Raw genomic sequence first — 72,089 nt, 5'->3', positions numbered from 1 at the left:
TGAATAAAGTAATATATGGTTTAATGATTTCCATAATCTTTGGCAGAGGGTTTTAGAATTCATTCTTCCCTGATTTTTTAACCTCCCTCCCCCCAGCAAAGTCCCCATTTCCCACTTAAACCAGACAATCACTTGTTAATCACACCAGGCTTCCCGATCTTTGCTTTTCCCAATCCCTCTGAATTGTAGGACTCCCTAAGGCCAGTCTTCTGTGAAAGTCCTATGTTCTTGTCCCACATTGACTTGTGCTGATCAAAAGGCAAGGGAGGAGGTACTCCAATCAGGACCAGATGCTCTGCTGCAGTATGAAAAGACATTGGTTTTTTCCATCAAGCCCTGAAGGCTTAAGGCCGTTAGCGAGGAGTCAGAAACCTTTGCATGGTAGCCATGCTCCTCAAACCAAGCGGAACCTGCTTCCGCAAAGTGGGAGTTGCCTCAGTTCCAGAGTCCTTTTTCCAGTCCTCTCCTTTGACGGAGCACACATAAGAAGAGACTTTTTGGGCAACAGGATGTTGTGTTTTTCTGCCTTTCTCCAACTTAAGGCATATCAGAGGCAGAAAGTGGTAGAGGGAGCTCAGGAGGCCAGATCAGCAATTCAGTCCCTGGTGAAAATTGCCCCAGATCTCACAGCTAAAGTGGAATCTTGAGAGCTCTCTGGCATATTAAATATTCATCAAAAGCCAGACACTACTTTTTCAACATTTGACTGATATAAGTGTAGCTTTGTCCCGTCTCTACTCTTGTGTTGATCAGATATACATCACTCTAAACTACAGTTTTAATGAAGTCAGTTTAAACGATACGGAAAGAATCCTTTGTAGTTTATCCCTGCCTTTCGTTTCCTCTTAATTTAACCATAAACTAAATGGATTCATAAAATGTTTATAGAGGGCAATAAAGTGATGTTTTTAATGCAAAGGTTGCTTATGTAATTAAGCATACATTCTATGACATTCTGTGTAATTTGAAATAGTTTGCATGAAATTAACAAATACTTATATCTATTTTATTTCTTCTTCTGTTAATGGCAAATAATAAAACAAAAAGAAAACAAGTAAGTTCCTGCCTATGTAAGTACCTACATTTTGGAAATTGAAACTGCAGATGTTGCTAAAGACTTTTTCTTGGAAATGTGTCATTAAATTTAATTAGATTCTTTATTTGTCTTCCTTTTCTTTCACTCTTTTGCTCTACTTTTCTGCCCATCTCTCCTTTTTCTCTTCCTCTTTCTCCTCCCTAAATGTTAGGAAAACACTATGTATTTTTAAGTGACCTACATAATATAAATGAAAAACTAATCACTATAAGAAAAAAATAAAGTGGCTGTTTTTCTAATCATCTAAGTTTGACAGTATAAATTTTCTTGAAAATACTGTTACTTCAAAGCTCACTGTGATCATTACATAATATGACAATAATCATGGCTACCACATTCACTTTTCATAAACTTTCTTTTTCTAAATAAGAAGGAAAACTGTCCTTGAAGAATTAAAGTCACATTCTATTTTATCTAGAACTTTTGTAAGGAGAATTGGAAGTGATCTAATCTTTATCGTTATAGCATTTCATCACCTAACTGTCAGGATGTGATTTCTTACTCTGAAATGATCCACTCTCTATTATATTTCATGTTAACATTTCAAATCAAGTAAAATGGTGATGTTCGTGTTGTCCAAGATAATTTAGAGAAGAAGCTACTGAATTGTATTCCTCTAAGTTCATTTAGAGTTTAGCAGCAAGTATTGATAATCAGAGCCTACAGATGCCTAATTTTACATGGAGTGATGATGGTTTAAGTAAACTAATTTGTGGACATTTTTCCTCATCTAAGAATTAGATGAGAAAGGACACTAAGAAAGAAGTTCCCTTAGCAAACCTAACACAATGATTTTGGATAGTTTCACAGAAAGTTTTTAAAGTATCCATCAGCATTTTTTATAAAAGTGTCAGGCTGAAAAGATACCACCAAACCGTCAGCTCAAAAAGGTACTAGGTAAAATATGATGAATTGCCACATCTATTTTTCCTATGTTTGCAAGACATGAGTGAGAAGTGGGAATAACCCCATAATTCTCCACTGCGTGGTTTCTGTGTTGGAGGAAACAGTCCAGAGGTGGGAAGGGTAAACGTTTCTCACCTCAGTGCGTCTGAAGACATGTGACTTCAGAGTATATTCGTTAGCCAGGGGCTGCCCTGGTGGCTCAGATGGTAAAGAATCTGCCTGCAATGCAGGAGTCTGCGTTTGATCCCTGGGTCGGGAAGATCTCCTGGAGAAACCAATGACTACCCAGTCCAGTACTCCTGTCTGAAGAAGTTCAATAGTCAGAGGAGCCTGGCAGGCTACAGTCCATGGGGTCACAGAGAGCTGGACACACAGGGCAGCTAGCACTTTGCTTTCAGTCATTCGGTGATTCCCTCTTACTCTCTGTAAGTATTTAGCTCATTTAGATTTTGGTGTTTCTCTGGAAGGTAGGAGTTCCCTTGTCCACTAACTGTAATTATAAGAACAGTTTCCAATTTTCTGTTGGATATCCCCTCAGGGACACCATACCAGCACTTTAAGCTCCACTTAGCCAAAACTAAACTTAATTATTCCCCGCGCAAACCTGTTCCACTTCCTACATCCCCGTCACTTATAATATTTCAACTTTTCTTAAATTCAGGAAGACAGAGAAACTTGGAAAAATCTCCCACATCTCTACCTCTGACATTCAAAGATCAGCCCACTCTGCTGCATCACTCATATACATAATCCTACTTTTCTATCGACTCCACCACTGAAGTTGTCTTCTGTCATGACCCCTAATCGCATCCTGACTTCTCTGATGCCTCCTGTTTCTCCAAGCTGTGCTTCCCTCTTGAGAGCTGACTCGCAAAAGTACAGCCTAGATTAGGATGACCTTTTCCTCAAAACCCTATGATTTCTAAACTCTCTGAGTAAAATTTTCAAATTCCAGCAAGTGCCAATTCAGAAATACCATACAATGATACTATCCTGCACTTTCCTTCATATCTCCTTCTTTGCCTCCAGAAACAGCAGTCATGCCCCAACTCCACCATGCCCCCTACCACCCACTTCCACTTTTGCTGTCTTCGAGGTCCACAGTACTTTGGCCATAATCCTCTCCCTTTGACACCTGTCTCTCAGAGTGCTGGGCTCAGCTCATATGATCCCACATCATTAAGTCTTTCACAACCACACTGTTATTCGAGCCTTCTTTTTCTGTCTACAGTACTCTTTCTCTGCTTCTGGATGTAGCGTCTCCAGCGTGCTGCCACATATGATGTTAGCCTCTTGCATATTTTGTTTCTCCAGCTAGGATGCACACTCTGTCACTCATTCCATTCACCAAATGCATCCAGGCTTCCAGTCCCCATCACTGTTCTAGACAATAATGATACAAAGAGCTACTTCTCTCTCTCCAGAAGCTCAGTCTAGTAAGTGATAAAACAGGTCAGTAATGTGATATGGTGAAATAAGTATAGTAAGGAAGTCCAAAGGGCAGGGGATACGGAGACCCTGTGATAAGCACCAACTTAGATTCAGAAGACTCAGGTTCAAGGTCTGGCTGTGCTGTGTAAGTTGTGATAAATGGATCTCCTTGTTTGAGTTTTTTTCATTTGCAAAATTAAGATCCCTACCACTTAGTGTTCTTGAAGGCTCAAACTAAAATTAAGTAGTGCATTTCCATTGGTTCCACCAGATTCACTCTCTGTCCTCTTCCTCTACTCCTTGCCTCTAGAAGTTGACCTCTAAGCAAGGGGTTCCCCTCCACATCACCACTGTGTTTCCAGGTTCTGCTAATTGCTCCCTTCTCTGGCTGCTCAGGTCCTCGGGGTAGTCAGGCCCCAGAGTAACTCTCCCTTGTGGGTTCCCTGCACCTTTGCAAATAATTTCTTTATTAAAGGCTCTTAAAATTACCCAAGTCGAATGTGCCATCTGTTCCCTGCCAGGACTCTGACTGATAAAACTGCTTTTCAGACTTGAAGTTGCTGTCTAAATGCAAGTTATTTCTCATTTATCTCTGCACAGAGCTTTACACAAAGCAGATTGCTGCTATTAATAACAAATGGTAAAATGAATGCTTGCAAGGATGAATGAGTGGATGATCCTACCCTCTTCCACTTCACTTATGTTCTTCTCCGGAAAATATCTCCTTGTCACCTTGATTGGATTTTGTGATGCCCTGATCTGATTTCTGTTCTCCTTGGAACTTACTGTCTCTTAGGTGAAACGTTTCTGCAGATAGTCTAACTCAGGCTTTGTATGTTCCTAGCGGTTTAACTTGGAAGTGTTAACTTTGTCTGAAATTTCTAAAATATCTGCCTTCAATAGGCTGCACACCTACCTGTTATCAAAATGGATTTCTTATTTGTTCATTTGTTTGTATTTTTTGTTCATCAACGTAAAAGTTGGCAAATAAATCAAAAGCAAACAAATTGATTGTTCTCCTTTCACTTGAGAACCAAGAGAAAATTTAATGAATCAGTAACCCAGATTGGGGTAATTTTTTTCAAAAGCACAATAAATAAATGTGCGGTAAATGATTTCCTCCACTGACCCCTTTTCTAGGTAAAATCCTAGCCAATGAATGGACAATTGGGTATCATCACCAACTGATCTAAACAAAGATAAATCTCAGAATTCAGTATCTTGATATTTATGAAGAGGTGAGATCATGACTAATTAGACTTTATTATGAAATTAATTTATTTACAGCAATTATAGACTATCTTTTTTCCTTAATCCTCACCTATCTCAATAAAATAAGAGACAAACATTTCCTCTTATTTTAGCATTAGGTGGATGACTTAAAAATGTGAAACTGACCTATGGAAGCTATCTTTATAAAACATAATTTTGAGTAAACATATTTAATGGTATGCTTTGATAATGAGCAGTTATTATTCATTAGCAAATAATTGCATAACTGGAATTCTTAATTAAAATTTGTGGTGAGAAATGACTCTGTTTATCCTGTAATTATGACCCAGAGATTCAGAACATATTGGGATAGATTATGAGCACAATTCCCCAAATTTTAATATAATAAAGGAACTCACAAAGCCTTTAAATAGGGACTCTTGGAGGAAAACTACACATACAAACACACACACCATGCACAGCATGTGTATGCATGGATTCAGATGCAATAATATTTGAAGAGTCAGCTGTTGAATGTAACTACTAATATAACATGGAGATATTCTTACTTAATGATGTGTGATACTATTAAAAATCTCACTATTAAAAACAGCACTACTGGACCTCTCTAGATTTTCCAGAAAGGCTCTTAGCCAATAGTTTCTTATTTTAGCTTTGTAATTGAAATACAAATTCAGACAATTGAAAACTCTGTGAGACTCCTTTTTAAAGCTTTCCTTAATAATACATTTGAAGCAATTGTTCAGCATCCATCACAATTCACACTTTTAGAAGACGGCCATGCAGGAGTCCATCCTGGCCCATAGTCACCTGAATCAGATAATGTTTAAATCTAACTTGGCTACTAGGGTCTCCCTGGTAAGAAATTCTGTTAAAAAAATGAAATAGGCCTTGTTTTCACTTGCTGACTGTCAACATGTGATAGGTTCTAGATTAGAAGACCAGAGAGATCTGTGAACAAGAACATGAGTGCAGAATACCCCGTGGAACCAAGCAAAGGCTAGATAAGCTGAAGGTTTCTCCTAACCTCATTCTAGACCATAAATGAAGCGCCTGTAGCTGGGGCTGGTGGAGCAAGCACTACCTCCTGTCACCTGCTAAGTTGCTTCAGTCGTGTCTGACTCTGTGTGACCCCAGAGACGGTAGCCCACCAGGCTCCCCCATCCCTGGGATTTTCCAGGCAAGAACACTGGAGTGGGTTGCCATTTCCTTCTCCAGTGCATGAAAGTGAAAAGTGAAAGTGAAGTCACTCAGTCGTGTCTTACTCTTAGCGACCCCATGGACTGCAGCCTACCAGGCGCCTCCGTCCATGGGATTTTCCAGGCAAGAGTACTGGAGTGGGGTGCCATTGCCTTCTCCTCCTGTCACCTAGTTTGTGCCATTGCTGACTCAATGCAGTTACCCAGATATATCTCCTGTGTGCTGCTGGGCCTTGCCACTGCATCATGGTCTAATAGGGCACTGGGGATTTGAGACAACTCCTCTAATTACAGTGGAGCACTGACAGTGTTTGCTATTGATTTTTCCCCCACAATGTCAACTTCTTCTGATCCTCTGTACACATACTATGCTCACTCCCCTGCATATCAGCAGTGTAATTTTTAAATGACTTTAATAGATTCAATATTAACAAAATGCCCGTCATAGTAAGCATCCTATCTGAGAAAGCGAAAAGAAACAAAGAAAGGAAAAAATGTACTGTGTGCCTTTATTTTGAAAGACAGGAATTACCCAGAATCCTATTCCTTTTTTTGAACCAATAGGTGGCACTAGTGGCTGCTGGCAATACCTTGGCTCTGTGGCTCCAACATGGAAAAGTTCTCGTGATGATGATGATTTTGTCAAAGCTTTGATGATATAGCCCTAACCACTAACTGAAACATTTGTAACCTAACCAGTAAGGTTGATTTTAATATAAATTCACATGCTGCTAAACAGGTCTGTTTTCTCTTTATTTACAAGCAATCCAGGGGAATTTCATGGGTAATAGAATACATATAATGTATAGAGGTTTAACCTATGTTTTAAACCCCATCAAAGGGTCCCTGACACTAGTTTATAGGTAACAAACAAAAACTAGTAAAGGATTAGAAACTGAAGCACACATTTTAACCTTACTCTGAGTATCTAGTTGAGGATTTTTTAAATGTTTTTATTTCCTTTATAAATCAAGACATGTTTTTTTTTAAACTTATGCTCTATTTTTCAGAGCATAGTGTCCTTGAAAGAAAATTAGGCTTGAGAGCCAAACAGACCTTATTAGACTCTAGGCTCCATCATCTACTGGGGCTAAAAATCCTGACAAGATGGTTAACTTAAACAAGGATGGGTTTCTTTGTTCCTAAACCATGCCTGTCTCCAAGAGCTGTGTCAGAATTAAGTGATACTACTGTGGCTAGTCACAGTTTCTTCTCCCTTTGTTGACTGGAATTTTAACATTGACTTAAGCAATGATAATAATAATAATAGGAAAGGAGGTCTATTTTTAAAAACAAAGTAAAAAGTTATATATTTTTGAAACATGAAATTTTCTAATTCTCTGCCACTTTTGATTATTTTTGTTGTCTTTGTCCTTGGTTAAGACATTCTAACATTTATTAGGTATTATTTGGTCCCAATTCTTCAAGGTCAGAGGCTTGGTTACTGTAGATTTGTGGAGAGAAGGCTGTCAGGAACTTACACAGAGTCTCATAAGCTGACCTCCCCGTATCCTAAGCTTTCCTCCTCAACGTATGTATAAATAAAATTAAGCAACTCAAACTGAGTTAACACCTCTTTATTTGACCTTTCCTTCACAAAGTTTATTTTGCTTCTGTTTGTTCAAAAGATTTTCGATAAAGTGTTGATAGTATCCTGCGTCTTGCCTGTTTTCAAAAGTGCTAGTATTATTAAAGGTTGTTTGCTGTTCATCCTTGATGGAAAAAGAAAAGCCTGATTCTTCTTATTTGTCTTGAGAACTCAGTGTCCTTCCACACAGTGGCACCTGAGGAGTCATTAGCAAAACTAGCTAAGTAACTGATTTATTATTTCCATAAATGCATGGTGCATTCCCCTTCCTTTGGAGTGCACAGCAAAATTAGTCATGCTAAGACGGAGTAATCACAATGACTAAAAAAGCATATTTTTATCATTCCAAACATAAGCAGAACTGTGGTGGTATGCTATCATAGTACATAATAATAGAAATGAATTATGTCAGTAAAATCTTGAGGTTTAAGATTTATCATGATAAATATTTTTCATTAAAATGAAATATCTTGGCAGAGTCACTTTCATATGCAGACTGTTGACACAGGAGACCAGCTGTGCCTATGCAGATGCTGAGATTTGGGTCTATATTATTAATGATTTATCATGTCATGGAGAGCTTAGATTAGTTTTGAAAGCAATCCCTTGGCACAAAAGCACTTTCTATAATGTGCGAACGCAAGGAATACTATATGTGCATTCCAAATTAAAGTAATCACAGAAGCTATAGCTACCTTTGAAATTTCAGTACCTCTAGCTTTTTATTTTGAAACATGAAATTCTACATTCTAAACTATGATTCATGAAAATTCATGCAAAATGTTATTTCATATCAACTGGATAGTAAGTGGTATATCTGAATTTATATATATATAATATACACACACACACATAGATGAGGAAATTAAAGCAATGGAATGGAACAAAAATTTATTGCAAACCTATTGTATACCACGTGCTTTTACCCTAAGTCTCACATTTAGTGTGAGGTTGGATTAAGTTTCTAATCCAATTCTGCAGGATTCCAAGGTTGCTCTGCCTACAGGGCATGTATAATAACATTGGCTAATATTTATTCAGTGCTTGCAGTGTTCCAGGTAAGATACTAAACACTTTACATGCATTATCACACTCAGTTTTCATAAAATCCATTTGAAGTATTGTTATGACTCCTGTTTCACAGGTAAGAAGACTGATGAACAGTGTAGTTAAATAAATTATCCCAGGAGCAGCGGGAGTCTGGATTTGAATCCAGGTTGTGGCATCCGGTCCCATCACTTCATGGGAAATAGATGGGGAAAGAGTAGAAACAGTGTCAGACTTTATTTTGGGGGGCTCCAAAATCACTGCAGATGGTGACTGCAGCCGTGAAATTGAAAGACGCTTTCTCCTTGGAAGGAAAGTTATGACCAACCTAGAGAGCATATTCAAAAGCAGAAACATTACTTTGCCAACAAAGGTCCGTCTAGTCAAGGCTATGGCTTTTCCAGTAGTCATGTATGGATGTGAGAGTTGGACTGGGAAGAAAGCTGAGCACCGAAAAGAATTGATGCTTTTGAACTGTGGTGTTGGAGAAGACTCTTGAGAGTCCCTTGGACTGCAAGGAGATCCAACCAGTCCATTCTAAAGGAGATCAGCCGTGGGTGTTCTTTGGAAGGAATGATGCTAAAACTGAAACTCTAGTACTTTGGCCACCTCGTGCGAAGAGTTGATTCATTGGAAAAGGCTCTGATGCTGGGAGAGATTGGGGGAGGAGGAGAAGGGGACGACAGAGGATGAGATGGCTGGATGGCATCATCGACTCGATGGAAGTGAGTGTGAGTGAACTCCGGGAGTTGGTGATGGACAGGGAGGCCTGGCGTGCTGCGATTCATGGGATTGCAAAGAGTCGGACACGACTGATCGACTGAACTGAACTGAACTGTCTAATGTTTTCAAAGAATTCAGTATTTACCACTGCTGTTAACTGTGACCTCAGTATTAACCACTATTATAACTAAGTAAGAGGTTAGGTTTCTCTTACACAATTACTACCAGCGTGGCCTTAGGCAAGTCACTTAAACCCTTTAAGCCTCAGTTTCTTCTTCTACAAAATGTAGATAATAATAATACTTAACTCATAGAATTGTTGTGCACATTAATATTTTTAAAATGCTTAAAAGAGACTGATACACAGTAAGCACTAATGTTTTATTTAATAGCTGTAATAGTTAAGGAGTGGTATTCTCTGATGATTGATAAACTTTTACAGTTACACACTGATTTTCTATAATTTTCAGATGAATTTTATTGTTAAAGCTGTATTAGAAATGAAACATAGAAACAAAATTTTGAACTTTTCCTAAAGCAAACAGACAAAAAAATAGATTGTAAAAGAAGTTATTACTTATCACATCACTGCTGGGAGATGTATACAGATAACACAAAAGCAAAATCCTTAACTATCTAAAACACAGACCATTTTAAGTATTTTTTCTAGGTGTTAAAAGAGCCAAATATCTTCCTTCTTTCTTTCTTGATTCATTCATTCTTCACTCATTCAACAAACACCCTTGCATAGATACTGTGCTTGCCCTGGGGATACCAATGAATCAATCCCTACTGTGAAGACTGTATTCTCTGGTTCAGCACATAAAAGAGTAGTTGGGAAAGTTGTGGCTTCCCTTGCCAGATCTATTTAACAAGTACTTGTTGAGTGTCCACTAAATGCCAGGCACTGTGCTAGGCACTGGGGTTATCCGGGTAAATAAGACAAGATCTTCGCAGTTAAGAAGCACCCAGTAAGGAAGACATCCTGAGCAATTATTTTCCCTTCCATTTGGTAAATTAGAGAAGTGAACTTGCTAGGAGAATACAGAAGAGAGATGCTTATATCCATCTTGCGGGCTAGTGGGATAAGGGAAATTCGGACACCTAAGTGAAATTATTAAATGATTAAAAGTCAAGAAAAGCAGAAACTAAAGTACCTGAAGTGATGGAGAAAGAGTACCCCAAGAAGCAGACAAAAGTGAAGACATGGAGACAAGAGACAGTGTGACAGCGGGGAACTTTACACAGCAGGGCTATGCTAGAGCCTAAGGGATTCCCAGGTGGCACAGTGATAAAGAATCCACCTGCCAATGCAGGAGATAGAGACTAGGGTTTAAGCCCTGATTTGGGAAGATCCCCTGGAGTAAGAAGTCACAACCCATTCCAGTATTGTTGCCTGGAAAATTTCATGGACAGAGGAGCCTGGTGGGCTACAATTCATGTGGTGGCAAAGAGTCAGACAGGACTGAGCACGCAACAGCAGCTAGAGCCTAAAGCATACTGTAGTGAGCAGAGAAAGTCCAGTCTGACTGGAGAAGTAAACAGGGCTAAAAGGTTAAGTGTGTAAAATCAACTGAAAGGACAAATGCTAATAAACTGCACAGAGTGAGCAGTTCCCTTAGATTTCTCTCCACTAAAACCCAAATGAAAAAAGAGTGTCATTTTCTTGACATTCAAGACCCTGGGAACCAGAGAAATGACTAATCTTTAAGAATAATATTTTTATCTGACCAAAAGTAATATTTTGATTCTTTTCTTTTTTTTAGATTTCCACTATAATGTGTTATTTCTAAAATACATCTGAAACAAACACATAAAATGTTAAAATGTGTTGAAGTTGAGTGGTGGGCATATGAATGTTATAGCCTTTAATCTTCTAGTTGTTGAAAAGTTCTTTTTCTTACAAATTACACCTTGAATATAGAGCCTGAATAACTCACCTAAGTTTGCACTTTTACTTGGTAAAAGTAACACTCAGTAAAAGTGTTCTTTACCATTCTTTCGGTGTCACTAAACTGTCCGCTTTTGTCTCTCTCTTTCCGTACTGGACCAAACATGGGGATTGGCTTTGAGGTGTACACTGCTACTTAGACTGAAAACATGTCTAATCCTTGGCTCGAAATGACCTATCAGCATATTCTTCTGCAACCTAAAAGGTGTTTTCATTCTTGAATTTAAAACTCAGTCTAAGGTAAATGGCACTCTCTGGGGTGGTACTCTTTAAAGCTGGCCATCGCAGAATTTCAACAAAGAATTCACAAATCTGGAGAACTCAACTTTTTTTTTTTTTTTCCTTGGCTGCTACTGCAGACAGAGGACAACTCGTAAGCTTTCTGCCTCTAGGTGGGTGGCGATATGATTCGTCAAGCCACTGGTCACTCCTTTGCATATTCATTCAATGCACAGAACCCTCTGCCTGCAGCGGGGCTTGCTCTCTTGATGGAGAAATGACAGAATGACTGGGTACGAGTGAAAGAGGCAGAGTTTTCTGGGTCAGAAGTTGGCTGGGGAAGGGCCCTGACTGCCAAGTAACTTGCAATGATGTCAGAGCCCAGCACAACCCAAAAACACCAGCCAGCCAGCCAACAAAAGCCTTAACAACAACAGAAAAATCACAAAGCTGTGTTGCCAAAGCTGTTCTTTCCGCCCCCTACCCTTTACTTGGAATGGGAAGAACAGCAGGAAGAGAGCTTATATTTTAAAAGACTCCGGGTGCATCCTCTTTCTTCCTTTTGGTAACAAAGTGTTAACTAGTAAGGAAACAGTTCTCCGGATGAATCCTGCAGCAGTTCCTTGGGGTGTCTTTTTTGAGTTCCTTTTCAAGGCTGTCCTGGAAGTTTCATAAATAACTCAGAACCGGGTATTTTTTTTTTCTAACTGTAAACAGGTAACTGTGCTTGGGAGAAGCAGGAACCATTGAAGAAAGGAAAATACTTTGCCCCCTTCTCTCTTTCACGGTAATTAACCATGCTCAAATGAAAATTAAAAGTTTGGCGGAAAAGCTTTCGTCTTTTTCTTTAAATGAGGGCATCATGGTTCATTCCAGCCATTTAGAACCCTCAGTGAGTCATAATTCAACTGGAAATTTTAATAAAACTAAGCCCGTTCTTGGATATGAAGTTTGAATTAAAATCCTCTCGTTTTTAAATGTGTGACTTTTTTCCTTTCCTTTGTGACAGTCAATTTTAAATGATGTCACTTCAAGGACATTTTCATTTCTCCCACAACATATTACACGAAACACTTGCCTGGAAAACCGGCTCATTAGCCTACAAAATTATACTGTACTGAATGGCTTTCATTCAAAGTAGAAATGGGATTTTTAGTAGGCAATTTCTGTATTTTGTAAAGATAAAACAATGTTTGATTGCTTCTCCCCAGCTGTTTTGCTTAGTGGTTATAAAGAGAAGTTGTGGGGGGAGGGGCGACAAAGGTAATATGGGGGCGGGCTTGTAAGGATGTGCATAAAAAAATAAATCTTAGATCAGAAAGTAAGGCATAACTTTACGGAACAACTGTGCCTGCAGCTCCTCTGGGCTGCAATGATTTGTCCTCTAGATGTCTGGAGGAAAGCTCTGAAAAATCTTTCAGAGAGAGAAAAAAGAGGGAAAGAGGGGGGAAACCGAAAAGGCTGCTTCGCAGGCTGCAGCAGCCGCCGCGAGCCGGATGACTGAGGCGCTGGGAGTTGCTGGAAGGAGCAGCTCTTGAGAGGTGGCGAGAGGGAGGGCGCGCAACCGAGCGCCGGGGAGGAGGGACGCGGAGGCCACCGAGGGGTCAGCCTGGCCGCGGCGCCGGGCTGGGGGCCTCCAGGCGGCGCTGGCCGCGGCGCTCGGACAAGCGAGCGCGCCGGGCCGCCCGCGCCTCCTGCTGTCCGCGCCCGGGGGTGGGCCCCGCGCCGCGAGCTGCCGAGTGCGGGGAGGGAACGAGACTCCGGCTCGCCTGATGGATTGACTTGGAGATGGATCGAATTACACCATTTGCCGTGCCTCGATTTGTTTTGCTCCCGCTTGGTCCGGCTGCTGCTGTCGCTGCTGCTGCTGCAAGGACTGGTGGCGGCGAGTTTCAGGATTATACCGAAGAAACCAAAACCTAGAGACACAGGGATATATATATATATATTTCAATTTTTTATTTTCATTTCTCCTTGGGCGTAACAAGCTTTTATTATTTTTTTAAACCAAGCCTCCCCCCATGAGGTAAGACAGCCCTATAAAAATTTGCTAATGCCCTAGGCGCCTGGTGGGGATCGGACCCAGATCCTTAGAGCCTGAATCGCTTCTAATGTGTGTGTGTGTACGTGTGCGGATGTGTGTGCGTTGGCACTGGAGAGTTGATTTCTTTTCCAAGCAGCTCTCCGCCTGCCATGCAAGGGACGCGCAAAAGGCTGGAGAGGTTTGGTGGACGCGTCAAAACTGGCATTGCTGGAGGCTTGGGGGGAGGGGCCCTTCAACATTGTGCCCCCCCCCCAAAAAAAAAACGGAGGAGAAGGAAGGAGCTAGCAAAAGTTTCTTGCCAGGCAGCACCAGCTCCGCGCTCCCCCACACCTTAGGGGGAACCCGAGCTGCTTAGGTGCCGGGCACCACGTCTCCAGCTCTCGCCACCGCCGAGCCGAGGCTAAAGGAGCCGGCTGCGGGCTCCGCCGGCCGCTTCCGCCCGCCCGGCAGCCCCGGAGCAGACTCCGGCATCGCCGGGCCAGGCAAGCAGTGGACGGGCTAGCACTCGTCCGCGCCAGGAAAAGGGGCGCAGCGCAGCCGCCGACACCCGGGCAGCTCTTGGCCGACGCCAGCTACCTGTCGGTGCGCCTCGGGGTCGGACGGCCCACCGGTAGTGCCGAGGGGCGGGGGCTCGGGGGACTCGGCCCCTCCCCAGCCCCCAGGCTTCTGCCCCGAGGGCGGCCACTTCCCACCCTCCCTCTCCCCCTGCTGGCCGAGCACACTGAGGCGGGCTCCGGGGCCCGGTGCTGCCCACCGCCCACCCCCGCCTCCCACCCGGCGCCCGGGTTTCTCTTCCCAGCCACTCTCCCCCGCAACTTTCCGTGCTTTGTTCTCCCGCTGGAAATGATTTACGGAAGCGTCTTGGACAGGGTCTCCGCCAGGCGGCAAGAGCCCAGCGCTGAGATGTGTTACGTTCTCATCTACCCATCAATTATGGATGGAAACAAATAAGGAAGAGTCAATTTTGCATGAGCCCCTTCTCCGGCGGCTAGAGGCATCCGCAGCCGGGAGGGAGCCGCCGCGCGCGTCGGCAGCCGCTGGCAAGGGGGATGGTGAGGAGAAGGTAGGGAAACTTTTATTTCCCGTCTTGACAGCGGTGGTGTTTGTTCCTAGTCTGCAGAAACTGATACTGCAGCTGCCTTGGGTAATTTGGAAGGGCTTAAAGCTTCCTCTATCATGTATAACTCTTGGATTGAAATAAAGGTCATAAGGACTTGAAGGTGTGGATGAGAACTGGGTTTGGAAATTTTTTGCCGTATAGACTCTTGGGACCATTGCTGTCAGGTGATTCTTTAAATCCCGAACTTGAGAAGAGCTAAATGCCAAGGAGCTAGAGAGGAGTGAGGTAGCAGTGTTAGAGAAACAGAGTAATACTCTCCGTTCCGAGGTGACCAGTCACTAACCAACCGAAGTTCCAGCGTCCCAACCTCTCACCGCGTTCAGCTGGGAGATTCACACAGAAGGATTATTATAGACATACAGACTTTGTAAACAGTCATTGGCCGTTATGTCCATTGCTGTGGGCGACTGCTTTCCCTTAAAAATAACCGTAGTGTTTCCAGTTACTTGGGAGAAGAAATGACTGGGACAGTTTTCCCAAGAACTTCTGGATCCTAAGAATTTAAATCTGCAGTAAAATGTTGCTTTTTAAGGATTATCCTTCCCTCTACTTGATATTTGGGCCAGTAAAGTGGATTCTTTTATTCAAGGCTGAAGTCCGAGGGAAAGGTTTAACATTTTTCTAATCTGCTTTGGTCTCCCCTCCCTGCCCAGAATTGGACAGATACTTGTTTGGAGAAATTTTTCAAGGTTTCTTTCTTGTAGAATTGAGAAATCTTATCCCAGACAGCTCAAGGTGAGGATTTTACTGTTCTTTTGGTGGTTTAACAATAGGTGTTGATGCTGGCTTACTCATGTGGTTGAAAAATCCCCTCCCTCTCTTTGGTATCTAACTCAAGAAATTAAGTTGTGTGTAGTCATGTTTAATGTAGTAAGTGACAGGCATATTCTGTCAGGATGGTGAGTACTATACAGACATTTACCCTGGCTCAGATAAATAGAAATTGCTAAGTAAGTTCTGAGATGTAAGCCTATGTTACCATGAACTTGAACATCTTTAAGTAAATAAACTGTAGCCCAGCCATAACTTGAGTTTTGTATTTTATAGTTGGTGTCTGCTTTGATTTAGGTCCCTGGATTGCTCCCTTAGAAAGACAGTTAAGTCAAAAAATCCCTGAGATTTCCAAATGTGTTGTTTAGCAGACTGTTTTTTTCCAGTGGTATATTTGGTGAGATTTTAACAGCCAGCACCTAGTTCGGACTGGATTCTAGTTGTTACCTGTCTTTGTTTCTATGAGGGATGCTACATAGGTGAACTTTTTTTTTTTGAGAAACATTTCTGTGATTCAGGACAATGTGCCAGGATTATTGTGGCTTCTCCTTCACCAAACAGCTTGTTAAGTTGACTTTGATTTAGATTTGTGGGCATTCTGCCCTTGTCCTCTTTTATTTATTTATTAGTTACTTATTTATTTTGAAGTCCTCTAATAGCACCATCTGGCCTTGTCTCCCCTCATTTGATGGATTTGAAAGATGGTTGTGACGTTAACTGTAGAGTGGGGGTTACTTACTTAGAAACCCAGTGGACGTCAGTTCACTCGCTGCTTGCTAAACAGGAAGGATCTGTCCAGTACCTGTTCTGGGGTAAGTAGGCCCCTGAATCCTGTGTGGTGATTTCTGTTTCTTTAAAGCACACAAGCAAAGTAAGCAGGAATCAGAGCTTGGATTCGCGAAGATACCCATAATTGTTAAGGACTTATTGAAACTGGAGAAGTTCTTCACTTCTTGCTGCTCCATCATAATAAACCTTGGTAATTAGCTTAGTCATTGTTCTTGCATTTGAGTTTCACTAAGTTACAAAGAGTGAAAAATGCATTTGAAATAGGGTCATTTTTCACCCTTCTGATGCATTTTATGCAGAGTTAAGAGCCTGGCTAAATGCCTAACCATTATTGGTGTAGGAGTAGGAGGTGAACGCTTTCCTTAGCATATTGCAAGATAAAATATTACCTTTTATTTCAATTAATAGACTTTAAGCTTGCCCATTCTAGATTCATTCCTAGAGGAAGCAAGAGGCACTTGGGGTATGCAAGGCAGTCAGCATTTATAGAGTCCCTGTCGTTTACAAGGAGCTATGCTAGCCAGTGTTCCAACATCACATGAGGCAGACGTGTTTCTCTACGTTAAACTTAGTAAGAATCTAAAGAAACAGAGAATGGCAAAACTGGATCATTTGGCAAGAAATGTAAATCTGCATCTTTTTCTGAAGCATGTTATTTCATCCTAAAGGTTTTAAGGCAAGATTGTCCATACCAGATATTTACAAGGGGCCAATCTTCCTGCCTTCAACAGTAATAATGCAATGTACTAGTAGTGTAATTCACATGTTGGAACTGTCAATGGAGCTGGAGATCTCGCTGTCAGTAGCTCCTGTGAATGGAGACTTAGCATTAAAATCTACCAAAGCCAGTGTCTTAGGTTGCAGCTTATTTTGTGAACAGCTGCCAACTTCCAGTTGGGGGAAAAAAGTGTGTTTTGATTTATTCCCATGACACGTGGTGAGAATGGAAATCATATAACTATATTAAGCATATCGTAACCTTTTCAGTTACGGTGGCTATTGTCAGGCTGACTTTTTCTCCTCAGACCTGACAGCATGGCAGTGCAGCTGATAAGTGATTCTGCTTCCATTCATCCCAACAGGAAAACAAGGAAATGTTCTTACTTTGAAAAGCAACTGTTTATGTAACCAAGAGCAATCAAATCAGTGCTCCACATAGGTACCACATGAGGTATACCTATTTCTCAAACTTTTCTTTTCTATTAAGCTTTTGTTAACTCACCCAGATTAGCATTTTAACAACCCTGAAGTGAACTTCTGCCATTCTCTCTACTTGGACACAGTATGTAGATCATCCATCATTCTGTCCTTGGCTACAACAGGCTGCTGGCTCCATCACCATTTGGAGCTACACAGAATCCATCCGACTGTGAACAACACAGCTGGCTATAGCAATTTTTTCTTCCACACCACTGGCAGCATTGTCTGGCTGTGGTAACTAAAGTTAACACCCAGAACAGGAAGTTTCCATTGTTTGCCAACCTGTGCTGTGCCCCTCACCCACTTTAGGGGCGGTTGAGGCGGGGGGACCTGCAGAAAGACCCTGCTGGCTTGCCCGTGGCCTGTTCCACTTAAGAGGAGGCTTGCCTCAACCTTACAGGACTCACAGGAAAGCCTCTTCAGACTTGATACAATTAAATCACCAGAATTACAGAATTAGAAAGAGTCATTCAGTCATCACTCATCCTTGACCTTTAAAACTCAGTCTACCGAAAAGGGGAAGAAAAGAATGAAATGCCTTTAGCTGGTGATCCCGAATGACTGAAACAGAAAAAGACCCTGTCTGGTTGTTTGAAGAAGTGAACACATCATTGTTTTATCTTTTATCACAAAGAACATGTAATGGACCTAATTATCTGAGACCCAAGCCTAATGGAACACAGTGCATTCTATAACTTTTGTTTTCTCTTCCTTTTATTCAGTTAAGATACCTGTTACAGTAGCCATTGCTTATTAAAGCGAGAATGGCATGAATTAGGTGGACATGTTTGTAAGGTTATGTTGCCAAGCTTTTAAAAGAAAAAGATTTTATAAGTACTGCTTTTGGAGTTTGATATAGGAAGGGGAAAAGACCCTGATGCTGGGAAGGATTGCAGGCAGGAGGAGAAGGGGACGACAAAGGATGAGATGGTTGGATGACATCATCGACTCAATGGACATGAGTTTGAGTAAACTCAGGGAGTTGGCAATGGACAGGGAGGCCTGGCGTGCTGCAGTTCATGGGGTCGCAAAGAGTCAGACACAACTGAGCGACTGAATTGATAGGAGGGGGAGAGGGTCTCATAATTTGGTGGGAGCTAGTCTTCTCACCTCTTTTTCTAATGTTTACTAATGAAATCAGCTACAAGATACCTGGGATGATGTGACGATGATGGTGGAGAAGAAAGAGGAGAAAGCAGCGACCTTGACAACGATCACTTATCATTAGTCTGCTTACTAATTTCTAGGTACTACGCTAAGATCTTTATCTTAATTATGTCCTGTAACACTCAGACAGCTGGGATGGTTAAGGCGGGTTCTGTTATTATCACTGCTTTATCAAAAAAGCAGAAAAAGAAACTCAAGCACCTGAGAAGTCAGGTCATTGTCCTGAGATGATAGAGCAGAGAAGTAGTGGAGTAAGCATTTGAACTCAGGTCTGCCTGACATCTCAGCCCACCGTGCCATCACTGCACTGAGTTGTTTTCAGGAATCTGGACCCCCAGGCAATTTTCCAACTCCTTGATTCTTCTGACATTCTTTTTCAATAAAAGAGTTCTATTTTGAGGGAAATCTTTGCATTGATTGAAATGATACGTGCAGAATATGTATGCTCTTAACTTTTGGCCTTTCTCTGAACGAAACTGTATTGACACACTCTTCTTCATTTTAATTCCCGTTAGGCAAATAATTATGATATACCCTTCTTTCCAAGTGTCCTAGGGTAGCATCTTCTCCCACCATTTTTTCCCTGTTAGGTTTTCCTGTCCAAAATTGCATGGCACAGGACAAATGGCAATATTCATCACTCTACCAAAAAGTGCTTCTGCATCAGAGTGCGATTGACATTCATTTCCCTGATCTTGGCAGGTGAAGATCCATTATGTATCTTTGTCCCATTTCCCAGGAGTATTTATGGGCCCCATCAGCAAAGACAGTGAGAGCTGCAGCTGTTCAAGCTTTAGTGGCATGACGATGAAAAGTGTATTACTGAAATTTGACTGCATATTATACTATAATATACACTTTTCTTCCTTATAGCTGAGGGAGAATCCTTTTACCTCTGTGAGTAATCAGATATGTTGTTTGAGAAATCATCACCCATGCGTCAGTACTTTTGGTTGATCTTTTTGATTCAGGATTCCTATAGGAGGGAAAAAAAACAAATACACATTACCACTACCTATAGTGCTGAAATTTAAGGTTTTCAACATTTATTTATGGAAAGGCAATACGGGTTTTTAAAAGTCCAATATGTTGGTACATGTATAAAAAATCCTTGGGAAGATCTGCAATTACTTAGCCTATTATTGGAGTCTGTATTCAAAAATAAAGTCAGGAGTTTCTACTCAGGCGAGGAACTGGCACATATGAACCAGAGCAGATGAAGCTCTTTGAGAAAATAACACTTCCATTCCCAGGAGCCAGCTGTCAGTAGACCAGGGACGCAGACTCCTCCAGCACCTACATTGGTCAGGGCCTCCTTTGTCATTAGAAGGGTCTCTGGAAACACTTTTTGGTCTGCAGAGTTGTCTACATATATCACCAAGTCCCCAAACCTCCCCTGGGTAATTGGTAGATCAAGTAAATGTATTTTTAAAAGCTATTGAAGAAGAAGGAGGAGAGATAGAAAAAGGAGGGATAAAGAATGTTGCAGTTGCTTCTGTTTTTGTCATTGCTGGGGTAACCATTTGTTCATACAGCTAATTTTTACCAAGTGTCTACTCCGTACAAGGAGGTGCCAGGGTGGGGAAACAGTTCAAAGAGGAACTGACATGGATCCAGAGCTCAAGGCTCTTACTGAGTGGTGTATTGAAGACGAGGTAAACACACAGCCAAAATAAAATGGCCAGTGTCTTAAGTGCCAGAACACACACGAATCTATGGAAATTGAGAGCAGTGAGAAGTTATTTCTGGCTAGGGTGGTCAGGGAAGGCTTTGTGGAGTGCTGATATTTGAGCTGGTCCTTGAACTAGGTAGGATTTGGACAGGTGGACACTGAGGCGCAGTAGGCGAGGTGCTGAGAGGGAGGGCATTCCAGGCATAGAGAACAGCTTAGGCAAAGGCCCAGGGGTGGGGGCGGGGGGTCTAGCTCACTTGTCCTCTTCTGAGTCCTGACCTAGACTTGCGTTTCAGGTGTGAAGAAGCAGTTTGCCATGCAAATCCACAAATATTTACTGAGTGTCTCTGGTCTACTGTACTGAGCTGATCAGCAGATGGCCCTGCAGCTTAAGCCATCAGAATGGATGGGATCAATCTTGGGATGATTCAGGAGTTTGCTTCGTGATCAGAGCTAAAACCCCCACATCAATTGCCAACTGGTTCAGTGTTACACAGGGCATGGCAAAGGATCACGTGGTTTGCCTCATATTACCCTGCAAGCCGGTTGCCCCCACAGAGGGGTTTATAAGACTCAGACTAGAAGGTTGCTGCATCATGGGCTTCAGCTTTTTGCTTTAACTTGAAAAGACTAGGTGTAGACTCTTAACAAAGAACAGGTTGCACATGTAGATAGGGGTTTGGGGAGGATGTGGAGACAGGAAGTGGAAGAGAGAGAGCAGCAACTTGTTGAAATTGTGAGAAAAGCATGAGTTGGACTCCAGGTGCTCCTTCGACTGCAGGCCCCAGGAGCTTAGACTGTTTTATTCAGCCCTGTAACTTAGCAGAGTGTGTGACACATAGTATACATGTTGCAAATATTGTAGTAAACATGTTAATTGCGTCTTAACTTCTTATTCAATCGTAGTTATAATCTATCATGCCTGCTGAACTGTGCAAGCAATGGGGTTGGAACTCTGGCAACCTTCTCCTGATAGAACAAGTGAAACAGCAGCAGCAAACAATGTGCAGTTACTGATGTAATACTCCCCTTGGAAGACCCATCCTTGAGGGACCCTGGGGGTCTAGCATCCCTTCCTGAGTCTGAGCTTTGAGGATAACTCACCCCCCATTAGTGGCTCCCCCCATCCTGCCTTCCCAACTCTCTTACCTTCTCCCTGCTTCCCCCCATGCCCATCCCTCCTCTATGTGGGGCTGTTTGGGTATGAGGATTCCCACGCCGTTATTAACCCCTTGAGTTACCATAAATTGTAATCAATCCACAGTTACATTAAACAGTGGAGGTGATAAGCTTTCTGGGCTTCCCTGGTGGCTCAGTGGTAAAGAATTCACCTAACAATGCCGGAGACATGGGTTCTGTCGTCCCCTGGGTTGGGAAGATCACTTGGAGAAGGGAATGGCCACCCATTCCAGTATTTTGTCTGGGAAATTGCATGGATAGAGGATGGCAGGCTATAGTCCACAGGGCTGCAAAGAGTTGGACACGGCTGAGCGTCTAAACAACATAAGCTTTCTGAGAGGAAATACCAGAAGTTCTCAGAAGTATAAGCACAAGAACACATACTAAAGGAAAAGTAAAATGAAAACAATTACATTAAGGGATGATTAAGCCAATTGCTTGGCCAAGAAATGCTCCAGTGGTTCAATTTTCCTTGGTATATTTAAGTCTTTTATAAGTTAACGGTTACATGACAGTCTGAGAGCAGATTCTTAGTCTGAAGAATCACTGCCAATGAAAGATCAATCAGAAATGATAAGAGGTCAGTGAGGGAAAAGGGTTAAGCATATACGAATTCAGTATTAGGAACTTTTCAGGAATATTCCAGTGACCTAAAGCAGAGAACCTGTTGGATTTAATAATTAGTCTGGCTCCTACCCAATTACTTTCTGAAGTGAAGGGCGTGCCGCCTCCCCTTGCATAGAACACAGTTGCCTTCCAGACAAAACCTAAAATAAACCGTCCTGGCTCAACTTGCCTAATAATAACAGCTAACCCTCACCGTATGCTTACTGGGTGCTATGGCACTGTGCCTGGTACTTTACGTATATTATCTGATTTAATCCTCATGCTACCCCTGAGAGTGGAGGATGGATGAGTAGCTAACTCAGCGTTTATTAAGTGCTTACTGTGCGCTTGATACTCTTTTAAGTGAATATATTAAATCTTCTGGTCAGAATTCTTTGAGGTGGGTGCTACTGTTATTATTCCTGTTGCACAGGAGAAAACAGGGATGGGAGATTAAGTAATTTTACCAGGGTCAGACAACTAATGAGTACTAGAACCAGGGGACTTGGGCCCGTGAGAAGCAACTTAGTACGGTGGTTAAGGACATGAACTCTGGCACCAGCTTACTGGGGTGTGAGTCCTGGCTATGTGATCAATAAACTGTGTGATTTTGTGCAAATTACTTAACCTCTCTGAGCCTTAGTTTCCTGACATGAAAGGTGGACGATGGTGAGTGGTAGCCACCTGGTGGGGTGTTTGTGAGACGTAAATGAATTAATATTTGAACGGCACTACTTGGCCTGTAGTGCGTACTATATTTATCTCAGTGTCTGTTAAGTAAAAGTAAATGCAGTCTGGCTCCAAGGCCCATGCTTTCAGCCCTTATACTATGCAGTCTTTTCACATGTGGTTCTGTCATATCTCTTTGACTGATATATAGACCTTGAAGCCAGTTTTACAACCAGCTCTCCTCCACCCCCACACACTACGCTTGCCACACATTCAGCCAGACTGGAGAGGGGAATGTGGCAGGGGAGCTCCAAGGCCCTTGAGATGTACCCAGACCTTGATGCCTAGTTGCCTAGCCCTGACCCAGATAGCAGCCATTTCAGATCCATGATGTCAGAAATCTGGCTCCACGGATGGTTGGGCTGAAGGACAAAATGTAGGTGATTGGCATGTGTTCTATGCTGTTTGCCCTCTAGGCCAATTAAAGCCTGAATAACATCATGGAAAATCAGGCCCATTGCTGTCATCACCCACATCTTTGATCTCTACCAGTGGTCCTCAAACTTTAAAATTGATCAGAATCACCTAGGGCTACATGCAGATTCCCAGGGCCCCAGCACCAGTGGGTCTGTGTTGTTGGGTCTGGCATGAGGTCCCAGTGTTAGCATTTTCAGCAAACTCCTCAAGTGACTCACATTCTATGGTATCTTGACCACAAATTGGGAAATGATGCTCTGATGTAGCCAGGGTTTCTCAAACTTCAGAGCACCTGCAGTTTGCCCAGCATCTTGTAACATTCAGATTCCCATCCAAGCAAGGTGCTAGACATCAAGACTAGTGTTGGCAGGGCACTGGGTAGTAGGTCGCAAACCTCTTGCCCACAACACAGGGAGAATACATATGAGCCAAAGGCAACCCGGCCAGCTCATGAAAGAGTGAAAAGAGTAATAAAATCTCAAAGCTGAAGAGACTTTTTTTTTCTTAGTTTGCAAAGGATCCTCCCAGTGAGCACAAATTAAGAGAGAAAAGGGCACTCACTCACTTCTGCTGACTGGTGTATATCATTTCATAAATGGAGTCCTGGTCCAGTATTCGTAGCAACAGTCTTTGATTTAATGATAAACTGAGATAAGGGTAATCAAACTTCATGCTTCAGGGCATCAGGTGATTGCCTGCTGCGGTCAGGATGAAATCTTTTCCCTTGTGCTTTGCACAATTGACTAGATGCATTTGAGACAGGCCGCAGGCTGCGCTTGCAAGAGCTGGGGCAGGAGGTGTGGGCAAAAAACGCCGCTGGATGAGACCACGTGGGAAATGGCCTTGTGTGGGATGAACAACCCCATCATCATTCGGCCTTATCATTTTTGTTTCATTTTAAGATTCTCCATACCCTCTGTGTATATTTCTATAAACCACATGATGAAATCTGCAGCTTGCTGTGTCTGGAATGACTCAGACTCCCAACTTTGGCCAATAGTGGGCTCTCTGAGTGACCTAAGGAAAGCACTGTCCCCCTCGGAGGCTCTGGCTCCTCATCTGTGGACTCGCAGTTAAAATGAGCATCACACAAGACAGTGTTGATAAAAGGGCTTCATAAAAACCAAAGTGCCACTCAAATGCAAGGGATCATTATGATACAATGAATTATACTTTATGGAATCATCATTTATCACAATCATAATATAGCCATCTCATCTCTATGTAATGATATCATACATAATGACAGTGAACATTTATTGAGTTCTTCGTTTCTGCCGAGCACTAAAGAGTTTTATTTACATTCTCTTATTTAATCCTCATGTCAGCCCTTTGGGGCACATATTTTTTTTACTCCCATTTTTTAGATAAGGGCACGGATGCTCCAGGAGCATCAGTTAGTTTCCTGTTGCTGTTGTAACAAATTACTACAAACTTAGATGTCTAAACAACAGGGATTTGACCTGACAATTCTGGAGGTTTGAAATCCCAAATGGGCTTCACTGAGCCAAAGTTGAGGTGTCAGCAAGGCTGTGTTCTTTCCAGAGGCTCAAGGGAAAAATCCATTTCCTTCCCTTTTCCAGCTTTTTAGTAGGCTACCTGGTTTTCTTTGCTGTGGCCCCTTTCTCCAAACTCAAAGTTAGCCATCCTATAACTCTGACTTCTGCTTCCATAGTCGTGACTCCTTGGATTCTTCTGCCTTCCTCTTCCACCTTTTAAGGACGCTTGTGATTACATTGGGTCCACCCATGTAATCCAGGATAAATCCACCTATTTTAAGATCCCTTACTTAATCACATATGCAAAGTTCCTCTTTCCATATATTACAGTATATTCACAGATTCTCAGGATTGGGCATGGACATCTTTGGAGATGAATGGGAACGTTATTCTGTCCACTACAATTATGTACCTGCTAGGAGCACACAGTGGCAGAGTCAGAATTCATGCCCAAACCTGTCTGACTCCAAACCCCATGATGTCAAACCGCTCACAATAAAATCTTGATTCATTCAGTGAAATAAATAAAATCATAGAATGTAAGTAGTGAGGAGGGCCATGTTACTTTTATAATATCAGTTGGGGGCTTTTAAATCATTATAATAGTAACAATAAAAATATTAACCTTACTGGTCTTCATGTCCTACTTTGTCCTAGGCATTCTATATGCAGTCATTCACTTTTTTCTTAGGAGGGTGAATATTATTTACCTGAATAACTGAATTGAAGGGTTCCTAAATCCAGCTGTCTTTCATGGGGTGACTAAACAAAGAAGGAATGGGGGACCATTTTGGAGGACTATGCTGCTGCTGCTAAGTCACTTCAGTCGTGTCCAACTCTGTGTGATACCATAGACGGCAGCCCACCAGGCTCCCCCGTCCCTGGGATTCTCCAGGCAAGAACACTGGAGTGGGTTGCCATTTCCTTCTCCAATGCGTGAAAGTGAAAAGTGAAAGTGAAGTCGCTCAGTTGTGTCCGACTCTTCGAGACCCCATGGACGGCAGCCTACCAGGCTCCTCCACCCATGGGATTTTCCAGGCAAGAGTACTGGAGTGGGGTGCCATTGCCTTCTCCATTGGAGGACTATACAAAGTGTTTTAATGAAGTTACTGGTTCAGCAAAGGATGGTTGATCAAAGGTGATGGAGATAACCAGGCTCTCCTTTGCCGGCTCTGACAGTGTCTCTTGGCCAGTCGGATATGGTTCCTCAGGTGACAGTCACCCCGCCCACTCACAGCCAAGACCATCTCCAATTTATGAGGCTTTCGTGTCCTCAGAGGTCAATCAGGAAATCAGATGCTGTGTTTGATAGGAAGTGTGGGAAGTTATCAGAGATCTCTCCCTCACTCTTTCCTTGTCCTCTCTTCTTCTCTGCCACACACTTAATAGCTAATTTGTGAGGCTTAATGTAATTTTAAAGCTCAAAACATGGTCCCATCACTGAAAAGGCCATCTGAGCAGTTTAAAAAGGAGAGGACAGAGATGGAAATCTGGAAACCTGGCCTGGCATCACTATTAGCCAACCAGCTATCTCTGGACAAAGCCCTGGCCTTCTGTGCCCCTAGTGCTCTCATTAGAACAAAGTGAGGGTGGGATGGGCATCAAAGAGAATCTAAATGATTTCCAAGTTTCTTTCTAGTAGTAGCATTCCTTAATGTTATATTTATCTTTGTATTTTAATTGCCACATAGTATCACATCTACTGGTGATTTCAAAAAATATGAACCCACCTCATGAATGTGCATATAACCGTCTGTACAAAGACACACACACACACAAATAGCCCCACTTCTCAAATTTATTATTGCCATTTACATTTTATAACACTTTGCCCTTTTCTTTCAAGATCACTTAAAACTTCATTGCTGCTAATATAGTTTTTATACTCAATTTTCAGAAATATATAGATAATATTTTCAGTTAGCAGTAATTGCACCTCATTCAGCTCTCAGGGGTTGATACGCTACCATGGCACAATTTCCCTGTAATTTTCAGTTACATCCCTGAAGAGCCATTCCCCATGGAACACATAGGACAGGCAGGGAAAATGAGTTTCAAAGTAGAGAGGCCAAGCCTGATTGGTAGAAGGCTCTTGCATCTAGTGTTGTAGAAATGTGTGGGGCTACATCTAAGGTCAGGGAGAAAAAGGATACCTTGACTGATTTGCAGAGTCTTCTATGCGAAATATAGAAAGTGCATGGTAGTCTCAATACAGCAAATTTGCCATCTTTGATTTAAATTTTTTTGAGACATTTAGTCCCTTGGACTGCAAGGAGATCCAACCAGTCCATTCTGAAGGAGATCAACCCTGCGATTTCTTTGGAAGGAATGATGCTAAAGCTGAAATTCCAGTACTTCGGCCACCTCATGCAAAGAGCTGACTCCTTGGAAAAGACTCTGATGCTGGGAGGGATTGGGGGCAGGAGGAGAAGGGGATGACAGAGGATGAAATGGCTGGGTGGCATCACTGACTTGATGGACATGAGTCTGAGTGAACTTCGGGAGTCGGTGATGGACAGGGAGGCCTGGCGTGCTGCGCTTCATGGGGTCGCAAAGAGTCGGACACGACTGAGTGACTGAACTGAACTGAGACATTTATCTCCCTTAAAACACTCATACGTGCATGCTAAGTCACTTCAGTTGTGTCCAACTCTTTGCGATCCCATGGACTAGAAATCCATCAGGCTTCTCTGTCCATGGGATTCTCCAGGCAAGAACGCTGGAGTGGGTTACCATGCCCTCCTGCAGGTGATCTCTACCCAGGGATCGAACCCAAGTCTCTTACATCTCCTGCACTGGCAGGCACGTTCTTTATCACTAGCACCACCTGGAAACCATCCTCATTAATGATCTCTGTATAGGTTGACGAGTATTTAGTGTAGATGCCATCTGGCGCTGTGTCTCAGAACAGAGCTTGAATTATCTGACCTGTGAGAAGGCAAATAAGTAACTCAGTGGATAAGTAAACTTGGTAATGATTACTTTTGCCAGTTCTTTCCATTTTCTTTGTTGTTGTTGTACAGTGACTAAGTTGTGACCGACTCTTTGCAACCCCATGGGCTGCAGCACGCCAGGCTTCCCTGTCCTTCACCATCTCCCGGAGTTTGCTCAAATTCATGTCCATTGAGTTGGTGATGCCATCTACCATCTCATCCTCTGTCGTCCCCTTCTCCTCCTGCCCTAAATCTTTCCCAGCATCAGGGTATTTTCCAAAGAGTCGGCAGTCTTGGGCAGAGAATGGGACCACTACGAACAGCTTACATGGAGGAGACTGGTTTATTATTGAAAACATGTACAAAATCAGCATTTTGTTTTGTAACTATAGTTTGTACTATTTTCAACTGAACAACAACAGAATTTGTATTTATACATTGTTATATATGCATGTTGTATACACCCCGTGTAACATTACATAAACATGTTCATGAGGGCTTACAAGCTAGAAAACTTAGGCATTTGGCCAGAAATATTTTTCTGCCATTATGAAAAAATTTTGCATCCCTGGAACAGCACTTTCATTTAATTAGGCAGTTTAAAAATGTAAAAACTATGACATTGGTGGGCAATGCTACAAAAAAGTGGACAGGATATATCAAATGAATTTGCCCTCATATTTTTTTTTCTTTTTTTTCTTCCCTATGGCTTGTTTTAAATGAGACTTAAGATACCCCTGCCAGATTTACACTTTGAAACATCATAATAAATACAAGCCATAATTATGAAGCCACTTCTATCTGGAGAGGTAGAGACAGAAACATTAACTCTCTTCTCTTCAGTTCTGAGACAAATGTGAATCTGTCATCATGAATGTTACCCACATTTTTGCCTTTCTGTCCCTTAATGAAATATATTGCAGACTACCTGAGTGGAAATCTCAGCCTGGCAAAGTCTTCCTTCACTCTGAGTATAGAGTTCAGCCTCTTTTCCTGTTACAGTAATGCAGTGAATCAGATCCTAAAGCCCCATAAAAGATAGGTGAGGAGGCTTCTCCTTTACCTGTCTGTATCCAAATTTGCAATAAGCTATAAAATTAACCACCTAGATTTTCAATATCAGAAATTGCTACTTTCAGGGTTTTATGACTGCATTTTTGCTCACCAAAGTGAAACTTCACTCAGCCCTTATCAGATAAAAGTCTCATTCCTTAAAGGCAGGCCATAGCCCTTGCTCTGCTGTTTTGTGTATAGCCAACCTTCCAAAGAACTATTAGTCTTCAGGAGTCCAAACGGTCCTAAAGGCAAATTCTGTCTGATGTGCCACTCGACCTCTTGGAACCTTGTTTTCCTCACTGGAAAATCAGGATAATATATCTCCTTCATTCACGGTTTGATGTTTTGAGGTCTTTCTAAAGGAGAAATATATGCAAAGCACTGAGCATTGTATCTGACATAATAAAACTCAACAAATTGTTGTGTTGTTATTATTACTACTGTTTTCAAATCAGGGATGCTTGGCAATATATGAAATACTCACATCTGAAGTATTTTGTAGTTCTGCACATGGATAGGCTGTGTAAAATATATCTGGATAGCTACTTCTAAACACAAAGAGAAAAAGAACATAAGAGCAGTTCTGCTAAGAAGCTGGCATTTCTTGAGCACATAAAAGTATTGTAACACTACCACATGTAAAGCTCGCTGCTCACATTTTGGACATGGTACTGGCAACTTACTTATGCTGGAGCTAGGAAATTTTGTGTGTTGTGAAGTATTTTCAAATTATGAATTGTGTCACTTAAATAATGGACCAAGTTCTCAGGGTGACTTACTGTATTAACTCAACCTGTCCCTGGGTCTGAGGTGTAATTTTCTAGCTGCATTCTTTCATCATTCACCTACACATTCATTCACTTATCCACGTGATAGATCATTTTTGAGCTTATTCAGTGTTCAAAGAGATGTTCTTCCCCTTGGCCTTCAAAGAGTCACAGTTTAGTAAGTGCTGACATAACTGCAGCCAGGATCAGTTTCGTGGATGTGTTACTTGTGCAGTCACACTTGGCCCCATGCCTAGAATGTGCTGCTCTAGCCATCTTGAAGTTCTTAATAACTTTTGAATAAGGAGCCCCCGTTTTCATTTTGCACTGGTCCCTGCTTATCATGTAGCCTTGCCTGATTGCTCCTTTTTACCAATGTCATTTATTCTGTAGCATCTGAGTAGATAGACATGAGTTGGAAAGAGGCATGTTTTCTGGCTCTGCACACTCAGGCAAGGCACATAATTTCCCTGGGTTCTCTCAGTTGTAAGTTGAGGCAGAATAGACGTGGTGTTCAGGGCCACTGCTAGTAATCTGCACACTACAAGAGAATATAAGACTTGAGTGTCAAATGATGTCAGGCCTGAGTTTGGGTTATAACTGGGGGGACTAGACTGTCAAAATTATGGTATGGGGATTATATGAGATCAAAAAGAAAGTAGAAGTCAGGACTCTTCTTGAGAAGTTGAGCTGTATAGCTAAAACTTTTGACCTCTAGACTAGGCCTACATGCTGTATGGTGATTTTATAACATAGAATCAAATTGATTCAGAACTGGAATTATTCTGCTCATTTCATTTGGATCTGTCCTTTCCTCTCTATAGATTTTATGCTGATATCCCAGAGGAGATGTAACTCACTCCAGGACTTTTGCCACGCTTAGAAAAAAAATCTATATCTGAGACTTTAAAACTCTAATATACAAATATTGGCATCCTTGAGAGTTCTCTAATATACTGCCCCAGTTTTGTATATTACAAGGTGATAAACTATTTAGCCAGCCCACTGGCATGGGCCACTGACCAGTCAAAACAGACCCCACAGTGTGGTGCCAAGTGAATGCTGCTTCTGGGTCTATTCTGTGTAGTCTTTTCTTTAACATTTTTATTGGAGCATAGTTGCTTTACAATGTTGTATTAGTTTCTACTGTACAGGAAAGTGAACCAGCTATATGCATACTATGTCCCCTCTTTTTTTATTTCCTTCCCATTTAGGTCACGCAGAGCACTGAGTAGAGTTCCCTGAGCTATGCAGCAGGTCCTCATTAGTCATCTATTTTATACATAGTATCAATAGTGTATGTATGTCCATCCCAGCCTCCCAATTCATCCCACCCTCCCCTTTCCCCCTTGGTATCCACACATTTGTTCTCTAAGCCTGTGTCTCTATTTCTGCTTTGTACCTAAGATCGTCTCTACCAGTTTTTCTCAGATTCCACGTATATGCATTAATGTACGATGTTTGTTTTTCTCTTTCTGACTCACTTCACTCTGATGACAGTCTCTAAGTCCATCCATGTGTGTGTGCTAAGTCACTTTGGTGGTGTCTGACTCTTTGTGACCACATGAACTATAGCTCACCAGGCTCCTCTCTTGATGGGATTCTCCAGGCAAGAATACTGAAGTGGGTTGCTGTGGCTCCTCCAGGGGGTCTTCCCAACCCAGGGATCACACACGTGTCTCTAATGCGCCTCCTGCGTTGGCAGGCAGGTTCTTTACCGCTAGTGCCACCTGGGAAGCCCAGGGCCATCCGTGTCTCTACAAATGACCCAATTTCTGAGTAGTCTTAAACTTAGTTTTAACTTTCAAAAAAGGTGCCCCTCTACTCATGGTGGCCCAAATATCTAGTTCTGTGGCGACCCAGTCTCTCCAAGGTTCAAGAAAGAGGCATCACCAATGAATCTGCATTTACTCTGTGTGAGAACCATGATTTTTCTGGTTCAGTCATTATGACACTTCAGAACACTTGCAAATTCTGTATTAAAACTTATAGCTGTTGAATGGGAAGCATGGATTTCAGGTATACTCAGGTTTTTTATCAAGTTGAGGTACCAACTTGATAAGTAAATACATATTAAATAAAGACTATCAAAGAAAAACAACTTTAATTGAGATGTAGCAATTATCATTTTTAGATAGATCTTCATTTCTGCCTGGAGCCACCTTCCACTTGAGCAGATTTTAGATCACAAGAGAATTTAGATCACAAGATCACAAGTATCTCTCATCACCCACCTAAACATTTACATCATTTAAGTGGAGCTTTTCCACTTTACAAACATGTTGTTGGCCTGTTTAAATACAGAGATGGGAGGCTGTTCTGTAATGTGAAAGCCCACAAATATCTCCAGTGTAAGCCACAGTACCACGAGCCAATTAAAATCAAAGTCTTGATGCTACAGACTTCATCGCTTAAATATTAAGCAATTTTTACTTTGACACTGAACGAGAGGTGTTAATGTAGATTCTTTTAAACAACTCGATTTAAGGTGTGTATATGAGAGAAAGAATAGTAATCTTTTCGACTTTTGAGAGCTGGAAGTATCATCTCTTTTGGCCTCCTAAAAGTTACTCAGTTTAGGGGTTGTTTATTCATTTATTTTAATTTAATTTAACCTCATTTAATTTTAGTTTATCTTGGTAGAGAACATCTTGACTTCTGCCTGTTTTATTGTGTATGTGCAATAAGATGCTTAACTTAGGAGCCTTGGAACCAAATGGGAGTTTATACTTTAGCTCCCAAGACTTTTCTTGAGCCCCTAATGACTGGCTGACTGATGTGTTTACATTTATATTAGTGTTGAGTGGGCTGATTCAAAAAGGGCTACAGACAGAGCTGATGTCTGACTTGTTGTTGCTCTAATACCTAGAAGCAGAATTATGGGATTATCTTTCTGTACTATGGAATTTATTTTATGACTAAGAAAAATGGCTCAATGCGACCAAATTCTGAAATGGATTCAGTGTTCCTGCAGCCATTTATCTTTTAAAGTAAATTATAAACTGCTCTGCTTGGACATTAGCTTAGGAAAATGTATATTTATTGTTTGGCTACACACACAAATAAAAGTATGTTTAATGCTTAGAATGGCACTTATGTGGCTCATGGTGAAGTAGGCTGATGACCCCAGCAAGAAGGCTGGCAGAGAAGTCATCCTTACTTCTTGCCACTCCGCTCACCAGGCTCTAAGAGGACGTTTGAAATTTGAGTGAGCCAGGTCTTTCTTCTGCATTTTCCTGTGCGTGTTTTTAGGATAGAGAAAGGAGACCTTAAAGCCAATGTTTAAACAACCAGGGTGAAAATGGGTTTGGCTTTAAATATCCAAGGACACAATTGCAACCAGTTATTCTTTTGCTTTTACTGGCATGCATTTAATCACTGAGAAGTCTAAACCAGGTTTTCTTTCTCCTATGTGACTAGAATTCTTAATTTTTAATGCAAAAGACAAACACCATCTTACTAGCACCAGGAGAACAGCAGTGATTTTGAATTGGGATGTATCTTTGTGAAAATCAGATTAAAGTTCACTTTAAAAGTAGAAACTGTTGTTGCTGGTTTTATTTTAGCACTTTATATTTTGGAAACCTAGGAAAGAAAAAACTGAAGGTTAAAAGTGGGGGAGGGGGGACGCAGTGGCGCAGGGTGGGAAGCAAAGCCAAAATTATGATATGCTAACTTAACTGAAATCTCTGAATTACCTCCATTTTCTTTTATTAGATGCCCAGAGTGTAAAAATGATATATAAAATTATAGAGGACTTATTTTCTAAGACATTATCATCTAAAATAATGTTTTAAGAGACAGATTCCATAGGATCCAAGTATTTGTTCTTGGCTTTGGTCAACAGGTCAATAATTGCCTTCATCAGGAAAATGTTTAGCTTATTTGGGTTGGAGAGTGATTTTATATTTTTAATGGATCATCGCTCAATCTCTCCTTTTATAGTGTTAAAAGTATTATTCTTAAAAGGGAAAAATCCTAAAATAGCTCATTTTGCCTTTATTCCCTTTTAACATTTGTCAATATGTATCTCTGTTTTTATAGAGTTGTAATTAATGAACATATAATTTTACACTCTGATTTCCCCATTTGGTATCACATCATAAACTAAGGATTACTGGTCTTCATTATTATCATCTTAGTGGTCGCATGATATTCCATGAGCCTGGTATAATGTACTTTTATTTTTACTACTTCTCCATGTTAAATAAGCATCTTCCTTGTTCTTCTTTAGATCTTTTGCTTAGGATAAAGTATAAGAAGTAAAAATCACTGAATCAGGGTTCGTATTGTTAGCATCATGGATGGGAGCATGTGTGTACACGCTGACAAACTGTTTTCTAAATGTTGTAATTTTTTTTACCCTGCCATGTGTAATATATCAATTAATTCCAATTAACATTATTATCCTTCAGAAAAAAGACATGTATTTGCCTTTTGTAAAAGGTACCTTGTTGATTTAATTTGCATTCCTGATTATTAACAAGAAGCCTGATGTTTTTTTAGAAACTGAGACAAGACCTTTTAGGAACAAGTTTAGTCCTGCTGACACCTAGACAGTCTGAAGGCTGGGAATTGTGTTAGCATCTACATTCTGACCAGCAGCTTCCTGTGTCTCTACCATATACTCAGCTCTGACAGCTAATTTCAGTCTTCAGCTGGACCAAGAGGAGAAAGCAAAACAAAGCAGTATTTCAGGCCCCAGCGAGTACCTTAAAGGATCTAGGAAAGAATTCTCCCCAAAACATGCAGTATATCAATTATCTAGCTTCATTAGAGACCATTGCAAAACTGAGTGTTTAAAATAATTGCAATCATTCATCTGACTCAAAAATCTACAATTTGAGCATAACTCAGCACTGCTCCACTTTAAATCAAGTAGGGTGACTCAATTATGAGCTGGAGGATCCATTTCACAATTGGCCCACTCATGTGGGAAGCCCACGTGGTTGCCTATAAGCTGGGAGATCAGCTAGGGCTGAGCCTTAGTCTCAGAGACTAACCCACAGTCTAGTCTCTCTCTACATGGGCCTCTTCATGAAGGCCTGATTTTAAACAGAATGGGCTCTCTCATACTATGGGTGTGTGTGTGTGTGTGTGTGTGTGTGTGTGCGTTCAGCCATGTCCAACTCTGCGGCCCCATGGACTGTAGTCCACCAGACTCCTCTGTCATGGAATTTTCCAGGCAAGAATACTGACGTGGGATACCATTTCCTACTCCAGGGGATGGTCCCAACCCAGGGATGGAACCTGAGTCTTTTGTGTCTCCTGCTTTGGAGGGCAGATTTTTTTTTTTTTACCACTAGTGCCACCTGGGAAGCCCCATACTATGGTGGCTGGGTTGAAAAAGTATCTGAAGAAACAGAAATTGGAAGCTGCCCACTCATTACCTTCTGGACCCACAGGTGACAAAACATCAGTTGCACCATATTCTTCTCTATTCAGGCAAGTCATATCCTAGACTCAAAGGAGGGATCTGTATACCCACTTCTAAATGGGAACGGTAGATGATATCTGGGGACCATGTTTTTGAGAGGCTAAGAATCTAAATATTTGAAACGTCATAGTCTGGGAGGTATTATAGCATTGATCTCTACCCTTGCTTTCTAGAATACTCCAGGAATGAGTTCTCCAATTGTTTAACTCACCTTTCCCACAGCAGGGAATTCAGTCATTGAGTTGTGTCTCTTCACTGACTTTTCCACAAGCAGCATTCCTTCCATTCCCCAGCCTTCCCTAGGAAGCCAGGTCTCGGGGCTTTTAATCATCTGTGTCATGGCTCTTTTCTTCTAAGACAGATATTAGAAGTGGGCCTGAATATGTGATGCATCTCAAAAAAAAAAAAATAACAACTTTAAGTATATTTGGTGCATTTACACCAGTAAAATGTTTAGCATCTGATGTGCTGGCAGATTCCAAGAGATAATTTAGAACATAGAAGACACTGAAATCACCAGAGGTGGTCTTCAGGAAAGATTAGATTATCACAGGGCAGGGAACACAGAAACAGAGTTATGTCAATAACGATACTAACAGCAATAACCGTAATAGCTAAGACCACTTATTTGCCTGCACACTTTTCAAGGTTTTCTGAATATTAAGCCTGTAACCTTTAAACAGTCCTTTAAGATAGTCTACTTGTTCTCTATTTTTTACAGGTACAAGGCAAAGTAGGTTTTCCAAGGTCACATAGCTAATGGGTGGTAGAACCAGAATATCCTTAAACCCCATTTCCTCAGTGAATTGTATGAGGGTGTTTATTCTCAGGCACAGTGAGAAGATGGGCTGTCGACTCATGGCTCCTTCTGTGGGCTTCATATTGACCCCCTTTTTCCAGCCGTTTCTCAGGGTTGAGATGGAGTATGGATAAGAGTTTCCTCTCTGCTGTTCTCTTACTGGTCGGTGATGATAGAAAAGAAAAGAAGTAGACGAGCCTTCAGAGGTGCAGACTTTCCTTCTTACGTGCTCCCTGCCACATCCATGCTGCCCGGCCTGCTGGACATTTCCAGGAAGGGATTCTCAAGGAAAGCTTTCTTTAACCCTGGAGACCCAGGAGCAGAGGGACCTGGTGGGCTTTCCACCCTCAGTTTGTGTCCACACGGGAGGAGCACCTGAACAAGAAGGTTCCCTGATTTTGGAGGTGGGTCCCCATTGCACCCCTGCCCTGTCACCTTGCCCCCCACCCCACACACACACCAGAAGCAGCTTGAAGACTCTGATGCTGGGTCAGAGATGGTAAGGAAGAGGCCCCGGCCACTTCAAAAGGGGAGGTAGGAAGAAGAGGTGGAAACCAACTCCCAAGGCTTAGGGAGACAGGATCTTTGCTCACTTCCTGCATGAAAGTCCTCTTATTATTTTGTTGTTTCATAAAATCTTGTATTTATTTATTTGTCTGCTGCAGTTACCTGCTAGGTCATTAGACTAGAAGAAGACATGAATGCTGTTTACATCTTCAAATAACAGTAATAAAAGCAAGCTAAAAATATGACTATGCTTTTCTTAATAAATTAAAAAGGCCCCTTTCTCTTCTCCTTTCCATTTCTTCTGCATTATATTTTTCTGGTGTTGTGATTAAGACCACAGACATTGGAGTCCAACTGACTTAAGCCCTGCTATTTAGTTTTGTGACCTGAGGCAGATTACCTTTTTATTTTCTTATCTAAAAATTTGGGAAAATAGCACCAGCTTCCTAAGGAGTGTTTATTAGCACAGTGCCTAGTATTTCCTTAGCATTCAACCATGGCTTGTTGTGCTCAGAATCTTCTCCACTTTTCCAGTTTCTAACATGTGCACGTTACTCGGAACTCCAGGTATGTCCCATGAAAATAAAAGAGGAGTATGTTACTAGGCAAGCCCTGCTCTCTTAGAGAAGTGGGCATGGGAAATATTTCATGTAGTGGCCCGTGAACTTATTTCCACTAAGAAGTCTCAGATCCTGCCTTCCAGGAACTCACTCTCATTAGAAAGACAAACTCGTAGATGGTCAGTGCAACCTCCTACCATGGTCAACCCACAGTCAAAATGGATGGAATGTTGCAAAAAGAAACAGAAAAGGGTTCAAACTGATGAAAAGTCCTAACGAATGAGTAGGAACTTGCCATCAGAGAAGTCATGGAAACGGTCCCTGGTCCAGAGAACAGCAGGAGACGAGAGTCGGCAGCCCATCAGGGCCCTCAACTTGCAGAGTAGCTGCATCCAGGGAAGGAAGGAAGGGAAGGGGAAGGGGAAGTCGCTCAGTCATGTCTGACTCTTTGCGACCCCATGGACTGCAGCCCACCAGGCTCCTCTGTCCGTGGGATTTTCCAGGCGAGAGTACTGGAGTGGGTTGCCATTTCCTTCTCCAGGGGATCTTCCCCACCCGGGAATCGAACCTGGGTCTCCTGCATCATAGGGAGACACTTTACCATCTGAGCCACCAGGGAAGTCAGGGAAACAGGAAGGTTAATAATACTCATCTGAACCAAAGCAGAAGCAATGTCAGTGTACCGTGCTGTTGCAGACTGGAACTAAATAAAGCACTGATAATAACACTACTACTTCACACGTATAGCACCTTTACAATCTACAGAGTATTTTTACGCTCACTTTCTCACTTGTCCCTTTAAAAAACCATGGTGAGTTAGTCAGCAGTGATGCTTCCTTATCTCACCTCCATAGAAGCACTGGGCCGGCCTAAGAGCGTGGGAGGCTGAAGAATCTGACACGTGTGAGTGGTAACCTTGCCCTGGGATCCCTCTGCTCCTCTGGCCTCCATTTCTTCTCCCTTGGGCAGGCTGGATGCTGCAAAAGACACAGTAAGCAGAGAAGGCGTAAAGGATCACTGGAGACAGAGCTTAGGGCCTGGGAACTTTGGATTAGGGCACCTCTGAAAGGAATGCCCCCACCTCCCTTGGCTTGTGGGTCATGCCTGTTGGTGGCTGCTGCTCCTTGATTTCCTGCCACCCTGAGGGCTGTCTGGGACCTTAGCATGTAAAGCATGACAGAGGCAGCTCTCCGTCCCCCAGCTTGGTGTAGACACAACTTTGGAGGAAATTATGAGGTCCCTCCTGACTTTCTTCTCCAAGTACCACTTACCAGGTCTCTGCTAAATCTCCTTGTAAGCCCACTTTTGTCCCTGTATCCTTTATACAAAAGACCTCCAACCCTCCATCTCCCCTGAATTTTTAATCTTTCCTTTTTATCAAGGAGCTGTGAGTTTGTGATAAGCGTGGATGGTAAAAAGGAACGCCAGCCACACTTTTCCCTCCAAAGGTAAGCAGGCTAATTTCAACAGTGTTCAGCCTGTTTGGATGAATAAAGCATCAATTATTTTTCTATACCTCCCCAGGATGCTGCCTGGGACAGCGGTAGAACTGTGGGCCCCAGGTCCAAGGTATTACTCATTAAAGGAAATAGGTCAGGGAATATTGCTGGAACATTATTGAAAGTCCTGTATATCTATCCCAGCAATAGTAAGATCAGTGGAAGTCCCAGTCTTACTGTGGTCAGATCTAAGAGACCACCTTCCCCACATACTGTAACATCATTCAGTGTTGCTGTGTATCTGTTACTTGGTGACGGGGGGTAACCTATTGCTAGCAGTTCACCATGAGTGGGAAAGGTGCTCTTCCCAGATTTTCTAAGTTTTCTTTTTTTCTTCAAAAGATACAGAGTTGCATCTATCAACTCATCTAATCAATAAACATTAAAAAAAAAAAAAATAAACCCATATGGTACTGATGAGCCTATTTGCAGGGCAGGACTAGAGATGCAGACTTGGCCATAGTGAGGAAAGGGGAGGATGGGACCAATTGGGAGAGTGATATTGACAGTATACAATACCATGTGTGAAACAGATAGCTAGTGGAAAGCTGCTGTATAGCCCAGGGAGCTCAGCTCAGTGCTCTGCGATGACCTAGAGGGGTGGGGTGGGGGAGTGGGAGGGAGGTACAAGAGGGAGGGGACATATATATACAGGTGGCGGATTCACTGTTGTACAGCAGAAACTAACACAACATTGTAAAGCAATCATACTCCAATTAAAAACAAAACAACGATGTACCCACCACTTTTTAAGAATATATTTATGGATGTAAAGGACATAGTCTTCGCACTCAAGGAATTCACAGTGTGAGGCTGGGTGGGGGGAGAGAATATTGAGAAAATAAGGAAGTTTATTTATTCTATTTTTATTTTCTATAGTCTATATTTATATAGATACATTTATCTATATTTATTATCATGTACATAGCATATTGTATGCTATGTGCTCTGATAAAAGGCGAGCCCAGGTTTTGGCAACAGGTGGAGGAAAAGAGGGGAGAGCCTGGTGGGAAGTGATCTCTGATTAGAAACTGACCCCATGAAGCAAAAGGGAGGACAAGAAGGGCGCCCGAGGTGATAGGCACAGCATGCGCAAGGCCAACAGACAGGAGAAACAGTGTTGTTTTTAGAATTCAGTGAATTCATACACCCAGAAATGGGGTACTAAAAGAGGTGTCCTCTAAGAGGAGTGAGATCCAAATGCTGACCTCTGGACCTTTTGGGTCTTCATAGTCGTAAGCTCCTTGGACAGCAAGGAGATCAAGCCAGTCAATCCTAAAAGAAATCAACCCTGAATATTCATTGGAAGGACTGATGCTGAAACTGAAACTCCAATACGTTAACGACCTGATGCAAAGAGCCAGTTCATTGGAAAAGACCCTGATGCTGGGAAAGATTGAAGGCAAAAGGAGAAGGGGGTGGCAGAGGATGAGATGGTTGGATGGCATCACCTACTCAGTGGACATGAATTTGAGCAAAGCCCGGGAGATAATGAAGGACAGGGAAGCCTGGCGTGCAGTAGTCCATGGCGTTGCAGAGTCAGGAGAACTCTGTTCAGTGACTGAACAACAACTTGTAAATTCACTGAATGTCACTGTGGAACCTGGGTTTTCTTTTTCTATGCAAATCCACTTTGAGCCTCTCTGAGATTAGCCACTGAGGTGATAGAGCAATGAGCCTGGAGACAGATGATCTAGAAGCCTGACCTGCAGCAGTTCTTAATCTCCTGGTCTCTACAATAAAGATTGATTCACTCACTCAGCAAACATTCTGTAAGTAGATACTGTGTACCATACAACACAGTGGTTGTGGTTGTACAGATAAAGCAGAGAACAGAACAGATGTAACTTCTGTCCTCATGAAGCTGACATGTTGTTCAGTGGAGATAATAATTTCTGTCTTAAACCTTTAAGGACCAAAATAGATAAGGTATATCTGCTTTAAAAAGTGCAGGACGCTATAAAAGTGAACAGCCCATGGCCCATGGTCTCTGGTCTGGGATGACTGCCACTGAGAGCTGGGAGTTCCTGATCCCTGCCTATATACACAGAAGAAGTTTGTGAAATACCTCCAGCAGATCAGCTACCAAGTACCTCTAGGAACGCAGAGAAGGGCTAAGAAACTTAGTGGTTCCTGGCGTATGTGACCTGAACTTCCCACAAGCATGTCCCTCAATTTAAAAAAGAAATTGAAAATGATCTTTTTGACCAGAGGGAGGGCCCTCACCACCTCACCCCTGGGTCCAGAAGCTAGAGATCAGCATCTAAAGGCAATATTTCCCAGACCACGTGAGTGTGAGGGGGAAAAATGCACCCTCTGCCTTTCCATCTGGCTTGGAGTCAGAATGCCAGATCCACACACGTCAGCCTGTGTGGAGACGCGTTCTGTGTTGAACGCATCTGTCGGTTTGTACTACAGAGCCCGTTTGTGGTTTGGTGTTACAGATCAGAGGCAGCGATCACAGCTCTCCTGTCTCAGGGTTCAGAGGGAGCATGTGCGTTTTGTATCCTAGGCAACGCCAATGCTATAGGAAAAATCTACAAGTGTGAATTGGGAATTCTGTTCCTTTTGGTGAAGAGCCCTTTTCAACTCAGGCACCTAAGTCAGAATCAATAAAATCTAATGACTTAGAAGGACCTTAGGGATCATCGATGTTCTAGCCCAACCCCTTGTTTATAGATGAGGAAACTGAAGCCAGAGGAGGTGGGGCCTCTGGGCTCCTAGAGGAGAATCTAGATTTCTCAAGCCCCTGTTATCTCCAGGTGTGTTTGATATGTTTGATGTTTGGGGTGAGATTAACATCCCCTCAGGTGAGTCATAAGGAGAGGTGAGAATAAATGTAAATAAAGGTCATATAACACTTGAGGCATAATTCTCTCCAGCAATAGCTTGAACCACACAGCCCTTCCTCAAGGTTGTGCGGTTAGCCTTGCACCTTCCTGGTACTCACCTGATCACAGAACAGGATCAAAGGAGCTCAGGGCACCTCACCTCTTTAGGCACCTCACCCAGTCCTCACAGCATCTTTCCCTGAGAGGAGCTGCTAATTCTCCCCACTTCACAGGGAGACAAACACAGAGCAGTTAAGCAGCTTGCTGCTGCTAAGTCGCTTCAGTCGTGTCCGACTGTGCGACCGCATAGACGGCAGCCCACCAGGCTCCCCGTCCCTGGGATTCTCCAGGCAAGAACACTGGAGTGGGTTGCCATTTCCTTCTCCAGTGCATGAAAGTGAAAGTGAAGTCGCTCAGTCGTGTCCGATGCCCGAGGCTAATTAAGTGGCAGAGCTGGATCTCCTCCCTAGGCATTCTGGCTCCAGAGTCATGTTCGCAAGTTGGTACTGCACTGCTCAGCACTCACTCAGGCTCCAGCCCAGAGGAGGAAGGACCTGACTGCTCATACCCTCTGGGTGTTGAATCGATTTGGTAAAAATCAAAAATTGGCATCAATTTACATAGACTCCCATTTTGCTTCTGTGAACACAGAGGTTTCTAAAGCTCATAGATTCAGAGCCCAGACGAAGGGCTCCCAGGTAAACTGACTCTGGCCCTGACTGAGCCCTCACAGAGATTTCTCTGGCCATAAAATTCACTTGGGCCATTTATTAGTCCAGGACTGCTGGCTGAACCCTCACTGAAGACTTAATTTGCATCAGTAGAACAAAAGAACATTTTTTAGAAGTTGTTCTGAACCGATTATAAACTAACAGGAAATTGCAACAGTAGCAGAGAACCGTGTACTTTTCACCCAGGAAGTGGATTTTTAAAAACAAGTCACAGTTCTTGAATGGAATACAGATAATAGTAGTGCTATGCTTTAGATCCTTCTGAACAGTTAATAATCATTCTCTACATTTCTCATAGACAAGCAGCTGTTAACTGTGTTTTCAAATAGGAGGGCAGATACAAAGGCATCTGGAAGCCATAGTGCTTGGATCAGGAATTTTTGGCTTTACAAATAAGTTTAAAGTGCACTTTTCTTTCTCTTGGTTGTTAAGTTTAACCCTTCTATAAACCCTTCAGCAACTGTTTTAAGTCATGACATCACCTAGGAACCTCTGGTGAGGGGCCTTGCAGAAGATGAAACAGGAAGACCTGAGCTTCTTCATGTTAGAGTGAATCCCTGCCATGGGCAGGGCTGAGCAACGTAGGTCACTAGACTTCAGTGACATCTGGGTTCTACACTAGTTTCACGACTCCTGGACCTTAAGTCCCTTAATTTATCTTTTCATTCTTTCCTAGGAATAGGAGCAGTAACCCATCCTCAATCCTTCCTTGCCTGGGTATTTTTCACGTCCTTTGAAAATCCTAAAAAAAACAAAAAAAGAAAGAGGCACTGTGGAGGAAACTGAAAGCTATGTCTCCATAGAGGCAGCATCAGACATGCCAGTAGAATCAGAGCAAACATGCTCTACTTCTGTCATCAGCCTGGAGGGAAGAACCAGGCACGGGCCCAGACCCTATTATACTGAACTGAATGTCATGGCTCAGGCCATACGGCAGCCTCAGCAGGTCAGCTGCTAGAAGAAGCCAATGTTCTGAAGACAGGCTGAGTCCCTTGGCATCTCAGTCATCCCTTGGAACCCTGAGCCCTTCCTTTGTCTAGAATGGTTCCTTTCGTGGAGGCCAAAGGGGAACAGCCAAGTCGGGCTGGGACCACACATTTGGAGGAGATAACAAAGGAAAAGCTTTTCATGTCTCTTGCCACTAGTCAGCCTTAGAAGCCTTGTGGTCCTCCTTGAAGAAAGGACACACAATTGTGTTCATTTCGGCCACAGCAACCTTCTGCTTTCTCTCTCTTTTCAATTGTAGATGATTCCTGTGTTTTGTATTTTCACAAAGCTAGTTCTCATCCTGATCTCTTAAGAAGTTGATGTGTTTTGTCGTCTGCCTGGTTAGCAGATAGTCTCTGCTTAGATTGGGGCTCATCCTCTCATTCGTTTCTTGTGTTATTTTCACTTTAAATGAAGATTGTTTCTGGAGTGGTTTAGCTTTAAAAATGTTACCCAATTTGAGTTAGGACGGACAGGCAAGATCTTGCAGGCAAGTTGTCACTGGAATTATGATCCCCAGAGCCATGGTTCTGATCAGAGGTTGAATTCTGGGATTCCTGATCAGATTTGCTTAGAATTTGGCAGAGACAGGTTAGATCCTGTTTTCTGTCCCTTCCTGCTCAATTCCTTTTAAGTGCTATTCCTTTTTGAATTATTAATATTTAACCAGAAGCATTACTGATGGAGATATTGTTATGCTTTGCTTTAAGAAAACCTAGGCTTAAAGGGAAAATCTTACATAAGAGCTGCTTTAATTTTCAGAAAACTTCTTTAAATAGCCAGCTTTCCTCATGCATGTAGAATATAATTAAAATAAACAAAACTGACCCAGCTTTTAGGAAGACATTGATTATAAAAGCAAGGCATTAATAAAGAACACAACAGGCTTCCATACCCCGCAGGGTGCCCTTTCCTGCCTTCTGCGGTGTCTGCTGCCACCTTTCTCTTCTATCAGAATCTAGCCCCAAGGAAAGATCTTATAAATGTATTCATACTGATTTCTGGCTTATGTTACTCTCTAGCTCTACATACTTTATACCTGGAAAAAAGGCTGTCAGCCAAAGAAAAGAATTTCCCGTTGCAGAGTCTCTAGCATCAGGCAGCCATTAGACAGGCTGGTTTTTATTTTATTTTTGCTTGTTGGGTAGTGGGGAGTCAAATAGACTTCCTTTTCTGCCTCTGTATGCCCTGCTCTTTAATCTCAGGAACAGCTCTGCTTTCCTTTTCTTGTACTAGAAGACTGTAAAATGAGGAGGAATTTCAGTGTGGGGGTAGGAGGACGGTGACAGAAATCACTTGTCTTGGCCTGTGTTGCCCATCCCTCCTGGATTAAAGAGCAGTTTGTTAATGATGCGAAGGTGTGAAAAGAGGCATCTGTTGCCATTAGTAAGAACCTGTTGGTTTTGGAGCACCTAGAAGTGCCCGCGGCTGTTGAGGCTTATGTACCAGTGCTGTCAGAGGAAAGTAGTAGACACAAGACTGGGTGTTTGTGGCAATGGTGGCAAAGCATTCAAGCCAAGGCACCTGTGCCATCACGGCTAAGTCAATCACATGTGCAGCCTTTGTCTATTTTTTCCTCTATCCGTTACATACTCATTGAGGACTTCCTTACATGCCAGGCTCTGTGCCTGATGCAAAGGATAAACAGGATGAGTACAATGTACTCTTTCTCAAGCAGTCCTAGTTTAGTAGGGAAAATGTGGAAATAAGTAACATTATGATGAGTGGTAAGTTCTGTGTTAGAAGTATTTACACAGTATCATATGATTAGTCATCCTGAGGGAAACAGAGGAGCCTGGGGAGAGAGGGATTTGGAGTATGGGAAGAATGGGAAAGTGGCAAAGGCCAGGGACATTTTGAGCTGGTAAGTAGACAATTTCCAGGAAGACCTTTTGAGGGAGAACAGTGTGTGTAGAAGACACTACTTTAGGATCAAGGTTGGGAAGCATCTAAAGCTTAAACAGAGTGGCTAGCAAGAATCAGATTGTGGAGGACCGTGTACATCTTGGAAATGAATTTGGACTTTATTATATAGGCCTTCAGGAGCCATAAAATAGCTTTTAGACAAGGAATTAACATGATGCTATTTGTACTTTGAGAAGATTATTCTGGTGGCTTTGTGGAGACTCAACTAGAAGTCTAGAAGGGCAGAAACCAGTCCAGAGTGGATTCTAGAATGTTGAAAAGAGAGAATCAGTAGGATGTACTGACAGGTTGAAAATGGGATGGTGGGGCAGGGGAGATGTAGGGTGACTCCCAGGTTTAAGGCTTCAGTGACCAAGTAGGATGTTGAAATACAAATAACAACAACAATTGTTGTAACAGTAATTTCAACAATAATAGTTGTAATTGTTGGATCTATACCAAGTACAAAAGATTTAGCTTTGTGCTTTGAGTAGATTATTTCATTGAATCATTGTAATGTTAGTGCTAAATTATCTTCATTTTAGGCATGAAAACTTGAGACTTGGAGAGGTAAAGTAGCACACCCAGGGTCACATTGCTGATAAGTGATAATGTATGAATCTGAACCCAAGCATTTGAAGCTCAGAGCCTGCCCTCTGTAGGGAATTTAACAAGAGTATAAATCAAGGCACAGTACCTGAATTTCAGGCTTACACCTTCCAAGTTTAAGTTGCCTATATTTTATAAGCCAAAATATCTAGCAGGAGAGTTGCACAACTGGATCTGGAGCTGAGGAGTATGGTCTCTGCTGGGCACATGGAGTTGAGAATTCATCAGTTAACTGGTGGTAGTGAAGAAGGTGGGTGTGATGTGGGTGAATCTCCAAAGAGCCAGTTGGAGTCATGAAGAACCACATCTAAGGGTGGGCACGTTTGGACAAGTTTGGGAAGGTTGCTGAAATGGAGTAGCTAGAGAAGTGAGGAGTTAACTAGGAAATCCAGAGGTCCAGTTTCAAGATCTGATGGAGGGACCAACATGACTGAATATTTCAGGGAGATGAAAGAAGATTTAAAATGAGAATTGACTTGGATTTGACCATATGGTAGCTGATGGGCAAGAGCTGAAGTTAGACTGGGGGGGGGGATTAAAATTTTAATAAAAAGTAAGAAAAGGGAGACAGTGAGCTCAGACTTCTTATCATAGAAGTTTGACTGGAGAGGGGGTGAGAGACGGGGAGGTAACGGAGGCAGCCTTAGGATCAGGGGGACCCAGTTTGCGATGGAGTCACTTGAAATGCTGGTATGTGACGGGGAAAGGCCATGTGGAGCAGTGGGTGTTACGCCAGGATGTTTAACTGAGCAGGCAGGAAAGTTAGAATCTGCCCTCCAACCCCAGAAGGAGCTCACAGACTGAGAAAAAGTGCTCCTACACTTGGAATGTACCTACCTTTTACTACATGAAGAAACTCAAGCCCCAAAAGTGAAGTGACCTGGTGCCTGGTCCCTTTCCGCCCCCGCTGCTGGTGTCCATGGGAGAAGCAGCCCTGATGCGCCTTCCAGTCCCAAGCTTCCAGTCCTCCAGACCGACTCTTCCCTGCTCCATCAGAAGGCACATCCTTCTAGATTCTGACATGTCTGCAGGGCTTCATCTGTGTTGGGGGTGGGGCGCGGTGTCAGAGAGCTGCTTTGCCATTTCCTCAGCGTGCCAGGGGGCAGTGTTGTAAGTTGTTAATTATAAAGTGTCATTAACATAACAGTACAGGGAGGAACCATCTCTCAAAGTCAGGGGGCTTTCAGAGGGCTCTTCATGCCCCAGGGTCAGGGAAGACATTTATTCATACCTGGTGCATGGTCCCAAAGCCCTTGTGCAGAAGAGGAGTGGGTGGCTATGGGGTGGAATGTCAATTGAGAATTTCTTAAGTGAGAGAGCTAATGCTCTCCCGAGAGACGCTATCAGTCAAGAATCACTAAATGAGCCTGGATGTAAGAAGCTACCTACGCTGCTCAGAAGGACCCAGAGAACCCCTAACTCTGCTTAGAGGTCTTCTGAAATCCGTGTCATCATCCCTTCTTCTCATCTTCTTATACTCCAGAGGTTATGCTGTCAGCCTGGCTGCCATACCATTCTCATTAAATACTGATGTTGAGCACCAATTAAAATCCATAGCCCTACACAGAATGAACTGCCTAGAATCTAGAAATGTGAGTGCTCTATAAACATAAACTTCTCTTTTGTAATTGACCTTCAATTACAACCCTCTGTGTGTTGGTAGACTCCAAGGAATAGCAATTAACTTTCTTCTCTTCGCTCTTTTTCAGTCTTCTTAAACCCATTGCTCCTTTTCCGTTTTGTCATGTGAGGCTGTCAAGCCATAGACATAACTCCTGTAACTCCGCGGGCCGTCTTTCTCATCGACTGCCATGTGGACAGTGCCCCCTGGAATTTCACAGACTGTGGAATGAATGGTACCCCTTATGCTGCAGCCTCGGGTCCACCCCTGTTCTCTCCTGCTGTTCACAGCACTCTCAAATAAAAGAATAAATGCTATTTGGGAACAGAACCCGGGGTGCCTGTCCTCCCTGGGTTTGCTGCTCTCGTTGTTGTTGTTTTGTTTAACAGTATTAAATAAATCTAAATCAGACAGAAATCCAAAATGCTAATCTTGCCCTGAGAGATTTACCAGAGCTCATGGTATTCAGGGCACACGATTAGTTCTTTTGTTTCTTGCTTCCTTTACACTTTATTCACAGTTGTGTCAATGTTGACAACTGTGAGACATGCTTGCCCCAAGGGACTGGGAAAACTCTTCCCCAAGCTCTGAAAAAATTAGGAGGACTTAATTAGGTCAAGGATGGGAGGCAAGAAAGGCCATCCAGAGGGGGAGAGGAGAAAAGACTTGGTGGCATTTAGGTAGCACCTGACACATTCCGGGGTCAGGTGGTAGAAACACAAGCAAAGAGGGAGAGAGGCTTGAGATAAGGCTGGAGAGGGAGCCAGGACTCAGATCAGGAAAAGCCTCATGGCAGAGATTTGGACTTTGTCCTAGGAGTAATAAGAAGTTCCTGGAGGATTATGAAATTCTGTGATGGGATTTATATTCTGAAAACCTCATTTCACTTCATCTACAGAATGAATGGGAAACAAACAAGGGGTAGCCAGAAAGTAGGTAAAAAGGTCAGAAGAATGTGGTAGAAGGGAAGGGAAGGATCCCCAGGGCTTGAAAAAGCTGTGGACCATCATCTGTGTTTTAGCTTACTGAGGGATCCCATGACATAGAGCTAGAAACCATCCATTGTGTTGAGCTACCTGGAGGTCATCAGTGTTTTTAGAAAGAAACTATGGAGAGAGGAGCTAGAACAGAGGAAGGAGAAAGCAGAGTGGAGGGTGCAGAGATGATGACAATGAGAATGAGGAACCTTTTGTCAGTGTCCGTGAATGGAAGGAAAGAGGTAAGTTGCGGCTAGAGAAAGACCTGAGGTCATGGAGCTTTTTCACCTTCTTTTTTTTGAGATGAGAGCAGTTTGAGCAAATTTAAGTGCTGATGGATAGTTTTTATGCAATAAAAAATTATAGAATATGCAGTAGAGAAAAACATAATCCATGTTTGTTTGTTTGTTTTTTCTGTTCCAGGGAAAACAGCAGGGATTGGATTTAAGGCACATGGAGAGGAGTTGGGGAGTGAAATCCTCTTAAAGCAAGAGAAAAGGAGGAAAACTAGAGGAAGAATCATATAGGTTGATATTCTTGGTAATAGGAAGGGGGAAGGAATAAGGATGTTCTTATCTTAAGGCTTTATTTTCTAGGTGAAGTAGCTTCCAGGTAGGAGGGAAGAATTTATAGAGTGAGGAGGGAGAAGAGATAAGGGCCTTGAGGAGAAAGGGGAAAGTTTAAACTTACTGATTCGGGATGTGGGCAAATCTAGTAGAAAAATAGTGGACTCCACAGTTTTATAACTATGACATTAGTACGTACCAAATTACCATAAACTGTGGTTGACTTAATTGCTCAGCTGCTCTGGAACAGGTGCAGAAGGCTGAGTTCATCCACAGTAGAAACTTTGTGAGAACCTCTGACACAGAAACAAAGGATGAGGGAGTTTAGAGTCCAGGCAAAAGTGTTGTTGAAGTGATTGACTACTGAATATCACATGTAAGATGGATAAAGTGTCAAGACTGGGGATGGATAATGGATGAGAAGAAAGTGGCCTCAAGGCCCTGATGAGAAGAAAGTGTTGTCATGGTGAAAGCAGTCAGATAAGCAAGCTAGAAGGACATAAGTTTGGGATCAAAGCATGTAATGCTTGACTTCGTGATCTGGGGGATGAAGAATCTATAACTAATAGCAAGTCTGAGAGTGGAACCATGGACCAGGACTACTAAAGTCTTTGAAATGTTTTTCTTAGAGAAAGTGACTGGAAAGTTATTAGCTAAAAGAAAGGAGGAGGGAAAGAACCTCAATAAGCAAAAATTTTTTTGTAAAAGGCTAGGAGCTCAAGGTCTCCAGATTGATTTGTGTGGGTCTTCCCAAGGTTTCCCAAAGGCACTGGGAAACTGGAAAGAAGCAACTCCCCTTTCAGATCCTGAGGTTGGGGGAGTATGAGTCTAAGCAGCTCCTGTTTGAGAAGGAGCATTTCCAGAAGAGAGCCAGGGATCTAAAATCAGCGTGGGTTTTTTTTTTTTTTTAATTCTTTGGACTGGGGAGAAAATTAAGTAGGCCTGCTCTATTTCTGAATTCTCATTTCCTTTGAATTAATATAGTTTTATGGGAGATAGACTATAGATCAGTTTCTCTGTCTGGGATTCATTAATTCCAAATATGGCCACTATGCTTTAACCGTAAAAGAACCTGTATTAACCAACCTTATAAATTTCGAAGAAAAATTTAAGGTTAAGTACTTAAAGAACTTCCTTTCAGTATTTCTTTTATTTTGTGTCTGTTACACAATAAATCTCTCGGTTTTTGCTTGTCATAAACATCTTATCTCGCTTCATTTTTGAAGCACATTTTCACTGATTATAAGATTTTAGGCTGGAAACGTATTTTCCTTCAGCACTTAAAAATGTCATTCTGTGGTCTACTGGATTCCATCATTTCTATTGATAAGTCAGCTGTCAGTATTCTTGCTTCTTGAGAGTAAAATATCTTAGCTTTTAACATTTTTAAAATGTTTATTTTTAGCATCTTGACTGTGATGGATATGCGTGTGTTTTTTCTTTGTGTTTATAAGTTCTCAGAACTCCTTTAATAGGTGTCATATTGTCTTTCATCAACTTTGCGGCCATTATCTTGTCACATATTGATTCTATTCATTTTTCTCTCCTCACTCTCAGGGATTCCCGTATGTAACATCTTTTCACAAGATCTTATGTATCTCTTACTCATTGGTCTGTTTTTTCCAACTTTTTTGCTGTCTGTGTTTCTGTCTGATAATTTCTATTAATGCATCTCCAGTTCACTAATCTTTTCTTCAGCTGTAAGAAATATGTTGCTAAAGACATCTATCAGAAAGCTGTAATTCTGTGCTTTTTAGATGGAGAATTTCTGTTTAATAATTCTTTTTCAGTAGATTCTAGGGAGCTGGTGAAATTCTTCATCTTGTCATCTTTTTTTTTTTTTTTTGGACAAAATAAACATAGCTTTTAAAACTATATCTGAGAATTCTAGTACCTGAGTCCTATTTTCTGTTGTCTTTTTTCTCTCTTAGTTCTTGAAATGTCTTGTCATTTCTTTTGGAATGAGCACTTTGTGTAAAAAATTATAGTCTCTGGGTGATTATCTTTTCTGTAAATAGCTAGAGGGAGAGGAATTTACATTCATCCAGTCCAGACTTAGTGAGTTTTTATAAGGCTTGATCAGTCTCTAAAGATCTATACTATAATTTTCAGAGGTCCAAATGAAAGGCTTTGAATATTTCTAGGACCCCTGTCCCCCCGCCTTGTTGGTGGGTCCTAAACTGAGACTGCCAAAAATCTGGCATTTCATTATAACTACATTCACACCTTTATATAATTTAAGAACTAGCAAACCCCATAATGTGAACTCAACTGCTGAGTGTGGGGCTCATTTCCTTGTACTTCCTTTTTCTCCTAAATCCTGTCATTTCAAACCCTCGCTATCTTGGCAACTCTGAACTCCTTTAAAGAGCTTTTATCTTTATATTTAAGCTTAAAATCAGGAGTGTAAGGGGAACCCCATGTAAGAAAATCCAAGCTGTACTTACTCAAGTACCCCTGCTCTCTCACTGAAAGGAATGACCTCATGTAAGTAGGTACTTTACTATAAACGTACACATTAGAAATGTGGTTCCCCCCTCCTCCTTGGAGGCGTCTGTGCCTGTGAAGCTGTACCTTATCTTCTACTGCTAAGTCGCTTCAGTCGTGTCCGACTTTGTGCGACCCCGTAGATGGAGCCCACCAGGCTCTCCCATCCCTGGGATTCTCCAGGCCAGAATACTGGAGTGGGCTGCCATTTCCTTCTCTAATGCATGAAAGTGAAAAGTGAAAGTGAAGTCTCTCAGTTGTGTCCGACTCTTCGCGACCCCATGGACTGCAGCCCACCAGGCTCCTCCGTCCATGGGTTTTCCAGGCAAGAGTACTGGAGTGGGGTGCCATTGCCTTCTCCAATACCTCTATTATTGTTATGATGATGTACATAAGACAGTTGTAGGTAGTTATACAAAATTAAAGAGTAAACACTTTTGCCCCACAAGATGTAACAATAATAGTCATGATAATATTCACTAAAATTTACTAGAGATTTACTATGGACCAGATTCTGTGTTAGTTGTTTTGTATAGATTATCTCAGAAGAACCTGTGAGGTAGTAAAGGTAATTATTCATATTTTACACTTGAAGAAACTGAGGCTTAAAGAGGTTAAGTCTCCTTAAATAAGGTCTCAGAGCCAGGAAGTAAATGGCACAAGCAAGTTTAAACTCAGATCTTTCTGGGACTTCTTTGGTGGTTCAGTGGCTAAGACTCCGAATTTGCAATGCAGGGGGCCCAGTGTTTGATCCCTGGTCAGGGAACGAAATCCTACACACCACAACTACTTGTTCATGTGCTGCAGCTGGAAGATGCTGCATGCTGCAGCAAAGACTGAAGATCCCACATGGTGAAACAAAGACCCTGCGCAGCCAAGTAAATAAACTCTAAAAAAAGTAAAACAAAACTCAGATCTTTCTAACCTCAAAGTCTATGTTCTTTACCAACATCTCATCCTGCCTCATGTCTTGCCTTCCACATAATTGGTTTGATAGTCTCACTAGCCCTGGAACCCTGAGATTAAATATTTCCTTAAATAAGGCAAGAACAAAGTAGTCTAAATGGTTTACATACAAATAAATCTCCTTGTTGGTCCATTTTTCTCAGGTATTTCCAAATTCTTTCCTTCCCTACTCAGCTTTGCTTTGATATGTATTTCACATTAAATATTTCTATTTATAATTTCTATGGCAAATCTGAAAGTAGTTTTTTAAATACAGCTTTAGGCAGGGACAGGAAGTAATTAGCAGTGGGGTTTTATTTTTGGAAGATGAGATTGGTGGAGAACGGGGTATAGCGAGAAATTGCTTTCTGCAGTGTCAGTTGAATGAGTTATAGGAAATGATGGCTCAGCCAGCAGCTCGGTGCTTGCCAGTGAGTCAGCAGTGATTCCATCCTCATCTCAATGCTGGAATTACAGCTGTAAAAGACACTCTTCCTGGTGAGTGCCCCTCCCTGCCTTGCTGTCTGGGGCATGGAAGCTCTGCCCACATGATGGGAACTGTTCAGTTACCTGTCCCAGTGGACAAAGATTCACAGAATTATCTTGTGTTCAGGCAAATGTTTCTATGTTTCTTTAGGATTCAGTAGTGTTTCTCATTTTTCCATCTGATACCCAGCAGAAACATCCAGTGTGGTATTGATGTCCTAGCAGAACTTAATTCCTAGGGCAACAGTTCATATTTTTATATTTTTATATGTCCAGGGACTTTTTTTTTTTTGGAGTATAGTTGATTTATAGTGTTGTGTTAGTTTCAGGTATACAGCAAAGTGTTTCAGTTATAGACACACACATATATATATTCCTTTTCAGACTATTTTCCCTCATAGGTTATTACAAAATATTGAGTATAATTTCCTGTGCTATATAGTAAGTTCTTATTGCTTATCTGTTTTATCTATTTCATATATATTAGTGTGTATATGTTAATCCCAAACTCTTAACTTATCCCTACCCTCCTTTCCCTTTTGGTAACCATAAGTTTGTTTTCTCTGTCTGTGGGTCTATTTCTGTTTTCTAAATAAGTTCGTTTGTATCATTTTTATATATTCCGCATATAAGCAATATCATACTTGTTTTTCTCTATGGCTTACTTCACTTAGTATGTAATCTCTAGGTCCATTCATTTTGCTGCAAATGGCATTGTTTCGTTTTTATAGCTGAGTACACACAGTGCCCCAGGTGGCACAGTGGGAAAGAATCTGCCAGTGCAGCAGGAGACGTAGGAGATGTGCATTTGATCCCTGGGTTGGAAGGACCTCCTGGAGGTAGAAATGGCAGCCCACTGTCGTGTTCTTGCCTGGAAAATCCCATGGATAGAGGACCTTGGCAGGCTACAGTCCAAGGGGTCACAAAGAATCAGACATGACTGAGCACACACGCACGCATGTATATATAAATGTATATTGTTGTTCAGTCACACAGTCGTGTCCAACTCTTTGTAACCCCATGGACTGCAGCATGCCAGGCTTCCCTGTCCTTCACTATCTCCCATAGTTTGTTCAAACTCTTGTCCATTGAGTCAGTGATACTATCTAACTATCTCATCTTCTGCTGTCCTCTTCTCCTTTTGCCTTCAGTCTTTCCCAGCATCAGGGTCGTTTCCAGTGAATCAGCTCTTCTCATCAGGTGGCCAAAGTATTGGAGCTTCAGCTTTAGCATCAGTCCTTAAAATGAATATTCAGGGTTGATTTCCTTTAGGATTGACTGATTTGATCTCCTTGCAGCCCAAGGGACTCTCAAGAGTCTTCCCTAGCACTACAGTTCCAAAACATCAATTCTTGGGTTCTCAGCCTTTATGGTCCAACTCGCACATCCTTAATGACTACTGGAAAAACCATAGCTTTGACTATATGGACCTTTGTTGACAAAATGATGTCTCTGCTTTTTAATACTCTGTGTATATTTGTCATAGGTTTCCTTCCAAGGAACAAATAAATGTTTTAATTTCATGGCTACAATCATTGTCTGCAGTGATTTTGGAGCATGTCTTCTTTAGAGTCTTTAAAATTGACAAAATACTGTGGAAAAGCAAGATAGGGAGATGCCACTTAAGGAGAAGTAGTAATTGAAAGAGGTTCTCTTCTGTGAAGATTGAAAAATATATGCATGTGGCAAGAAAACTAGAACCAGATCATCATAGTTGTTGGGTTGGGATGGTAGGATTATTAGTGATTGCTTTTTACTTTCTTTTCTATGTTTGATAAATAGGCTCAAGTTGTAAAATTTATTCTAAAAACAACTTTAGCATTTTAAACCTTTGGGAAAACAAGTGACCAAATAGCTTTAATATTTTAGGATGCGTTTTTCCCAGACTCTGCCCATGTTGTTAAGGTCAATTTGGTCATATGCATGGTGTCCTACAGGAAAAGAGAGAGGAGGATTAACTGCTCAGAATCTGTAGGTGTCAGGCACTTAGTTCTTTTTCACCCAATGGAGAAGGTAGTATTATTCACATCTTATAAATAAGCTAATGCTAAGAGAGATTGAAGAACCTTTCCCAGGTTGATAAGCCAGTAGGTGGTGGAGTTCCATTCAAACCCAAATCCCATCACGACCAAGTTCTACAGTCTTTCAACTCAAGTACAAGATGATGATGCTGCAGGTTCCATTCCACCAGACTATTTTCAGGACATTTTAAATGTGTTAACTTACTACTGGACTAGTTGTACATTGAGTAAAATTGTATTGCAATATATTTCTCTCCTTTTGTAAAACTAGGATTCCAAATGTTGCATATATATACATGGCTTCTACTTCGGTTAAAAAGATAAATATTGCAAGTGTTACAAAGAATGCATGTGTGTGCATCTGTGTTTTTGACATTAAGAAGATGAAGCAAAAAAAAATTAAAGGGATTTCCCTGGCAGTCCAGTTGTTAAGACTCTAGCCGGGGTGTGGATTCAATCCCTGGTTGGGGAACTAAGATCCCGCATGCTGTGTGGCACAGCAAAAAAAAAAGAAGATGATGATGAAAGAGGTATATAGTAAGTATTAGTTGAGTGGTTGAACTCCCCAAGAATTTGAAGTGATTCTTATGATCCCTGCTAAAGTTTTTAGATATAAAAGACTGAGCCTAACAGTATAATAGCAGTAAGTGACAGTTTTGGTCAAGGAAGGGGTGATACTGTTACGAAGCAGAGCTTTTACCATTTCACAAAAATATCCATTGTCCCAGCAGGGCCTTAGTTTATTTTCGTAATTAATTAATAATATTTAAAGATTTTAAAAAATTACAGCTAATAATGTACAAAAAATGCTATAAGCTTTGTTCGTATACTGACATGCAATACACTGCATATATATAACTGTACAACTTGATAAAATTTAGCATAAACCTACACCTATGAAATAGCACTTCAGTAAAGGTAATGAGTATATTCATTACCCCCCAAAGATTATTTTTGTAATGCTCTATTCTCTAAGGAGAAAAACCCATTTAATTTCATTATCTAATTTGATGAAAAACATCTGGATAGAGACTCAGGTGATGTCAGTCTGGACTCTCTGATCTTGCCCTAAATAGTTCCATGAAATTCAGTGAGTCCCTTAATTTTTCAGGCCTTAGTTTTCTTATCTGAAAAATGAGGGGGTTGGACTAGGTGGTCCCTAAGGCCCCATATGGCTCTAAAGCTTAATAAAGCTAAGAGGACAGGCATACTTAGGGTATTGGTTTGTGTCCAAATGCTTTCATGTAAAAATATAGACTTCCCCAGTGGCCTGGTGTCAGCTGTGCTGGTCATCCCTGCTCTGCTTTGCCTGATTGATTGATCGTGAAATCATTTCATTTCTTTTCATTCTCTTTCACCCTGATTCAAGGTCACTCATGTCATTGCTTTCATGCTGTTCTTTCTAAGCTTAGGGAACTGTTCTACTTAAGAATTTAGGGGGTAGCTTGAATAATGCTGGGAATTTGGCAGTGCCTTTAGGGGCTGAGAGGGGCTACAGGCCCATCAGCTCCTTGGATACTCTCGAGGCAGCTTGGGCATTTTGGGGGGATGGGGAGGGCAGAGACAAGCTGTACTGGATTTATTTCAGGGATGGGGGAAGGGAGGCAGATTGGCATTTAATTAAAATTCTAATCCCAACTTTGCCCATCTTCTTGCCAAGTCAGCAGCCAGCATTTCTGTTTGTGGTTCTGGTGATTTTGCTGTGATGACATACGTAGTTACCTCAAAAACTCTTGCAAATGGGCCTAAAAATTCAGTATGCTCACCAGATGCTTTAATCAAACTTGGCAGAATGCCGCCTTTGGCCTGTGTTTTCAGAGGTGTCTCCTCCACCACTGCCATCTTTCTGATGGGAGGGGGACGCTGGAGAGAGCTCATGACGGAAACTGAACTGATTACAAATGGCAAAGCTCTTTGATCACAGCAGAGATCTTTCCACACTCGTTCTGTTTTCCAGGTAGCTAAGTGGACTCTCTGAGGAGGGGCTGCTCTGCCTTCACGTTGGCCCAACCATGAGGTTCTTCCTGCTCTGTGCCTACATGCTGCTGCTACTGATTTCCCAGTTGAGGGCGGTCAGCTTTCCTGAAGATGATGAACCCCTTAATACTGTTGACTATCACTGTAAGTAATCTAAAGAATACTCTTTTCTAAGAAGGAAGGGTTGTTTTGGTTTTAATTTTCTAAGCATATTCATTTTTAGAAAGAGGATTTTATGTCTTTAAAATGTTTTACATCCTCATTTATCCATAATCATTTCCTAGTGTCTGAAGAAAATGGGACAATTTAGTTAGGCACTTTTCTAAAGCAACCTATATATAGGTTATATGTTTTCAGTTAAAAAGAAAAAGACCATTTGGTGATACTCACCATCTCTTATTCATTCATATTCAAGACCTTAAGAAAAGAATTTAGTTAAAACCCTTCTACAACTAGTATATACAGCTAATCAATGCTGTATATCGATTCTTCAGCTCCGTAATCCTGACTGATGGTTTAGGCCGTTTTTACTTGCAGATTCAAGGCAATATCCGGTTTTTAGAGGACGTCCTTCAGGCAATGAATCACAGCACAGGCTGGACTTTCAGCTGATGTTGAAAATTCGAGACACACTTTATATTGCTGGCAGGTAATTTTCCCCTCGTTGGTTTATTAGATTAAAATTCTTTTCTCTTGTGGTGCTTGCATTAATGTGTCTAGTTCATGAAAAACTAATATGTGATTGTGATCAAAAATTGCAAGTAGCCAAAAATACTCACTTGAGAAGAGTCAGCGTTGTGTACCAGGAACAAAATACAGCAAAAGCCTTCAGCAGTCCCGTTTTATTACTGCAGTCAAGAAATCAGACACCATTCTTTATTCCTAAAGCAGCAGGAGAAAAAAAAAATTTTTTTTCTTTAGTCTTTTTTTAACTTGGAATTATTCAAGTAAATATTGAAAGTATGTCTATGCTAATACTGAGTAGTCATTTGACCCATGCCTGAAGAAAAGGACTTTCTTCACTCCCTAACCACAGTGATATATAAAAGCATCTCACTAATGAAAAAGTACTCTTTGTTGACTTTGTTGGAGACAGAGAAAATCCAAATGATCTCTAAAACACAATAAAAGCAGCTCTGTAAAAATAAAATAAGAAGCAGCTTAACATTTTTATGTATTCACATGATATGACTTACTGCCTTGTTTCCAACAGGGATCAAGTTTATACAGTAAACTTAAATGAAATCCCCAAAACAGAAGTAATACCAAACAAGGTGAGCAACTGTAGTTGGCAAATTTATTTGCATTCCCTTAGAACTTGGGTAATGTCCCTCTCCCCTCAATATTTAAAATATTGAACTTTGGTTTTGCTCGATTGATACAGAAACTGACATGGCGGTCAAGACAACAGGATCGAGAAAACTGTGCTATGAAAGGCAAGCATAAAGTAAGTAAAAGAAATATATGACCACTAGATTGAGTCTGTATGGTGGCTTGAGCCCACGATGTAGGCACATGGAATGTCTAATGGTAGTGTCGTTGTTACTTTCTTTAGGATGAATGCCACAACTTTATTAAAGTATTTGTTCCAAGAAACGATGAGATGGTTTTTGTTTGTGGCACCAATGCGTTTAATCCCATGTGTAGATACTATAAGGTAAGTATATTTTATACAATGTGCTGTTTTTAATCAGGTCTTCTTCCTCTACTGGTATGGTGTTAGTGTCGAATCCTTTCTTCTATAAATCTAGTAATGTGTCTTATCTCTAACACTATGAAAGAATAAAGACAGAATTTTTCCCATAGAATTTCAGTACAAATAAAGCAGTATTGCCTTCAAACATGTACATTGAACAGATGTGACACCAGCTATTTATTTTTCTTTTGTAGTTGAATACCTTAGAGTATGATGGAGAAGAAATTAGTGGCCTGGCAAGATGCCCATTTGATGCCAGACAAACTAATGTTGCCCTTTTTGCTGGTAAGATTCTTTAGTGTAATGAATATAAATGATTAATGACATTGAAGATGCAAGAGGAATTTAAAGGAAGGAAAAAAGCTCATAACTAGAATAGCTACCTTGACATGAGTGTTTCAAAGACTAAAAGCTATGAACAGATTTTCAAAAAAGAGGAATTATAAGTGAGCATATTATAAGTATTCGGACACTTGGCTCTGTTGTTAGGCCAGTGACCCTGAATAAGCTGAAAGTGAAAGTGTTAGTCGCTCGGTCATGTCCGACTCTTTGCTACCCCATGGACTGTAGCCTGCCAGGCTCCTCTGTCCTTGGAATTCTCCAGACAAGAATACTGGAGCCGTTCCCTTTTCCAGGGGAATCTTCCCAACCCAGGGATCGAGTCTGGATCTCCTGCATTGCAGGCACATTCTTTAACCATCTGAGCCACCAGGGAAGCCTTTTTTGAATAAGTTGCTTACCTTCTTGGTGCTCCAAGTTCTCATCTATAAACTTAGATAATACAGGTCAACCTGTCACAAGTTGATTATGAGCATCAGGTTTTAGATTTATTTGTATATATAGCAATGATGTCAGTGAAAACACTCCAAAGGATATAACAGACTACATGGGAAAACATGGGCTTCCCAGGTGGCGCTGGTAGTAAAGAACCAGCCGGCCAGTGCAAGAGATATAGATGTGGATTTGATCCCTGGGTTGAGAAGATCCCCTGAGGAGAGCATGGCAACCCATTCCAGGATTCTTGCCTGGAGAATCCCATGGACAGAGAAGCCTGGCAGGCTGCAGTTCATAAGGTTGCAAAGAGTTGGACACAACTGAAATGACTTAGCACATACATAAGATAATACACTTATGATAACTGTGGCTATTTTTATTTAAATTATAACCTTGGTTTCAGATGGGAAGCTGTATTCTGCCACAGTGGCTGACTTCTTGGCCAGTGATGCTGTTATTTATCGAAGCATGGGTGATGGATCTGCTCTTCGTACAATAAAATATGATTCCAAATGGATCAAAGGTACATTTGAAGAGCAGTATTGCCAGGGGTGGCAGGATGGGTACATGGGAACAGGAGCCCTGGCATTGGAAAGTTCAGTGCATGACTTTATATTGTTAATTTAGAGCCCAGTACAAGCTCTTGGTTGGCTGCATTAGTGGGAAATGAGGAGACCAGTAGCTATGTCTAGAAAGTAGATTTCTATCTTAGGTGACCTCAAAAAAAAAAAAAAATCACCATTCTGTGTACCATTTGCCTAACTAAATGCACGCACTACTCCTTGCCCACTTCCTTCTAATTATCCTGGAAAGTTTAACCCTGGGAACTGTTGGTTCATATCTTCAGAGTTATTTTGTTCTTTGGAGTCTAGAAATCAAGATTTTTAATTTTCAACATAAAAAGTTTCCTTTACTAGCTAAATAGGTTAATGAATAAATCTGTTGAAACAAAGACCTTTGCTGTAGTTCAGTTCCCTGTAGGCTTTTTCTAGTCCATTAGCTAACATTAAAGACTCTGGGTTCCCTAAAGCTTCAACATACCCATAATGGGACTCCTGAAACTTGGTGGCATATCAAAGTTCTTGGCTTGAAAGTAGCAGTGTGATGTCTGTCAGTCATGCCTAGCAGTCGGGCTATGATGCTAATTGAATTACCCTTCAGGAACCAGTTTGTTCTCACTTTCTCTTTCAGAGCCACACTTTCTGCATGCCATAGAATACGGAAACTACGTCTATTTCTTCTTTCGAGAAATTGCTGTAGAACATAACAACTTAGGCAAGGCAAGTATATGCCTGTGCACTCGCATTGCATGGAATTGAGCCCACCTTGGTAGGTCTTTGCATGTTTTCCAGCACTCAGTGCATTCAGGGCCAAGTGCAGAGAGTTGTGTTGCTTAGCAAGAGAATAGTTGCTGGGAAATAACTGAACAATGGCCAGAGTGGGAACAGCAGCCTTGAGAAGGTTTTATTTATTTTTTCCTGTTACTACAGAGAATGTGCTGCAGGCACCCTTGAGCTATGGATGCTTCTTTAACTCTTTAGAAATCTATTGATAGCTGTTCTTTCTTAGTGTCAAAAGGCAGGATGGAAAGGAAGGGCCCCTGTTCATTGACGAGTACTTCAGTCCAAGTCCGTAAGATTCTAAAATATTGCATCTCCTTCTATGCCAGGTTTAAGGACGGTGCGTTTCATTAACAATATGAGAAGCTAAGTGGGGAATGAAGTATGGGAATGGTTTCCATCCAGCCAGGCAGCCCAGTGGCTCACTTCTTAGGGAGCTTGTTTGGTAGAACAGGAAAATGGCCCTCCTTTTTTGTTTTTCTCACAGGTAAATACAATTTACATTCTTACTCTACAGATGCCTAGAGGGAAGGCTGCTGGAGTCTTCTCAACCACGTGTATCTTTTATCATTTTTTGTCCCTCCCTTATCTGGCAGCTTTTTGCTCCTGTTCTCCCTCCATGCTCATGATCCTGTCGCCTTGCTTTTGTGCCCTGGGCAGGCTGTCTATTCACGTGTGGCCCGCATATGTAAAAACGACATGGGTGGCTCCCAGCGCGTCCTGGAGAAGCACTGGACTTCGTTTCTGAAGGCTCGGCTTAACTGTTCTGTCCCCGGAGATTCCTTTTTCTACTTTGATGTTCTGCAGTCTATTACAGACATAATACAAATCAATGGCATTCCCACAGTGGTAGGGGTGTTCACCACACAGCTCAACAGGTGAGAACCGACCCTCAGCGCTTCAGAAGGCGCTCTGTGTCTTGTTTGTGGGAACCCAGAACAGGTCCGCCGTCCCCTGATGCTGTTCCTCTTTTTCAGCATTCCTGGTTCCGCAGTCTGTGCGTTTAGCATGGATGACATTGAAAAAGTATTCAAAGGACGGTTTAAAGAACAGAAAACTCCAGATTCTGTTTGGACAGCAGTCCCTGAAGACAAAGTACCAAAGCCAAGGTAGGAAAACAATAAAGACGGAAAGGATTTCTGTCCTTTCCTCATGCTTCCAGTGACAAAGCCCTGGAACAAAGCCGTCTGGTCACTGGAAGCATGCATCCTCAGAGAGCAGCTGGGCCCCCCTCCCTCTCCAGGAAGGGTGTCCCTGTGCAGCGCCGCAGATAGAAACTCAGTGACTATGACTGAGAGCCTGCATGTGGAGAGCCCACAGAGTTCGTGGAAATAATGTTACTCAGAGAGTTTGGCTCACTCTCCTTCTTCTCTTAACGTTTTCTTCCAGAATAGACACCTTTTCCCTAGATACAAATTGTGAGGAGGGGAAAACACACTATTTTCCTTTCAGGCCTGGCTGTTGTGCAAAGCACGGTCTTGCGGAAGCATATAAAACCTCCATCGATTTCCCGGATGAAACCCTGTCATTCATCAAATCCCACCCCCTGATGGACTCGGCCGTCCCACCCATTGCCGACGAACCCTGGTTCACAAAGACTCGGATCAGGTAAGACTGGGCAGACACGCAGGCCCGCTCCCGTTCAGTAGTCCCCCTTCCTGTTGGCCCCCTGTCTAACCTGATTCACCTCCTCTGGCAGGTACAGACTGACGGCCATCGCCGTCGACCATTCTGCCGGACCCCACCAGAACTACACAGTCATCTTTGTTGGCTCAGAAGCTGGCGTGGTGCTTAAAGTTTTGGCGAAGACCAGCCCTTTCTCTTTGAATGACAGCGTATTACTGGAAGAGATTGAAGCATACAACCATGCAAAGTAGGTGTATTATACCAGAACGCTTTTTGAGACTTCAGCGTCTGTTTCATCTAGTCATTTCCTTTCAGCCCTCTATATTAGCAGTGGTAGAAATGGAGAAGGCAATGGCACCCCACTCCAGTACTCTTGCCTGGAAAATGCCATGGACGGAGGAGCCTGGTAGGGCTCACAGAGAGTCGGACACGACTGAAGCGACTTAGCAGCAGCAGCAGCAGCAGAAATGGTGGTGGTTAGTCGCTAAATTATGTCCCACTCTTGTGACCCTATTGACAGTAGCCCCCCAGGCTCCTCTGTCCATGGAAGTCCCCAGGCAAGAGTACTGGAGTGTGTTGCCATTTCCTTCTCCAGAGGGTCTTTGCAACCCAGGGATAGAACCCAGGTCTCCTGCATTGCCGGTGGATTCTTTACTTATTGAGCCACCAGGGAAGCCTCAAATTAGTAGTGGTTTGGCTTATTAGTATTGTGGTTTGTTTGTTTTTCTCACTGAAATAAAAACCCGGATTTGGTGTTTGCCTGAGTCTCAGGGTTTGGAGGGTGGACAGTGATACATTTAAAAATAATTCAGCCCTTGTCACCTATGGAAAATGAGAATATTTTACCCCACTCCTCTTACCTTACAGATCTATTTCAGGATGCTGCATCCAGAACTATGCTACAGCTGGTTGCAGATAGACACACACACACACACACACACACACACCCCATAATTCTTGCAACCACTGATATAAAAAATTATATGAACCATTAAAACAAACGAGATAGATGAGAGTAATGGAGCAAAGAAGACTAAGGAGAGATCTAGAAATAGTTAGCACAGGAAGATTAAAATGCATTAGAACATTATCCTTTTTCTTCCCTATAGCCTAACATGCTCTTCACAAGTGCAATTCCCTTCTATCATCAGAACAGGAAGCCAGTCTTTAAAAAACCCTTTGTCCAGCCTGAAATTTAACTAACCATGCAAAGCAGTAGAAGATGAATCACATAATTATCACATCCTAAACTGTGTACTTGCGTAGTTTGCTACTGAGAGTATTCCTTAACACCTCCCCAGCTCTCAGTAATTGCAAAAACCAAACCCCACTTGCCTCGCCTAGTTCCTATAGCTCTTGACTTACTAAACATCTACCTTGAAAATGTCTCCCACAATATAGGTGCAATGCTGAAAATGAGGAGGACAGAAAGGTCATCTCATTACAGTTGGATAAAGACCATCATGCTTTATATGTGGCGTTCTCTAGCTGCGTTATCCGCATCCCCCTCAGTCGCTGTGAGCGTTATGGATCATGTAAAAAGTAAGCTGATGTTTCTTTCCTTACCCTGGGTCTTTCAGGATCATGACCTTTGATAATGAGAAAATTCAGGTTACCTTCTGTCTGTTTGCATACAGGTCTTGTATTGCATCTCGAGACCCATACTGTGGCTGGTTAAGCCAAGGGGCCTGTGGTCGAGTGAGCCCAGCGATGCTGTAAGTACACTTTGTCACATTAACTGAGATCTTCTCCAGATGTGTTTCTGTCTTCTCCAGGGCCTCTAAAACTAGGGATTTTAGAAAAATTCCAAAGCACTACCTTTCTTTTTTCTTTTCTTTCTTTCTTTCCTTTTTTCTGTTTTTGTTGTTGTATGGGAGAAAGAAAAACAGAAAATCTGGAGCTATGACAGGAAAAGGAGATTGTAGACAGTATAATACTTAAGGGAAAAGGATAGGTGGCGAGAAAGAAAACAATTCCCTTCTGCTCTCTTAAACACTCTAGTTACTAAATGTTGAATACAAGTGTTCATCTTAGCAAGCTATGTTGAAATGTCCATTTTTCTCTCTCTGCTCATTCTTACTAATCTGTCTGTGTTCTTGGTTCTGCTCTGGTTCTCACTTGTGTTCCTATGAAGGCTGTTAACTGAAGACTTGTTTGCTTTCCATAACCACAGCGCTGGAGGATTTGAACAAGACACAGAATATGGCAACACGGCCCATCTAGGGGACTGCCACGGTAAGACCGAATCTTCCTTTCCCTCCTGGCGCTTCTTTTGGATCACATTTGCACGTGAACATTGTTTTACAATCAGCCTTATATAATGACTCAGTACACATGCCACCTAGCATTTAACTTGAACTTCGCAAAAGCTGAGCTGTTTGATCATGGGGATAAGTTAGAGAAGAATCTTACTTTTTTTTTTTTTACCTTCGCCATTTACAATTCCATAGGAAATCTAGAGAAAGGTAGTCTAACCAGTAGGTTCATTTTTTAATTTATAGTCCTTTCTTTTGACTTTTTGAGTTAATGGAATTCGTAAATTTTTGCTTTCTTTTGGTTACTTCTTACTGATTACTTGTTCCTTTAATTCTTTTAGAAATTTTGCCTACTTCAACTACACCAGATTACAAAATATTTGGCGGTCCAACATCTGGTTAGTTTTTTTTCATTTTTTTGAATTAACAAACCTTTTCTTTCCTTCAGTTCAGCATTTTCAGCCCCTTCTCCCCTCCTTTTGCGCAGTTTGGCAGCCCGTCATTTTTGTGCTTTGACTCATAACCCCCGATGGTCCCAAAGACTTTTTCTTACTCAGCACTTCACCTTGTGTAGCATGTTAATAGTCCATCATTGACCAAGGCGCACATCCTTAAGAAAAATCCAATGGATTAACATAGGCTGCATTCCAGCTGCACGCCCGTCCACCTGAGCTTTCTTCTCTCACCCCTGCGCATCGTGAATGTTCCCTGCAGCCATCTATTTTTAATGGATGGCAGAACTTCATTATTTCCCCCTTCTCTCCTCACCTTTCCTAAGACCTAGTAAACAAATACACATTTCTCCAAAATGTGTATTTATCAATTTTAGAGATCTTTTTTGGAATGGTTTGTGGTAATCCCTGGAACCTTTGAATGCTGTGATCTCAGTGGTGTGAAGAAGGTCCCCATCGAATGAAGCTGGTTTCTGATGTATTAAGATGTCCACTGGGTTCCCTGTGCCTCCCCGCCCCCGCCTTGTCTTCATCTGTTCTGGAGTCTGCATCTGTGACCGTTGTACCAGTCTGAATTTGGGTCTCCAGAGTTTTCGCCTAAAATCATACACTTCCATTTTGATGGAAAATCTGCTTGGCAGAACTCAGTAATAGACGCGCTAAGAGGTTAAGTTATTCCCGATCCTGTCGCTGGTTCTAAAATTCACTAGCTGTTTCATTCCTCAGAGGGGAGAAAAGAATGGTAGATCCTATGTATCAGGACACCCTTAATCAGCTCATAAATGCCATTTCTTATGCATGAGTTGCCTCTTACTCTTTGGGAAAAAAACTCCGCGCGCATTCTGGAAAGCTTCAGTGCTTCCCCATGGACAGTGACCCCTCAGTGCGCTCAGGAATCTACAGATGGGCCGGAGGTCTATGCTAAAGCAGGACAGCCTGCTTGTCAAGTCCAAAATCGAGTGTTTATGCAGAACCAACCAGGTGCTTTCTGACGAAGTTACACTCTAGGTTCCCCAGTGAAAGATATACAGCTTCCAACCATCAATCAAAATTATTTTTTAAAAATACACAAAAAGAAATGAAATGATGCTGTCCCACAAAAAGATGAGGAAATCACAGTCTGTGGGATTCATATTACCTTTTCCATGAGTGTCATTAATCACCCCAGAGGTTTCAGTAGGAGTATTTTGAGTGTCTTCAAATTTGAAATCTGCTTAATGTGTCTTTATGATTAATTTTTAGTTTTTCTTTTTCCCTTGCAAGAAAGGGATTTGGTGTAATCTCCTTAGATGTGTTTTGATGAAATCCTCGAACAGGCTTTCTCATAAAATTTGCTTAAACTTTACTTGAAAATACAACAGTCCAGTCAGAAACAATGGGCTGACATTACCCACGTTAATAAAAATCTGTTTGCCACCACAGACATGGAGGTATCTTCATCTTCTGTTACCACAATGGCAAGTATCCCAGAAATTACACCTAAAGTGATTGATACCTGGAGACCTAAACTGACCAGCTCCCGGAAATTTGTAGTTCAAGATGACCCAAACACTTCTGATTTTACTGATCCTTTATCAGGTATCCCAAAGGGTAAGGCCTCACCAGGGAACTCATCTCTCACTGAGTGGAAACCTGATTCCTAATATCTCTGAGGAATGGATGGAAGTGAACCCAGATGGAGCCACCTCTGCTATTATCACCGCCTCCACTGGCCGCGGTCGCTCCGGTTTTCTGTGGTTATGTGGAGTGCGTTCCTTAACAGCGACAGAGGTGGAAAGCTGAAAGAGTGGATGAAACAGCCACTCAGACAATCTAACCCATGTTGGCTTCTGTCTCAAGAAGCTGGACCCTGCTGGATATCAGAAAATGCCGAGGGCCACCCGGGCAACATCCCAAAACAAAACTCATTAATTGCAAATATCCTGATACTGGCTGTTTTATTTAGGAGCCTTTCCCAGTCTTTTGTTTAGCTCCAGTTTACAATGTGATCTGAGAAGTATTGATATATGCCAGGCACCAAGTTGTTCGAATACCACACACAATAAAACATAACAGAGCACTTGTCTGGAACTATCATTTTCGTCCCATAATAGAAGCAGTTATCAAATAGCTGCCTGTTGAATTACCTTATTAAAGATCTATGACTCTGGGGGGGGAAAAAAATCTGTTCTTTAGTGCTTACTAAACTGTGGTATCAGGTTTCCAATCAGTTTTTATGGCAGTGCATTGTCATTTATGATTTATGTCTGTTGATTTTGGATTTTTATGTTTTCATTGTAAACAATTTTATAATCATTCTTCCTCTTTTATTTTCTTTCATGATTCCATTTCTCTCTACTTTTCTTTGTCTTTCACATTGCCACTGAATTCCATTGCCCTCAAAATTGATTAAAAACAACTAATGTTTGAAGGCCTTAGTACTTACTAACCTAGAGCAACAGAATCTTCAATTCACTCTGACTTATCTTATTCTGGGATAGCTGTGTTTATAGCATGTAACAGACTTGGATACCTCTTAAACTAACATCTCTAAATGTCTGTGGTTGCATTTAAAAAAAGCAATAATTACAAACTAATTCTTCTTCTTCTAGTCTAATTTAAATATTTCCTAAAATATCTCAAGACAATTGGATAATATCATTTAACTCTAATACATAGTATACTTCCTTAGACTGTCTGGATTTTTTTCATAGCAGACAATTCAAGAGTGCTTCACTCCAAGATGGAATGAAAAAGAAAGCAAACAGGAAAGGTTGTATTTGTAGCTAACAGTGACTAAGCAGATGCTTTTAGTTTGTGAACAAATTATATAGTTTCATGCTAATTAAGAAGAGCATAATTGTCTTAGCATAATTATTTTACCAAAATGTGTATTTATATAGATTCATACGTTTCCCTAATCCCAGTAACTGCCCTTTAATGCTGATTTATGAATTAAGAGAAAATCATGAGAAAGAAAAACATATTATGAATTTAAAATGGGCCAGTTAGAAAGTATATAATTTCTAGCCCTAATTTTTAGATAGAAACGCTTAAAATTTTGTATGTTATATAACAGCTATTTAAAAGGGATTGGAAGGGAAAAGACTAATACATAATACAGATCAATGGAAGAGTTATCCTTTATTTGTAGCAATTGTAAGTGTCTCTGGGGACCCTATTGTGATTAAAGAAACAAATATGAGGTTTGGGAGTCCACCTCACTCTCCAAGCTAAGCATATGGACCATGTGAAGGTAGTGTTGCTTCAAGGCAAGCCATTTGCTGGCTAATACAGTTTTAAAGAAGCTCCCCACTCAGACTCTTCTCCTGTGTGTCTGTTGCAGGTGTACGGTGGGAAGTCCAGTCTGGAGAGGCCAACCAGATGGTCCACATGAATGTCCTCATCACCTGTGTCTTTGCAGCTTTTGTCTTGGGTGCGTTCATTGCAGGTGTGGCAGTCTACTGTTACCGTGACATGTTTGTTCGGAAAAACAGAAAGATCCATAAAGATGCAGAATCTGCCCAGTCATGCACAGACTCCAGTGGAAGTTTTGCCAAGCTGAATGGTCTCTTTGACAGCCCCGTCAAGGAATACCAACAGAATATCGATTCTCCCAAATTATATAGTAACCTGCTGACCAGTCGGAAAGAGCTGCCACCCAATGGAGATACAAAATCCATGGTCATGGACCATCGAGGCCAACCTCCTGAGTTGGCTGCTCTCCCCACTCCTGAGTCTACGCCTGTGCTTCACCAGAAGACCCTGCAGGCCATGAAGAGCCACTCAGAAAAGGCCCATGGCCATGGAGCTTCAAGGAAAGAAACCCCCCAGTTTTTTCCTTCTAGTCCTCCACCACATTCCCCACTAAGTCACGGGCATATCCCCAGCGCCATTGTTCTTCCTAATGCTACCCATGACTACAACACTTCTTTCTCAAACTCCAATGCTCACAAAGCTGAAAAGAAGCTTCAAAACATTGACCACCCTCTTACAAAGTCATCCAGTAAAAGAGATCACCGGCGTTCTGTGGATTCCAGAAATACCCTCAATGATCTCCTGAAGCATCTAAATGACCCAAACAGTAACCCCAAAGCCATCATGGGAGACATCCAGATGGCCCACCAGACCCTAATGCTGGATCCCGTGGGACCTATGTCTGAAGTCCCGCCCAAGGTCCCTAACCGCGAGGCATCTCTCTACTCTCCTCCCTCGACTCTTCCCAGAAATAGCCCAACCAAGCGAGTGGATGTTCCCACCACTCCTGGAGTTCCGATGACTTCTTTGGAAAGACAGAGGGGTTACCATAAAAATTCCTCCCAGAGGCACTCTATATCGGCTATGCCTAAAAACTTAAGTTCACCAAATGGTGTTTTGTTATCTAGACAGCCTAGTATGAACCGTGGAGGGTACGTGCCCACCCCTGCAGGGCCAAAGGTGGACTATATTCAGGGAGCACCAGTGAGTGCTCACCTACAGCCTTCCCTCTCCAGACAGAGCAGCTACACCAGTAATGGCACCCTTCCCCGGACGGGACTAAAGAGGACACCGTCCTTAAAACCTGACGTGCCGCCAAAGCCTTCATTTGTTCCTCAAACCACCTCCGTCAGACCACTGAACAAATACACTTACTAGGCCTCAAGTGTGCCCTTCCTTGTGTGGCTTTATCCTGTCTATGTTGTTGAGAGGATGATATGGTAAGGGTACCTTAAGAAAAGAGACTCGCTTGTATTTCAAGAGAAGCAAGTGGCCAAAGAAACTCTTCCTAACTTTGGCAACATCAGAACTTGCCATATGTAGCTACTGCAGCAAGGCTTCTGTGTACTTGCCTGAAAACAAAGGAAGGTGCTGGTCATTCCATTTCTTTTGTTTGAAGCTAAAGAGATGTGTGGCTCTGAGGGGCTACCTGTAACCAGTATAAAGAGCTGATCCAGTGCTCAGAAGAATCTGTCTGTGAGCAAATACTTGAAAATGGGTTCAACTTAGACTGCCATTTTGTGTGGTCTTCCCATTAAATGTGAACATTTTAATATGTATGCATTCACCTTGCCTCTTGCACAAATGTCAAAAAAAAAAAAAAAAAGGTAATGTCTCAAAGAAACGAACTTGTAGATTACCAAACAATTTGCTAAAAATTCAGTCTTTGACCCAAACTGTAGCATCTTTTTCATGTGTGGCATTTTTTTCCGTGCCACCAAGGAACTGTGTTGTGTGTGCATGTGTGTGTGAGTGTGTGTGAGTGTGTGTGAGTGTGTGTGTGTTCTGTCCCCACTAGCATTTGTTTCGGTGCCCATTGCATCTTTTTGTGCTATGGAGTTGTTTACATCGCGCATGACTGAACAAGAGACAATAATTTCTTCCCACAGCAGTCCATTGGGTTCAGCTTTGAGAAAGAAAACCAAGGCTGATTTTGACAGTCAAAATGATTAACTCGACTTCCATGTTACCCAGTGCCAGAATGTAAGAGTACTAAGTAATTTTGTGCTGCTATTCACTGAAACTTCAATTACAGTCTTGCCAGCTTAAGGAGATAGAGACGTTAAGAGGTATCCTTAATTTATCCACCAGTTTCAGTAGTAAAATTCACCAGTCCACTGTGAATCCAAGCCCCAGTGACTCTGTTAACCTTGGACACACTAACAAGGTTTTATTTTTACTGTGTTTGGTTTCTCCCCTGTAGTAAAATTCCTCTTGTTTTAATTCCCCTCTAACCCCAAGATGGAAAAAAAAAAGAACCACACACACATACAAAACAGAAGACAAAAGAAGGGAATGTGAGAGGCTCATAGTTGGCTTAACAGGAACAGTCTATGGGAACCTAACAGTGGTGCAATCATGTTGTCTGTGTTGTGTGATGTGAGAACTTTCTCCTAAGTCATGCAGGTAACGACAGTATACTGTAAATATTACATGTGAGTTTACCTGAATCTGTGCATTTTGTGCCTTATTCATGAGAATGATAGAAGTACTCGAATACGTCAAGTGTTTTCAGTATAGCACATCATTTACTGAGTGCCAGTTGTACATGTTTTTCAACCAGCACCTGAAAAGACTTTTCAAAAAAATCATAACAACGACCTAGAACAATTAACTGTAAAGCAATCCATCCAGATAGCCGCATTACATCCTTTGCCATGATAAACATTCCACTCCTGCTTTCACTAAGGATGAATCAGTGATAATGTGAAGTCAAATGAGGTTTCCCGGGTAATGTGACACCTGCAGAAACCATATAGAGTCATTTATTCGTAGTTTTGCAGAAGCCACTTACAGTTGATGATGTGCAACCCTGACGACTGTTTCAGTTAATATGCTGCACACCACGGTTTATTGAACCTCATCTAGAAAGTATCAAGGCAGAGGAATGCTCCTGACTTAGTCAGACAAATAAGTTCAACTGATTTCCTGTGATGATATCTTATTACTTGGGGGAGGATGGGTTGCAAAAGACCAGAGCATTTTTATACAGAATGTAGAATACGGATGCAGTTATTCTTTTCTTTTGAGAATATTGTTTTATAAAGAACATGATTCCCTGAGGTCTCTGGAAGCTCAAAAGCTAAAACTTCTGTTTTTGCAACACTTCAGCTTTGAAACTAAAATAATACAGATTGATAATAAATTAAACCAACCAACAATAAACACTACTCAGTCCACCGCCGACAAACCTGTTTGAATTCACCCTGCCAATATTAATCCTGGCGTGCGGAAAATGGAACAGTAACTGTATGTGAACCCGGATAACATTTTGTGACATTGTGCTGCCTTGTAGTTTGTAATGTGAGTTCTATCAGTATTTATGTTGAGATTTCTAACACAAAATCTAGTCTCTATCCTGTTAATTTAATCTTTAAATGCTTTATTCATTTGTGCAAAGGTAAACACAGATTGTATCTTTTTTAATGGTACGGCATAAAAAGTAACCCTAAAGTGAAGTGGCTCTATACTGTTTTATAGAGTACTTTAACATGTATAGATATCTTGTAAACTTGTATTGTGGATGTGTAAATAATATGTACTTTGGGTTTTTAACACCGCATGTAAAGTCAAAATAAAATATACAAATCATTATATTCTGCCTCTAAATGTGCAAGAGGTTTATAAGGTGTCATATTTTTAAATATCTTTAAGTCAGTCAACACCAGTGAGAGCTTCTTTTAAAATATACCAAAATATTCTTACCTAGAATACTTACCATCAAGTCATGGTTATTACACATTGCTCTTCTTGCAGGCTGATACTGATCATCAGAGCCCCTGAAAAATGTACAATACAGAAAACCAGGTGAACTGTATTATTTAACAGTCAAATTCTTCAGGCCAGCATCCCAGTGGCTCAACTTGTTCAACGTATTGTTAGTTCAACAGGCTTTTCTTTTTTTAACTTTTTTAGAAAATTTATTTTTAATTGGAGGATAATTGCTTTACAATATTGTGTTGGCTTCTGCCATACAACAACGTGAGTCAGCCATAATAGACATGTATCCCCTCCCTCTGAAACCTCTCCCCACCCCCCATCAGAACTTGCCACAGAGTACCCGGTTGAGCTCCCTGTTTTACACAGCAAGTTCCCACTCGCTATCTGGTTTACGTATGGTGATGTAAATGTTCCAGTGCTACTCTTAGTTATTCCCACCCTCTCCTTCCCCTGCAGTGTCCAAAGTCTGTTCTCTATGTCTGC

The 72,089-nt window shown here is 41.7% G+C and overlaps 1 protein-coding gene across 15 annotated transcripts; it reads left to right on the top strand.

Annotated features, from left to right (window-relative positions):
- The first annotated feature begins 13,030 nt into the window (after positions 1 to 13,030).
- On the top strand, positions 13,031 to 71,480 carry SEMA6D (semaphorin 6D). 15 transcript variants are annotated; one of them, XM_061428867.1, is made up of 19 exons: positions 13,031 to 13,419; positions 56,268 to 56,431; positions 56,825 to 56,936; positions 57,501 to 57,561; positions 57,672 to 57,734; positions 57,843 to 57,944; positions 58,178 to 58,268; positions 59,161 to 59,280; positions 59,949 to 60,037; positions 60,758 to 60,975; positions 61,075 to 61,206; positions 61,550 to 61,705; positions 61,797 to 61,970; positions 63,125 to 63,265; positions 63,361 to 63,438; positions 63,897 to 63,958; positions 64,320 to 64,376; positions 65,853 to 66,008; positions 67,756 to 71,480. In XM_061428867.1, the coding sequence occupies exons 2-19, from the start codon at positions 56,323 to 56,325 to the stop codon at positions 69,042 to 69,044; spliced, it is 3,210 nt and encodes a 1,069-aa protein (XP_061284851.1). In that variant the 5' UTR covers positions 13,031 to 13,419; positions 56,268 to 56,322; the 3' UTR covers positions 69,045 to 71,480. The 15 variants fall into 15 exon arrangements, with proteins under 15 accessions (XP_061284851.1, XP_061284850.1, XP_061284844.1 ...); XM_061428866.1 differs by having other exon boundaries at positions 13,048 to 13,419; positions 65,853 to 66,020; XM_061428860.1 differs by having other exon boundaries at positions 13,050 to 13,419; positions 63,858 to 63,958; positions 65,853 to 66,020.
- The last annotated feature ends 609 nt before the right edge of the window (positions 71,481 to 72,089 follow it).

This window comes from Bos javanicus, chromosome 10 (genome assembly GCF_032452875.1).
Source record: "Bos javanicus breed banteng chromosome 10, ARS-OSU_banteng_1.0, whole genome shotgun sequence".
NCBI classification, from domain to species: Eukaryota; Metazoa; Chordata; class Mammalia; order Artiodactyla; family Bovidae; genus Bos; species Bos javanicus.
The sequence above is the reverse complement of the archived record's forward strand: the minus strand, read 5'-3'. Positions and strand labels throughout refer to the sequence as shown.

What these genes read in the sequence shown, in the direction of transcription:
- SEMA6D (XM_061428860.1), top strand. Translation starts at nt 56,323, where the DNA reads ATGAGGTTCTTCCTGCTCTGTGCCTACATGCTGCTGCTACTGATTTCC. An exon ending in TAATGTTGCCCTTTTTGCTG is followed by an intron (nt 58,269 to 59,160) that starts GTAAGATTCTTT and finishes CCTTGGTTTCAG; the next exon opens with ATGGGAAGCTGTATTCTGCC. An exon ending in CGAGTGAGCCCAGCGATGCT is followed by an intron (nt 63,439 to 63,857) that starts GTAAGTACACTT and finishes GTTCCTATGAAG; the next exon opens with GCTGTTAACTGAAGACTTGT.